Source organism: Lepus europaeus, chromosome 1, assembly GCF_033115175.1.
Source record: "Lepus europaeus isolate LE1 chromosome 1, mLepTim1.pri, whole genome shotgun sequence".
In the NCBI taxonomy this organism is placed as follows: Eukaryota; Metazoa; Chordata; class Mammalia; order Lagomorpha; family Leporidae; genus Lepus; species Lepus europaeus.
In genome coordinates, this window is record NC_084827.1 from 119,942,352 (window position 1) to 120,003,299 (window position 60,948).

The 60,948-nt window shown below is 41.3% G+C and overlaps 1 protein-coding gene across 1 annotated transcript; it reads left to right on the forward strand.

The window, feature by feature from the left end:
• Positions 1–39,469: 39,469 nt before the first annotated feature.
• On the forward strand, positions 39,470–39,814 carry LOC133766879 (large ribosomal subunit protein eL30-like). The gene has a single exon (XM_062200697.1). The coding sequence runs from the start codon at positions 39,470–39,472 to the stop codon at positions 39,812–39,814; it is 345 nt and encodes a 114-aa protein (XP_062056681.1).
• Positions 39,815–60,948: the final 21,134 nt, after the last annotated feature.

Here is a 60,948-nt window from a genome sequence, read left to right on the forward strand (position 1 = left end):
TATATGGTATATTATAACATGACTCAATTCTGAACAGCATTGTTAGTAGGGATTTAAACTCTCATTTTGAATATAGGTTTCTGGGGTACGGGGTAATCCTTGTGTTTATTTAATGCCAATAGAAATAAGCCTTTAAAAGGAAAAGAAAAACTTCGTAAAAAATAAAGACAGAAATGCATTCCTTCCATCTTGCTGGTTACACTAGGATCCTAGTGTGTTAGAGTTCCACTGGAGCTATTATCACCAAGTGAGAAGAAGGGCCTGGAGCTCTCAATGAGATTCAGTCCACAGCTCATTGCCATTGAAGTCGGGCCACGGTCTGCTGTGTAAATGTGCACTGTGGGCCGCTTTAATGCACTGATTAGGGCATAATTATGGGTACAATAGACTCTTCTCTGCATAATCACGTTCTTGGGGGATTTTAAATGTGTATACTATTGCTCAAACCTAATACAATTTTTGCGATTGTTCATTTCAGTTATGTCATATACCTTTAGTGGGGACATTCTCAATTTGCAAATAAGTTATTTCTTCCCCAAACTGTGGATATAACAGTCCACTGAGATTAACTGTGTCTAAACCCATTTCATAGTTTGTCCTTAAGGTGGATTAAGAACACTTAGTGCACCGTCACTAAGGATTCTTAGTGTGGATTCTTGACAATTCCTGCAATGGCCTCTTTGAATTCAGTTAACTTCAAAATCATGGATGACTAGATAGAGAAACAGAGACAAAGTTGGGGTGAAGGTGGCTGGAGGTACTTCTCATAGTCCGGTGCTCTCAGAGTTCTCTTCTCTATGTAGAACCATTTCTTACAGAAATGGTTTCCCCCTCCAAAGAGCCAGCTACATAAATTACACAGAAGCCACACAGCAGGAACTGGTAGGACACTTATCCCAATTCCCCCTAATCACTTCCCAGTAATATCGGTAAAACATGATCCACAGCCTTGCCACTGTCTGCCTTTACAATGCCCATTTCTTAAGTGGTTTTCCCAGTAGTCTGTAGATGTAGTATTGCTCTCAGCTACCATGTCATTCACAACTTAACATTAATTCCATTTACCTAAGAAACCCCCCATGCCATTTCAAACTAACAAGTATTGGTGTAAAAATATTTGAGTAAGTCCTTCCCTACCCCACCCCCGGCAATTTTACCAAACCACAGGGATGCCTTGCCACCTGAATTGCATCTTGCATCCTGCAAATGACTGAAAAAAACTTTGTAGGCTTGCATTGGTCACACCAAAAACAAAACTGAACCAAGTTCGATTTTAGTGCTGCTTGCAGAGTTGACTACATATTATTTTTATTGTTAGCATTATTATATTACAGTTTTATAGTCTCTTTTTCTGAGGAATTGAAGTAATATAATCTTTCTGACTTCACAATCACTTTCATTTTCCAGAAAATAGAAGAGAAATAGAAAATAGGGGAAAAGAAAAAAATGACAGTAAAAGGAATGGAAGGAAGGAGGGGTAGGAGGGAGGAAATTGAAAAGGATGCAATATTTGGAACAGGTTCCTTTCTTTTTAAAGATTTATTTTTTATTTATTTGAAAGACAGAGTTACAGAGAGAGGTAGAGACAGAGAGAGAGGTCTTCTATCCACTGGTTCACTCCTCAGATGGCCTCAATGGCCGCAGCTGCACCAATCTGAAGCCAGGAGATTCTTCCAGGTCTCCCACGTGGGCACATGGGCCCAAGTACTTGGGCCATCCTCCACTGCTATCCCAGGCCATAGCAGAGAGCTGGATCGGAAGAGGAGCAACTGGGACCGGAACCGGCACCTATATGGGATGCTGGCGCTTCAGGCCAGGGATCTAAACCCGCTGCACCACAGCACTGGCCCTGAGGAACAGGTTCCTTTCTACTACGTACTCAAAGAGTGACACAATGTGTATCAGCAATGTGGTTGAACCCAATTCTAACATTTGGGACAAATGCCATTTAACCATAGGGTAAAAAACAGAAGGGCAAACCCATTTCTTCAAGTTCTTTTGAAGGCATTAACCAGCTCACAGCCTAACCACCTCTTAAAGACCCCACTCAATACACCGAGGATCAAATTTCTTTTTTAAGGTTTATTTATTTGAAAGACAGAATGACAGAGAGAGAAAGAAATAGAGAGAGAGAGAGAGAGGGAACAATCTTCATCTACTGGTTCACTCCCTAAATGTCCACAACAGGAAGGATGAGGTCAGGCCAAAGCCATCCCACTCCTGGGAATTTACCCAAAGGAAATGAAATCAGCACAGGAGAGAGTTATTTGAACCGGTATGTTAATTGCAGCTCAATTCACAATAGCTAAGACATGGAATCAACCCAAATGTCTGTCAATTGAAGACTGGATAAAGAAATTATGGGATATGTGAATACTACACAGTGGTACAAAAAATGAAATCCTGTCATTTGCAGCAAAATAGATGAAACTGGAAAATATTATATTTAATGAGAATAAGCCAGTCCCAAAAAGACAAACACCAAATGTTCTCCCTGATCTGTGGTAACCAATAGAACACCTAAAAGGTAATCTATAGAAGTGAAATTGACACTTTGAGATGTGGTAACTTTGAACAGCCCTTTTCTTGACTGTTGAGGAAGTGTTTTTTTCATACTATTTATTGATCTCTTCACTTAGTGTAGGGTTAATCTTACTGTATAAAGTTAATTGAAAATAGACCTTAGTAAAAAATAAGAATGGGAACGGGAGAGGGAAGAGGAAGAACGGTGGGAATAAGGGAGAGAGGGCAGGTAGGGTGGGAAGAATCACTGTTTCTAAATGTGTATTTATGAAATGCATGAAGTTACATACCTTAAATAAGAAAAAGTTAAAAAATTTAAAAAATTCAAGTATTATTGAGCCCAATGTGTTTTGCTGTATCTGCTCTTTGCACTAAGCTATCTTTTTTGTATATGCTTATTTATTTATAATTGACACATAATTCTACATATTTATGGGCAACAATGCAATATTTCAATGTATGTATACAATGTGTAATGATCAGATTAATCAGCATATTCATCACCACAAGCATCTATCATTTGGGTGGGGAACTTTCAGAATTCTACTAGCTATTTTGAGATAATTAACTATTTTCAATAAGTTACCTCACTGTGATCATTACAAGCTACCCCTTCCATCCAACTGCACCCTTGTACCCATCAACCATACTCCCTCCATTCCCTTCCTCCCTCCTCCCCCTTCCAGTCTCTGGTATTCACTACTCTACTCTCCACTTCTTTGTGGTCAACTTTCTAACCTTCCACAAATAAGTGAAAACATGCAGTAATTTTTCTTTCTATGCTGACTTGTTTCACTTAACACAATGTCCTCTGGGCTCGTCTGTGTTGCTACAAATAATAGAACTGCATTCCTTTTTATACCTGAGTATTACTGTATATAACTAACCATGTACTCTTTATCCATTCATCTACCAATGGAGCACTTAGATTGATTACGTATCCTGGCTATTGTCAATGGTGCTGCACTAAACACAGGAGTACACGTGTATCTTCAACATACTGGTTTTCTTTCCTTTGGATACATACCCACAGTGAAATTGCTGAGTCAAATGGCAGTTCTAGTTCTAGATTTCTGAGGAAATTCCATACTGTTTTCCACAAGGACTGCACTGATTTATATTCCCATCAACAGTATAAGAGAGTTCCCCTTTCTCCACATCCTCACCAGCATTTGTTTTTTGTCTTTTTGTTGGTAGCCATTCTAACTCAGATAAGAGAGTACCTCACTGTGGTTTTGATTTCCCTTTTCTTGATGAATCTGTGCAACATTTGTATTTCTTCTTTTAAGACATGTCATCTGAGACATGTCAAATCACTTGCCCAATTTTTAAATTGGGTTTCTGGGGGGGGATGCTGGTAGGTTGAGTTCTTTAATCTCATCAGCTGAACAGCTTGCAAATATTTTCTCCCATTCTATTTCTGTAAAGAATGTCATTGGTATTGTGACAGGGATTGCATTGAATCTGTGGATCATTTCAAGTAGTATGAACATTCAAAGTGTATTAGTCCTTCAAACCCACAACCCTGGGATGGCTTTCCACTTTTTAGTGGCCTCTTCAATTTCTTCGACCTTCTTGTTTGAATTTATTCCAAGGTATTTTCTGGTTTCTGCAGCTGTTAATGTAAATGGGATTACTTTCTTGATTTCTTTTTCATCTGATTTGTTCTTAGGGTACTGAAATGCTACTAATTTTTGTAAGCTTATCTTGTATCCTGCATTTTACTGTATCCATTTATCAATTCTAACAGGATTTGTTTTTGGTGGAGGTTTTAGTTTTTCTATGTATAATATCATATCAACTGCCAACAAGGACAATTTGACATCCTCCTTTCCAAACTGAATGCCCTTATTTCTATCTCTTGCTTAATTACTCTGGGTAGTACTCCCAGTAATGTGTTGAGTAAGAGAGGTAAAAGGTACCCATGGGCTGGTCAGAAACATGTGGTTTGGCCGATGCCGTGGCTTAACAGGCTAATCCTCCGCCTTGCGGCGCCGGCACATCGAGTTCTAGTCCCGGTAGGGGCACCGGATTCTATCCCAGTTGCCCCTCTTCCAGGCCAGCTCTCTGCTATGGCCCGGGAAGGCAGTGGAGGATGGCCCAAGTCCTTGGGCCCTGCACCCTCATGGGAGACCAGGAAAAGCACCTGGCTCCTAGCTTCGGATCAGCACGATGCGCCAGCCGCAGCGGCCATTGGAGGGTGAACCAACGGCAAAAAGGAAGATCTTTCTCTCTGTCTCTCTCTCTCACTATCCACTTTGCCTAAAAAAAAAAGAAAGAAAAGAAAAGAAAAGAAACATGTGGTTTAATTTCCATGTATCTGGGACCTGCATTGTGGCTTAGCAGGTTGAGCCAACGCCTACAGTGCTGGCATCCCATATGGGCACCAGTTCGAGTCCCAACTGCTCCGCTTCTGATCCAGCTCTCTGCTATGGCCTGGGAAAGCAGTGGAAGACGGCCCAAGTCCTTGGGTCCCTGAACCTGTGTGGGAGACCGGGGGGAAGCTCCTGGCTCCTGCCTTCGGATCAGCACAGCTCTGGCCATTGCGGCCATCTGGGGAGTGAACCAATGGATAGAAGACCTCTATCTCTCTGCCTCTCCTCCTCTATCTGTGTAACTCTGACTTTCAAGTAAATAAATAAATCTCTAAAAAAAAAACTTCCGGCACCTAGCAGCGCCCAGCTGCACCGCGCAGACCCGCACTGAGCCGCGCCACGGACACGGGGGCCACTAGAGTTGGGAAAACAGCGAACCCAGCTACAGAAGCCCACCCACAAAATTTGAGCCCTGGCGCTGGAAGCACAGGTAACCCGAGACATTGGCCGCGAAGGTTAGACCGTGGTCCGAGCTCACGCGGGGGGGGGGGGGGGGGGACTACACCAGGCTGACTGGAAGAAAAAAAAAAGGGGGGGAACCAGCTGGGACACTAGCCTCTATGCACTTTCCTTACAAACGCCAGAAAGACAAAGAGCAGGGACCACTTTACATAAGAAAAACAAACACTTTAGCCTAGGCAACACTGAAGAACCAAACAGAGCTCTTTGGCCACACCTCCAAGATGCCAAACAACCGTAGAAACCAAGGTAACAAGAGCAAGGAAGACACTCTCATGCCCCCAAATGAAAAAGGCACCCCAATCCAAGATTATGAAGATGATGAGATAGAAGAAATGCAAGAAGCGGATCTCAAAAAATTGGTAAGATCATTAAGAAGCTCTCAAAAACAAATTCTTGAACTACAGAAATCCTTAATGGACAAGATAGAAAATCTCTCTCGCGAAAATGAAATATTAAGGAGGAATCAAAATGAAATGAAACAACTAGTAGAACAAGAAACAGTGTTAGTGACAAGACCATAATGAAATGAAGAATTAAATAGATCAAATGACAAACACATTAGAAAGCCTTAAAAACAGAATGGGTGAAGCAGAAGAGAGAATATCGGAATTAGAAGACAGAGAACAGGAAAGGAAACAGGCAAACCAAAGAAAAGAAGAAGAAATTAGAAATCTAAAAAATATTGTCAGGAATCTACAGGATACTATTAAAAAACCGAACATTCGGGTCCTAGGAGTTCCTGAAGGCATGGAGAGGGAGAAAGGATTAGAAGGCCTTTTTAGTGAGATACTAGCAGAAAATTTCCCAGGTTTGGAGAAGGACAGAGACATCCTAGTACAGGAAGCTCATAGAACCCCTAATAAACATGACCAAAAGAGATCCTCACCACGACACGTCGTAATCAAACTCACCACAGTGAAACATAAAGAAAAGATCCTAAAATGTGCAAGAGAGAAACGCCAGATTACTCTCAGAGGATCTCCAATTAGACTCACAGCTGACTTCTCTTCAGAAACCCTACAAGCTAGGAGAGAATGGCGAGACATAGCCCAGGTGCTAAGAGAGAAAAACTGCCAGCCCAGAATATTATATCCTGCAAAGCTCTCATTTATGAATGAAGGTGAAATAAAGACCTTTCACAGCAAACAGAAATAGAAAGAATTTGTCTCCACTCGTCCAGCCCTGCAAAAGATGCTTAAAGATGTGTTACATACAGAAACACAGAAACACGGTCACCAATATGAAAGAAGGTAAAGGAAGGAAACCTCACACCAAAAGATCACAGGAATCTCAAACCATATATTAGAAAGTATCTTTGGCAAATGACAGGGCAAAGTTACTCCTTCTCAATAGTCACATTGAATGTTAATGGCTTGAACTGTCCAGTTAAAAGACACCAATTGGCTGATTGGGTTAAGGAACAAAACCCATCTATTTGCTGCTTACAAGAAACATATCTTTCCAACAATGATCCATACAGGCTGAAAGTGAAAGGCTGGAAAAAGATATACCATGCCAACAGAAATGAAAAAAGAGCAGGCGTAGCCATCTTAATATCGGACAACATAAACTTTACCACAAAAACTGTTAGGAGAGACAAAGAGGGGCACTATATAATGATTAAGGGATCCATTCAACAGGAAGATATAACGATTATCAATGTATATGCACCTAATTACAGGGCACCAGCTTATTTAAAAGACTTGTTAAGGGACTTAAAGGGAGACTTAGACCCCAATACAATAGTACTGGGGGACTTCAATACTCCACTCTCAGAGATAGACAGATCAACAGGACAGAAGATCAACAAGGAGACAGTAGATTTAAATGACACTATAGCCCAAATGGATCTAACAGATATCTACAGAACATTTCATCCTACATCTAAGGACTTTACATTCTTCTCAGCAGTACATGGAACCTTCTCTAGGATTCACCACATACTAGGCCATAAAGCAAGTCTCAGCAAATTCAAAAGAATTAGAATCATACCATGCAGCTTCTCAGACCACAAAGGAATGAAATTGAAAATTAGCAACTCAGGAATCCCTAGAGCACGTGCAAACACATGGAGATTGAACAACATGCTCCTGAATGAACAATGGGTCATAGAAGAAATTAAAAGAGAAATCAAAAATTTTCTGGAAGTAAATGAGGATAACAGCACAACATACCAAAACCTATGGGATATAACAAAAGCAGTGTTAAGAGGAAAGTTTATATCAATAGGTGCCTACATCAAGAAATTGGAAAGGCACCAAATAGATGAGCTTTCAAGTCATCTCAAGGATCTAGAAAATCTGCAGCAAACCAAACCCAAACCCAGTAGAAGAAGAGAAATAATTAAGATCAAAGAAGAAATCAACAGGATTGAATCCAAAAAAAAACACTACAAAAAATCAGCCAAACGAGGAGCTGGTTTTTTGAAAAAATAAACAAAATTGACACCCCATTGGCCCAACTAACTAAAAAAAGAAGAGAAAAGACCCAAATCAATAGGATCAGAGATGAAAAGGTAAATGTAACAACAGAGCCGCAGAAATAAAAAGAATCATCAGAGATTACTACAAGGACTTGTATGCCAGCAAACAGGGAAATCTATCAGAAATGGACAGATTCTTGGACACATACAACCTCCCTAAATTGAGCCAGGAAGACATAGAAAACCTAAACAGACCAATAACTGACACAGAAATTGAAACAGTAATAAAGGCCCTCCCAACAAAGAAAAGCCCAGGGCCAGATGGATTCACTGCTGAGTTCTACCAGACATTTAGAGAAGAACTAACTCCAATTCTTCTCAAACTATTCAGAGCAATCGAAAAAGAGGGAATCCTCCCAAATTCTTTCTATGAAGCCACCATCACCTTAATTCCTAAGCCAGAAAAAGATGCAACATTGAAAGAGAATTACAGACCAATATCCCTGATGAACATAGATGCAAAAATACTCAATAAAATTCTGGCCAATAGAATGCAACAACACATCAGAAAGATCATCCACCCAGACCAAGTGGGATTTATCCCTGGTATGCAGGGATGGTTCAACATTCGCAAAACAATCAACGTAATACACTACATTAACAGACTGCAGAAGAAAAACCATATGATTCTCTCAATAGACGCAAAGAAAGCATTTGATAAAATACAACACCCTTTCATGATGAAAACTCTAAGCAAACTGGGTATGGAAGGAACATTCCTCAATACAATCAAAGCAATATATGAAAAGCACACGGCCAACATCCTATTGAATGGGGAAAAGTTGGAAGCATTTCCACTGAGATCTGGTACCAGACAGGGATGCCCACTCTCACCACTGCTATTCAATATAGTTCTGGAAGTTTTGGCCAGAGCTATTAGGCAAGAAAAAGAAATTAAAGGGATACAAATCTGGAAGGAAGAACTCAAACTATCCCTCTTTGCAGATGATATGATTCTTTATTTAGGGGACCCAAAGAACTCTACTAAGAGACTGCTGGAACTCATCGAAGAGTTTGGCAAAGTAGCAGGATATAAAATCAATGCACAAAAATCAACAGCCTTTGTATACACAGGCAATGCCACGGCTGAGGAAGAACTTCTAAAATCAATCCCATTCACAATAGCTACAAAAACAATCAAATACCTTGGAATAAACTTAACCAAAGACGTTAAAGATCTCTACGATGAAAACTACAAAACCTTACAGAAAGAAATAGAAGAGGCCAAAAAATGGAGAAATCTTCCATGCTCATGGATTGGAAGAATCAACATCATCAAAATGTCTATTCTCCCAAAAGCAATTTATACATTCAATGCATAACCAATCAAGATACCAAAGACCTTCTTCTCAGATCTGGAAAAAATGATGCTGAAATTCATATGGAGACCTCGAATAGCCAAAGCAATCCTGTACAACAAAAACAAAGCCGGAGGCATCACAATACCTGATTTCAGGACATACTACAGGGCAGTTGTTATCAAAACAGCATGGTACTGGTACAGAAACAGATGGATAGACCAATGGAACAGAATAGAAACACCAGAAATCAGTCCAAACATCTACAGCCAACTTATATTTGACCAAAGATCCAAATCTAATCCCTGGAATAAGGACAGTCTATTCAATAAATGGTGCTGGGAAAATTGGATTTCCACGTGCAGAAGCTTGAAGCAAGACCCATACCTATCACCTTACACAAAAATTCACTCAACATGGATTAAAGACTTAAATCTACGACCTGAAACCATCACATTATTAGAGAGCATTGGAGAAACCCTGCAAGATATAGGTACCAGCAAAGTCTTCTTAGAAAATACTCCAGCAGCACAGGCAGTCAAAACCAAAATTAACATTTGGGATTGCATCAAATTGAGAAGTTTCTGTACTGCAAAAGAAACAGTCAGGAAAGTGAAGAGGCAACCAACAGAATGGGAAAAAATATTTGCAAACTATACTACAGATAAAGGATTGATAACAAGAATCCACAAAGAAATCAAGAAACTCCACAACAACAAAACAAACAACCCACTTAAGAGATGGGCCAAGGACCTCAATAGACATTTTTCGAAAGAGGAAATCCAAATGGCCAACAGACACATGAAAAAATGTTCAAGATCACTAGCAATCAGAGAAATGCAAATCAAAACCACAATGAGGTTCCATCTCACCCCGGTGAGAATGGCTCACATTCAGAAATCTACCAACAACAGATGCTGGAGAGGATGTGGGGGAAAAGGGACACTAACCCACTGTTGGTGGGAATGCAAACTGGTTAAGCCACTATGGAAGTCTGTCTGGAGATTCCTCAGAAACCTGAATATAACCCTACCATACAACCCAGCCATCCCACTCCTTGGAATTTACCCAAAGGAAATTAAATTGGCAAACAAAAAAGCGGTCTGCACCTTAATGTTTATTGCAGCTCAATTCACAATAGCTAAGACCTGGAACCAACCCAAATGCCCATCAACAGTAGACTGGATAAAGAAATTATGGGACATGTACTCCATAGAATACTATACAGCAGTAAGAAACAACGAAACCCGGTCATTTGCAACAAGATGGAGCAATCTGGAAAACATCATGCTGAGTGAATTAAGCCAGTCCCAAAGAGAAAAATATCATTTGTTTTCCCTGATCGGTGACAACTGAGCACCAAAAGGGAAACCTGTTAAGTGAAATGGACACTATAAGAAACAATGAACTGATCAGCTCTTGTTCTTACTTTAGATGTACAATGTAATACTTTATCCTTTTTATTATTTGTTGTTGTTGTTGTTCTAGTACTAGTGGTTGAACTCTGTAATTAACACACAATTATTCTTAGGTGTTTAAATTTTAACTGAAAAGTGATCCCTGTCAAATTTAAGAGTGGAAAAAGAGAGGGAGGAGATGTACAATTTGGAACATGCTCAATCGGACTTGCCGCAAATGGTGGAGTTAGAAATGTGCCAGGGGATTCCAACACAATCCCATCAAGGTGGCATCTACCAATGCCATCGCACTAGTCCAAGTGATCAATTTCAGCTCACAATTAATGGCTCTGATAGGTCTAAGAGTCAAAGGGATCACACAAACAAGACAAGTGTCTGCTAATACTAACTGATAGAATCAAAAAGGGAGAGAAAGATCCAACATGGGAAGTGGGATACACAGCAGACTCATAGAATGGCAGATGTCCTAAACAACACTCTGGCCTCAGAATCAGCCCTCAAGGCATTCGGATCTGGCAGAAGAGCCCATGAGAGTATTGTAGGCATGGAAAGCCAAGATACCATGGAAAAAAAAAAAAAAGACCTAAATGAAAAATCTCTGTGAGTGAGATCCCAGTGGAAAGAACGGGGCCATCAAAGAAGGAAGTACCTTTCTCTGAAGGGAGGAGAGAACTTCCACTTTGACTGTGACCCTATCGGAATAAGATCAAAGTCAGCGAACTCTAAAGGCTTCCACAGCCATGGCAACTCATGACTAGAGCCTAGGGAGATTACTGACGCCATGAACAGGAGTGTCAAATTGTTGGGTCAGCAACAGGAGTCACTGTGTACTTACATCCCATGTGGGATCTGTCCTTAATGTGTTGTCTAATGTGCAGTGATGCTATAACTAGTACTGAAACAGTATTTTTACACTTTGTGTTTCTGCGTGGGTACAAACTGATGAGATCTTCACGAATTATATACTGAATCGATCTTCTGTATATAAAGAGAATTGGAAATGAAAAAAAAAACAACCTGGTGTTAAATCGGAAATGGCATAGAAAATTAATTAATTTTTAAAAAACTATTATGTAGGATCTCTGTCTTTAATGTGCTGTACATTGTTATTTGATGCTATAATTAGTACTCCAATGGTAGTTTTTTCACTTTGTGTTGCTATGTGGGCAAACTGTTGAAATCTTTACCTAATATGTACTAAACTGATCTTCTGTATATAAAGAGAATTGAAAATTAATCTTTATGTGAATGGAAGGGGAGAGGGAGTGGGAAAGGGGAGGGTTGCGGGTGGGAGGGAAGTTATGGGAGGGGGGAAGCCATTGTAACCCATAAGCTGTACTTTGGAAATTTATATTCACTAAATAAAAGTTAAAAAAAAAAACTTCCATGTATCTGTATAATATCCACAGTGCCTCTGGTTGGTTACTAATTTTATTTCATTGTGGTCTGAGAAAATATCTGATTTCAATTTTTGAAAATCAGTTAAGGCTTATTTTGTGGCCTAGTGAAGGATCTATTCTGGAAAAATACTCCATACACTGATGAGAATATATATTTTGCAGCTGCTGGAAGAAGCATTCCACAAATGTTAAGTCCATTTGGTCTGTAGCACAGTTTAACTCCAGTGTTTCACTGTTGATTTTCTGTCTAGATTACCAACACCCAGGGTGTTCAAGTCCCCAAATACCATTGTTGTAGAGCTTGTACCTCCTTTAGATTAAAAAAAAAAGTATTTGATTTACATAGTTGGGTGGTCCAGTTTTGTACGTAATATATGTATTTGCAATTTTTATATCCTCTCTCTGAACTGATTCTTTTATCTTATTTAATGTGTGTCTGAAGTGAGTTTCTTGTACGCAACATACGGTTGAGTCTTGATTTTTACCCATTCAGATGGTCTATATCCTTTAATGGGCAAATTTAACCCATTTACATTCAAGGTTATTATTATAAATAACAAGTTACTTCTGTCATTTTGTACACTAATTTCTGGCTGCTTTCTATATCCTGTTACTTTCTCCCTCTCTTATTGTTAATCTTTGTGGTTTGCTGGCTTTCTGCATTGATAAAGTTTGATTCCTTTCTCTTTCTCATCTGTGGATCTACTCTACCAGTGAGTTTTTATTTTTGTGGCTTTTCATGAGGGCTTATTGTCCTACTGCTTATAGATGTAGGGCTTCCTCAAACACTTCCTGTAAGGCTGGTGTAGTGGTGATGAATTTTCTGTTTCTGATTATCTGAGAAAGACTTGACTTCTCCTTCGTTTCTGAAGGCTAGCCTTGATGGGTATAGAATTCATGGCTGATAGTTCTTTTCTCTTTCAGCACTCTGAATATATCACTCCATTCTCTTCTGATCTACAGGGTTTCTGCTGAAAGATTTGCTGTTAACATAATGAAAATTCCTTTAAATGTGACTTCATATTTTCCTCTTTTTTTTAAACTTTCATTTAATGAATATAAATTTCCAAAGTACAGCTTATGGATTACAATGGCGTCCCCCCCACACACACAAGTTCCCTCCCACCCGCAACCCTCCCCTTTCCGGCTCCCTCTCCCCTTCCATTCACATCAAGATTCATTTTCATGTCTCTTAAATACAGAAGATCAGTTTAGTATGTATTAAGTAAAGATTTCATCAGTTTGCACCCACATAGAAACACAAAGTGAAAAATACTGTTTGAGTACTAGTTATAGCATTAAATCACAATGTACAGTGCATTAAGGACAGAGATCCTACATGAGGAGTAAGTGCACAGTGACTCCTGTTGTTGACTTAACAATTTGACACTCTTGTTTATGGCATCAGTAATCTCCCTAGGCTTCAGTCATGAGTTGCCAAGGCTATGGAAGTCTTTTGAGTTCGCCAACTTCGATCTTATTCTGATAGGGTCATAGTCAAAGTGGAAGTTCTCTCCTCCCTTCAGAGAAAAGTATCTCCTTCTTTGATGACCCGTTCTTTCCACTGGGATCTCACTCATGGAGATCTTTCATTTAGGTCATTTTTTTTTATATTTTCCTCTTGATGCTTAAGAATTCTCTCTTTGACTTGTGACAGTTTGATCACAATTTGCCTTGGAGAGGACCTCTTTGGGTTATGTCTCCTTGGGGTTCTTTGAGCTTCATGGATGTAGATGTTCATTTATCTTTTAAGATTTGGGAATTTTTCAGCTATTATTTCTTAAAATACACCTCCTGTGCCTTTCTCCAATTCTTCTCCCTCTGGAATTCCTATAATGTGAATATCTATTTAATGGTGCCCCTATAGGTGTTGCAGGCTTTCTTCATTCCCTTTCATTCATTTTTCTTTGTTTTCCTACGATTGGCTTAATTCAAAAGACCTGTTTTCAAGTTTGGAAACTGTTTTTTCTGCTTGATCCAGTCACTTATTGTGGATCTCAATTGTATTCATTTTGTTCATTGAATTCTTTAGCTGCAGGACTTCTGTTTGGCTCTTCTCTGTGATACCTTTCCCTATGTTGAATACATTACTCAAATTATTAATCACTTTATTTCTTTAAAGTGTTGGTCCATACTCTCTTCTAGTTCACTGAACATCCTCAAGACTGGTATACAGAATTCCCTTTCAAGTATTTCTTTAATTTACTCTTCTTTGAAAACTATTACTGAAAAATTATTGTGTTCCCTTGAAGGTGGCATGTTTTCTTGCTTTTTTACATTTCTTGTGTCCACACATTGATATCTGTGCTGGTACAACAGTAACTTTTTCCAATCTTATAGCTTTTTTTCTTTAAGGAAACGACTAAGGTGTTGATTTGCTATGGTGTGTTGGCTTTGATTCTGAGTGGGCACAGCACAGCACTTTCTGTGTGGTTTCTTCAGCTGTACACCTTGTCAGCAATGTCTGTGGCTTCACCAGTAGCTAAGCCTGCAGGTGTTTGGTAGCACAGAGATGCAGAACAATTTTTCTAGAGACAGAGCTGCTGCCTGGCTGACTGCAGCACTGGACACAGGTGCCAGTAGAAACTGAGGGCCAGCAGTCCTGCGGCACACTCCGCAGTGGGTAGAGCTGCCGTCTGGTTTGTGGTCAAGTTGGGTGAAGGCATTTGCAGGTCTCCAGCTGTGGGTCAGCTCCCACTCTGTGAAGTTCACCTATTCCCTGAAGGTTTCAAAACTGAAGTATCAACCATTCTGCTAGGCCTAGATTTGGAGTACTTGGGGTTATGGTGTTACAGCCACCTGTGTGAGCAGCACAGGATGACAGCAGAGTCTCAGAAGTGGAGCTACAGGGCTGGCGCTTTAGTGTAGTAGGTTAAGCCTCCATATAGGTACCTGTTGGAGTCCCAGCTGCTCCTCTTCTAATTCAGCTCCCTACTGATGGCCTGGGAAAACAGTGGAGAATGGACCAGGTACTTGGGCCCCTGTATCCATGTGGGAGACCCAGAAGAGGCTCCTGGCTCCTAGCTTCAGATCAGATCAGCTCCAGCCGTTGTGGCCATTTGGGGAGTGAACCAGCAGATGGAAGCTCTCTCTTTCTCTCTCACTCTCTTTTTCTCTCTCTTTGTCTCTCCCAAGACCCCCACACTTCTGCCTCTTAAATAAATAAATCTTTAAAAAAAAGAAAGAAAGAAAGAAAGAAAAGAAAAGAAAGCAGTAGGGGTCGGCGCTATGGCTCACTTGGTTAATCCTCTGCCTGTGGCACCGGCATCCCATATGAGCACCGAGTTCTAGTCCCGGTTGCTCCTCTTCCAGTCCAGCTCTCTGCTGTGGCCCAGGAGGGCAGTAGAGGATGGCCCAAGTGCTTGGGCCCCTGTACCCGCATGGGAGACCAGGAAGAAGCACCTGGTTCCTGGCTTTGGATCGGTGCAGCACCGGCCGTAACGGCCATTTGGGGAGTGAACCAACGGAAGGAAGACTTTTCTCTCTGTCTCTCTCAATGTCTATAACTCTATCTGTCAAATAAAAAAAAGTAGTATTTCTGCACAGTGGCTACTAGCCCTAGTGGGAAATGCACCCTAGCAGTGAGTCCAGTTTCAAGATGGTGCTGAATGGTAGCAGCTGAAGTCACAAGGAATGGGGGTATTCGACATGAGCTCCAACTGTGTGACACTAGAGCTATGCAAACTCAGGGCAACTCTCCAAACTGTGATCATGTCTCTGAGGGCTGTGACAATCCCTTGTGCAGTCTTCTGTGGTGGGAACAGGGGCCTCCAGCTCACCATTTCCCCATCAACAGAAGCTTTCCTGATTCCAAGAATATCTGAGAGGGGGAAACACTGGGCAGGGTGCCTCACTGTCCTCTCTGTGGTATCATGTGGGGTTCTCATGCTCCACAGGGATCTTGCTGCTTCTGACACTATCCAGCACACATCCTCAGTCTCTCCAGTCAGAACACAGTTGTTTATTCTCTGTAGTGATCTCTTCTGCAGAAGGGATGGGTGACAAACAGCTCTACTCAGCCATCTTGCTGATGCCACTCTCCTGCAAATATGTGAGCTGATGAGCTAACTTCAAGGAGCTGGTAGTACCTTCTATCATCCTCAGATCTGAATATTATGTAGAGGAATTAAATCTTTTTGGCTTCTTACTATAGTTCTAGAGCTAATTCAAGAAATACCTCATAATGCACAAATGTGCTAAGACAATTCTCATACTAAGGAATATCATTCACCCAAACTGTCTCATGTGGAAGTTTTTTAGTAAGTACACTGAATGCCATTCCATTTGTATTTTTAAGATTTTATTTATTTATTTGAGAAATGGGGTTACAGATAGAGAAAGGGGGAGAGAGAGAGAGGTCTTCCATCTGCTGGTTTACTCTTCAAATGGCAGCAATGGGCAGAGCTGGGCCAAGCAGAAGCCAGAAACCTGGAGCTTCTTCCAGGTCTCCCACACGAGTGCAGTGGCCCAATCATTTTGGCCATCTTCTACTGCTTTCCCAGGTCATAGCAGAGAGCTGGATTGGAAGTGGAACAGCCAGGACTAGAACCAGAACCCATATAGGATGCCAGTGCCACAGGCAGAGACTAAGTCTACTATGCAACAGCGTAGGCCCTGATTGCCATTCCAAAGAGAATACATTTGCAATGAGCCAAGGAGAAAGTTATTTGATCAGGGTGGGTGATAGTTAGTTTCTTGTTGTTCACATCTACTCAGTTTGCCAATTCCTGGAAGACACAACACCACAGAGGCCTTTCCTAGAAGCACAGGAAATCGGGGGAACACAGCATGGCTCTTTGTATCTGTTTAACTCAGCTGAGTCACTGCACTCAATTCTTTGTGCTAAAGAAGTCACTTCTCATGTGTCTCAGATGAATTCACAAACCCCAGCCACTTACTACACATACATGATGATCAAGTAGGGCAAATCCATCATTGCACCTAGAAAATAAACACAATGTTTGTCTTGCTAGGGGTAGCCATCTTTACACATAAAATGGAGCCCCCTTTTTTTTATTTCACCATTCTTCACTTTAATTTCAACAGTAAGTAATTAAAACAAGAGAACTTGATGCTTCATCATGTTTAAGAGGCAAATTGTTAATTAGGGAAAAAATAAGATAATTTACTATGAAAGTCAGACTCCAGTACTATTCCTTCTGCTACAGTCACCAAAGACAAAGCTGGGGCAAGCCCTGGCCTAAGGAGTAATGATTCTGAGTAAATGACCATGGCTCATTAAATCCACTCAAATCATGGAATTTGATCTGAATTTGATCTGAAGTTCATGAAAAGCAGAATACTCTTAAAACAGCACAGTTGAACAAAGTAAGTCCAGGAACAATAGAATTGGAGCCTACCCAATAAACATTGTTGGCTTTGAAAGAATGACACCAGGCCACTGGGTCTTACAATACTTTTCCAGTCCAAATGGAAAGCCCTTCTAAAGCTATGCATCTCTTTCAATTCATTCAGTCATCAACAATAAAACTGCTTTGACTGGATCAATTTAATACTTGGTAGAATCCTAAATTTTATGAATGTATGCTAGCTGCTTATTTTGGCCACTTTTGCAAAGCTGTAGCTAGCATTATATGGAAAGCTCTAGATGGAAATTCTATTTCTTCAGGGCAACTATTACAAAGAGAACAAAAAGGGAAGGGTTCCTGGAGCCCTGTAAGCACAGAAAGGAGAGGCAGAGTGCCGGAAACAGGCATGCTGGTAACTCATGGTCTCTTTGCAGACCTTTAGCATCTTCAGAGTAGCACCAGACCATATCCACAGAGAGACAGACCCTCCTTGGATCTCCTCAAGGAATGGCAGGGCTCCTGGTTTCTTGCAGTGACCACGCCTACCATTTCAAACAATCCTTCCCTGTTGTAGGGCAGCATGTGAGGCTCCTCAAAATGTTAAAGGTCTTCCACACAACCCCAATTGACTGTCTTTCTTACCGACATACTCTTTCCCCTGTCACTTCCTTGACTTTCCTCCAATCACAGTTACCTAGGGTGCTATTTTCCCTGTATTTCTGCTAAGCAAGTCTACAACTGTCTCTAAATGGCTTTCTGGGTTAAAAGCATTCTTTACATTAAATGGCAGAAAAGAAAACACATTCCCCTCAGAGTAGGGAGATGGAGGACTTGTGGCTGACTGCATTTACAGTAGAGTAAGTTGTGTGCCTTAGTTGAGAGGGTACAGGACAGTCTTTCCTGTTAGCTTCCATTGCAAAGAACACACCATCACACTTGTGACAAGGAGGAAATGCACGTTAGTTACTATAAAAGATAGCTGTATCTAGGAAGGTACTCCAAAAAGTTCATGGAAATGGAATTAAAACATTATTTGGGGGGCCGGGACTGTGGCATAGCAGGTTAACCATCCGCCTGAAGCACCAGCATCCTATATGGACACTGGTTCAAGTCCTGGCTGCTCCACTTCTGATCCAGCTCCCTGCTGATGGCCTGTGAAAGCAGTGGAAGATGGCCCAAGTTAATGGGCCCCTGCACTTGGTGGGAGACCTGGAAGAAGCTCCTGGCTTTGGATCGGCCCAACTACCACCATTGCTACAACATGGGGAGTGAACCAGTGGGTAGAAGACCTCTCTCTCTATTTCTTCCTCTTTCTGTAACTCTGCCTCTCAAGTAAATAAATAAATCTTAAAACAAACAAAAAAAGATTTGAGTATAAAAAATTTTGAAATCTGTGTATAGTTTTTTATATTACATATTTTCTATATACATTTTACAGATATTACACATATTTCTAAATTTGCATTTATCATATATTTGTATTCATTTCTATAAATTTTAGGAAAATATTTCTAAGTCTTATACCAAAGTCAGTCTTTTTTTTAAAAGTATTAAGTTCCTTTTGTTTGTTTGTTTGTTATATAGTTATTTTTATTTAATAAATGTGAATTTACAAAGTGCAACTTTTGTATTGTTGTGGCTTCCCCCCACCCAACCTCCCTCCCTCCCGTGGCCCTCCCCTCTCCCTCTCCCACTCCTATCCCGCCCTTCATCGAGTTTCATTTTCAATTACCTTCATATACTGAAGATCAACTTAGTATATACTAAGCAAGGATTTCAACAGGCTGCACTCACACAACCGCACAAGGTATAGGGTATTGTTCGACTAATAGTGTTGTTTTTAAGTTTCATAGTAAAACACATTAAGGACAGAGATTCTACATGGGGAGCGTGTACCCAGTGACTCCCGTTGTTGATTTAACAATTGGCACTCTTATTTATGACGTCAGCAATCACCCGAGACTCTTGCTATGAGCTGTCTAGGCCATGGAAGCCCCTTGAGTTCACTGACTCTGAACTTGTTTAGTCAAGGCCGTGTCACAGTGGAGGTTCCTTCCTCCCTTCAGAGAAAGGCGCCTCTCTCCTTGATGGCCTGTTCCTTCTGCTGGAGTCTTGTTCACCAGGATCTTTCATTTAGATTGTTTTTTTGCCACTGTGTCATGGCTTTCCATGCCTGTGAGACTCTCATGGACCTTTTAGCCAGATCCAAATGTCCCAAGGGTTGATTCTGAGGCAGGAGTGCTGTTTTGGGCATTTGCCATTCTATGAGTCTGCTGTGTGTCCTGCTTCCCCCGCAGGATCATTCTCTCCCTTTTAATTCTATCCTTCATTATTTGCTTACACTGGTCTCATTTGTGAAATCTCTTCGACACATACCCTATATTTTTGATCTGTTGTGTATTTATACTTATCACTTTACCAAGTGCGCTGGCATTGGTACCTGCCTCCTAGGTAAGATTGAGTTGAAATCCCCTGGCACATTTCTAGTTCCACCATTGGAGGTAAGTCCGAGTGAGCATGTGCCAACCTATATATCTCCTCCCTCTCTTATTCCCACTCCTATGTTTAACAGAGATCACTTTTCTGTTAATTTTAAATGCCTAAGAGTGATTGTGCATTGATTACAGAGTTCAACCAGTGGTCATATGTAGAACAAACATAGCAACAACAACAACAAAAATACTAAGAGGAATAAAATAGTAGGAAGATATGCCTGTGCTTTCTGGAAAATACTCCAGGTTTCTGAGAAAGATATGACGATTTTTCAAAGAATTATTCAACTTTACCTCAAAAATCTTCATTCCAAACTCAAGGGCAGTTTCAAAGGTTTTTTTGAAGAATCCGGGCTCTTGTTTTCCCTGAGCTATTCAACTGGGAGCCTCTCAAGACATCTCTCCACCACAGCTCTGGCTGATGCAGAGGAGAGGTGGATGGTGACTGATGACTTCAGCTCACTGAGACAAGTAGGACAAGGCAGGGAAATGGACCAGGAGAAGATAGCTGGGGGAGCTGTATATTGGAGGGTGGGGTTGGAGGAATGCACACAATATTCTCAGTCCTCATGATGACACTGAGGTCAGTTTCAGAGCATTCAGTCATATCTTCCAGAAGAATAATTAGAGAAGCAGACACAAGGGAGTGTTTCCAACGGAGGGAGCATGGGTAAAGGAAAGTGTGACATAAAGGGTTCTGGGGCTAGAGTCAGGGAGCAAGAAAGACCAAAGGGTAGAAACAGGCAGCCACCTCTCTAAAGGGATCTAGGCCAGAAAGGAGTTAGCTGCAGTTGCAGCCATAAGACAGGGCTATCAGACAGGGGCTGTGGCCGTTAGTGAGAAACCCAGCCAATGCCAACAATGGCTAAGCAGGGATGGAGCCTGGGTATGAACACTACAAATTCTGTTGCTGGTTCTCCTCTCTGGCCGGATGCAAGAGAGGAAAGTCAGGAGCAAGACAGCAAGACAACCTTGAAGAACACAGAATAGAGAGTTCAATACAGAATGCAGGGAGGGACTATCCCACACAGCCAGGACCCTGAGGCCACTTGCAGAGACTGGCACAGAAAGATATAGAAGCCCAAAAGTCATGTTTTGGACCACCACGTCTGAAGCTGGGCGTTTAACTTGTTTCTAAATGGGAAAACGGGAGAGAGGCTTTCCATGTATTAACTTATATTCTTTTCTTTCAATGTGAGTGAGGCACTGGGGCTCATCTGAACTAGACAGGAGTCATCACTGCATTTATACAAAACCTCAAAAGTAAGTCTCAGCTGACTCTGGCACTTGGTTCTCGAGGCACCTTTCAGCAGGACAAGTCAATAATTCAAGTCCTATTCAAAAACCCGAGGAAACAGACAGCCCAGCAAACTGGCACCAACTCCCCCTCTTGTAAGCAAATTGGCCACATGAATTGCAAACTTTTATGAAAAGGAAATCAACTACTGCTAGAAGGAATTTCTGCTCAGAATGACAAGGCTTCCAGGCAAGGCTCCCTTCAGCAGCGACCATGCCTCCCTCATCAGGAGTCACCAGCTTGAACTGTGTATCCATCTTGTTGTCCTTCCCTACTCACTCCTGATGCTGAAGAGCCTAGGGACAGGCAAAACTGGCCAGGGACAAGGCCATTGCTATTTCTCTGGTAACCGAGTATCCCTCTCCTACCCTCACCTTTAAAGTTCCTAAACCTAGGGCAAGGATTTGGCTTGATAATTAAGATGCTTGTATCGCATGTGGGAATGCCTCTGTTCTGGATTCCAGCTTCCTACTAAAGTGCACCCTAGGAGGCAGCAGGTGATAGCTCAAGTAATTGGGTTCCTACAACCTACTTGGAAGACCCGGATTGAGCTCCCAGTTCCTAGATTTGGCCCAGCCTGACTATGACTATTGCAGAGATTTGGGGAATAAACCAGCAGATGAAGGTTCTATCCTCCTACACCACCACCTACACTCTGTCACTTTGCCTTCCAAATAAAGTAAGGTGTTTTTTTTTTTTTAATTTCCCAAACCAGTTGACTCTCCTGCAGGTTCCCCCAGTTGCAATGTTTATTTACTTGTTTGCTTGGTTGTTTGCTTAATTAGGTTCATTTAGTCCCTAGGCTGTGGCACAAATCAAACCTCAGTCAGGCATTCAAGCCCCTGCTATTGGGCACATCAGCAGGGCCCCAGCACGAAGTCCAAACATCCCAATTCTCTCCTGCCTCCAGGTAAATTCCTAATTCCTTCTCCAGCAGGCACCCTCTGAGAGGCTGGAATGGGTTTGTTGTTTTTTTTTTTTTTTTTTTTTTTTTTTTTGGTGTCACTTCAGACCTGGTACTAACCTTCCAGGTTAGCCCTTCCTTTCACTATTTTTACCCCCTAAAGATTTCTCAGGAAACACAAGTTTAGCGTATGTTTTGCAAAGGTGAGATGAGTTGAGAGAGAATGTAATGGTGAGAGCAATCATGGATTTGTGTATTTGGCATACAATCTTATGCAAATGCTACACAGCTAGAGAGCTTCATACAATTAGTTTGACCCAGAGAATGAGAGGCCTTTCAAAAGTGGTTTCAGAAGATCAGTACAACTCATCACCATTATAAGAAAAGCCACCATTTACGGCAACTAAGCCCTGAACATTCGACTGTATGCTTTCTATATTTTATTTTTTTAAAGATTTATTTTATTTATTTGAAAGGCAGAGTTACAGAGAGGCAGAGGGAGAGAGGGAGAGAGGGAGAGAGTGAGATCTTCCATCTGCTGGTTGACTCCCCCAGATGGCTGCAACAGCAAGAGCTGGGCCCATCTAAAGCTAGGAGCCAGGAACTTCTTCTAGGTCTCCCACATGGGTGCAGGGCCCCAAGGACTGCTTTCCCAGGCCATATCAGAGAGCTAGATCAGAAGTGGAACATTACTTAGTAAAGAATTGGTCTTCTGTATATAAAGTTAATTAAAAATGAATCTTAATGGAGAATGGGATGGGAGAGGAAGTAGGAGGTGGGGCGGGAATTAGGAGGGAGGGTAGGTAGGGGGCGGGGGACCACTATATTCCTAAAGTTGTACCTATGAAAATTGTTATTCATTAAATACAAGCTTTAAAAAAAAAAAGTGGAACAGCCAGGACTCAAACCAGCACCTATATGGGATGCTGATGCTGCAGACCAGGGCTTTAACCTGCTGCACCACAGTGTTAGTCCCTGTGTGCCTCCACTAACTCCACAGCAGTACAATGTAGTCTGCATTTTCTTCATTTTAGAAATGTGCTAAGAGATTTAGGTTTTATCCCCAAGATTAACAGCTCATAAGTTGCAAAGACAGGATCTGAATTCAGATGTCCTGGACAAGCTAATATTACTATCCATAATGTCCATGATCTCATTATGAGGAAAAGCATGACTTCCCTGGCCCCTGCTGTAACATGGAAAAAAATCACCTTATTACGCACCAGGATAAGAATGTGCTCATTTAAAACAAAATAACAACGCTGGAGCATGAAATTCACACCACCACACACATGAGAATACAATGCCACTATCAGCATGACCCGGCCCCCAAAATCAAACAATTTATGAAAAACCAAACTGAGTATAACTTTTAAACTTTGTATTAAAAGGCACCTAGTAGACTCCTCTGTCCCCTGTGGGCACTTCGTAAGGATTAATATTTCAAAGGCTCATGCTTGAATTCAATTTCTTTTTATTCCTATTTGATATCACTTCATATATATGCTGTCTTTCCTCTTTAAGTTCTTCAGCGAAGAGCCCTGTCAGCTTTCTCCATTCAACACCTCTCTTTCCTGCGGCCCTAGCTCCCTTCCACAGATGTGAGCCTCCTAACATTTTCCTCTCCTGTTCTCAATCAGCCTACATTGGGGCTCAGCACCCTCTTGGTAGTTCAGGCCTTGCTGGAGGAAGCCTGCTACCACTGGAAGCTCCTGAAGGAATTTTCTAGTTCTTTATCCAGCACCACAGCCCTCTCCCAACTTGCACTCACTCTACAATATTTGCAGCCCTGGTTTCCTGGGTTTTTCACACAAGTTTTGGTCATTTCACAGGACTGTGATTTCAAAAATAGAACCCACATTGCATCGAGAGAGAGAAGTTACCTATAAACTCAGATTTACCAAAAGAGTCAATAAAATAAAAACTAAAAATGTTCCTGTCTGTTCACTGAGGCTGAAACGTTAGGCCAAGTTTTCCAGTCCCCTGCAGAAGTACAGGAGTGGGTGCTCCAGGAAAGCTCCAGCCGCACTGAGAGCAACTGCTTATGCTGTCCTTCTCCTGAAAGCAAGGCAGGCCATGGGGGCCCCAAAGCATATTGGAGGCCCCATGAAGGGTACAGGGTACTTCAGACAGAGGGGGACAGTTATGCAACATTTTGTGTTTATTTGAGAGGCAACAAGAAAGGAAATAAGAAGACATAGACAAAGGGAGCTCTTCCATCTGCTGGTTCACTCCCCAGATGCCTACAATGGCCAGGGATGGGCCAGACCTAAGCTAAGAAGTCAAGCCAGGTCTCCCACATAGGTGGCAAGGGCGTAAGTACTTGGCTCGCACTGCTGTCTGCTAGGCTGTGCTCAGCCAGAAGATGGAATCAGGAGTAGAGTTGAGAATGAATGCAGGTACTCTGATATGGGACACGACATCTCAAAGGATAGGCCAAAGTCCCACCCTGTTACTCTATGTTGCCTGGAATTTCTTTTCTGCTGTGTTCCCACTTTGCTCCTCCTCCAATCCTGGAATAAAAATTGACTCTGTGCCTGCCAGTGTAGGTGAGGATTTGGGAAAAATTCTTTAATAGTCCCTTGAGTCATTAAGACAAGACCACACTGTACCCCACCTTCCCCACCATCTCAGAATTCACTGTATTCACAGACAACTCTGGAGCTAGAGAAAATCTAACAGAGTGATGCTGCTAATTCCTGAATCTGAAGACTTTGAGGCAAGTCCCTTCTCCTGGAAGAATCTCACTTTCCTCCCCCAACAGAGATACAGCCCAGAGGGCAAACTCCCACACAGGCGTATTTCTTTGGGTGAAATGTCTAGAAGAGTCCTGACAACACACAGCAGCAATTTCCATGCAAATTCGCGCCTGCAGGGGAAATGCAATTGGGCTAGCAATCTTCCGCTGATGTGCACCCCCTTCCCATTTCAGTGGGCTGTGAAAACAACTTGAATAAAGAGATCTATTTGTTCAGCTTTTCTCTCTCTGAGCTTGCCAGACACAAACAAGTCTCTATCTCTAAAAGGGTGTTCACTCCACACTGCTGCTCAATGACAAGGATGGAATGGAAATGAGAGTTCACATCCCCTCTGTCCTAGTAGGATGAGAACAGAGACAGTGTTTTTTCAGGGGGGTGGGAGTAGACAAGACTTTAAGTTTTGTGAAACAGAAAGAAAGGTTAGCTAATAATGTAGGTTACAAAGAGAAATAATAACAATCAACTGCACTTGATTAATTCCAAGTGGCCTGTGGCCACCGGGGGCCATGGCTGATGTACTGGTGGGAAGAGTGCAGGATCAGGAAATTGTTCTGGTCTCTGACACTCAATTCACTACGATGGAATTGAACTAGCCAAAGGGCCTCCAAACTGGGGCATGGGTGTTTGCACCCTGGTACACAAAGACTTTCCGCAAACTATGTAGAAAGGGAGAATCTTGGGGAATTAACTACTAAATCTTCGATTCCACCATGTATTCTCCCCTGAAACTAATCTGCCTTGATCACATGACCAAGAACCTGTTTTCCCCAACTGTCCTTTTTCTACTTTGCAAAAGAACAGCGTGCTCACCACAGTTATCACCCATGCAGGCTTTTGCACATTTTTCTGAGGTGTGAAAACCTTCCTCGCTTTCTTGTAAGGGCCAGTCCTGGGTGAAAAAAGTGAAAAGACTTTACATCTTGAAAGGGGGTCAGAAACTCATGGCAATCCTTGTGCCAACTTTCTTACCTATTTCCTTTCTTCTCTCCCTTGTTTCCTTCCTTTATTTCTTAGAATTAAAATTCAAAAGTAAAACAGTTCCAAAGGGTTGCATACTGACACATTTACCTGAATTAATTAAGACTTTTTTTTTCTGACAGGAAGCAAGTTCAAATTGGCTCAATGTTTTGACAGTAAGGACTATTTCTTGCCAATTAATTTGTGAGATGGACGCTGTCCACAAATTTAATGAGCTAAGTCTACAGCTCCAAAGTTAAATGAAAATATGTTTTAATTGTGGATATAATATTCACTACATCATCTGATATGAGGCATCATCAAAAAGCTCATGGAAAAGTTAGTATTATGAAAATCTTCATGGATTTCAAAAAATTTTGGCACCAAAATAAGCTTGTCTTTTAATTCTACTTTTCCATGAACTTTCTGAAGTACCATAATATATACTTTGCAACTATTTAAATTTATGAGGAAAAATGCTACATGTCAATTCAAAAGGAGTATTTTACAATTCTTTTAGGCAGTACATGAGCAAACACATCTGAAGTCATTAGTCTAATTAATCCTTTCCATGTCAAATGGCCTGTGAAACGCCTTGGTCTCTTCTCTTTCTCCTTCTCTCTGTAACCAGCTCTGTCCCCCACTGCTTTCTCAATCACCACATCTCGTGATTTTTATTGTACCCCGTGTTTAGTGCATCACTCTAAGCATCACAAAAATAAAGCCCACCTGAAGAACCAGAGAAGCAGAGTGAGAAGCTGTGGATGCCAGCCATGAAGTCCCCATAGTACTTCCCCAGCATCGTGACCATCTTACAGATGAAGGGACTAGAACAAACGTACTGAATGTCTCAATGGTCTCAGAGAAAATAACTGGTTTTGCTCTCAGTTCCCATTATGGACTAATTTCTTATTTACTTTTTCTTTGGAATACATCTCATTAATACAATTTTATTTTTGTCCAAAATGATCACTGCTAGATGTGAAAATAGAGAGGAAAATACGCAGAGGTGAAGATGGAGGTATTAATGTAAATAGAGATAGAAACATTCAGATTCTCCTTTTCCCTTTGCTTTATTTACAGAAGGCCAGCACATGAAGCCTCCCTATACCAACAATCCTTTGAAAAGGAAATAAAAGTCCTAGAGACTGAGTAGCTATACTGCTGTCTGCTTCTTGCTCTAGACAATACATTTTAATTTCCTGTGTATGTGGCTCCCTTTGGTAGTGTGGTGAAGCCTATGAGCCCTTTTTCACAATACATAAACCAAATTAATAGGATCAGAAAAGGAACTAATCATCTTGAAATATTACCATCAAAATATTTTTAAAGCAAGTTTGTGGCATAGTAATATACATACTTTTTATTAGCATATTAAATACCAATGTTGGTAGGGAGTATTAACTATCATAATTTTAAAGTAGTGGTTAGAATTCATATAAATGATATTTTGATATATCTGTAACCACTGTATTATGATATGAAATATCTACAATTTGGTAACAAATTCACAAATACTGCTGATAGTACTAGGGTTTGTTGCTGACATAGTTAATAAAAGAAAATGTTAAAATTTCAGTTGGAGTTCAGCAAAAATACATATTTTATTCTCATTCAAGTTTATAGATCCCGTGTTAAGATAAATTGTGGTGGGGCCAGCACTGTGGCATAGCAGGTAAAGCTGCCGCCTGCAGTGCTGGCATCCTATGTGGGCTCCAGTTCCAGTCCCGGCTACTCCACTTCCAATACAGCTCTCTGCTATGGCTTGGGAATTCAGTAGAAGATGGCCCAAGTCCTTGGGCCCCTCCATCCGCGTGGAAGACCTGGAAGAAGCTCCTGGCTCCTGGCTTTGGATCAGCACAGCTCCAACTGTTGTGGCCAACTGTGGAGTAAACCAGTGGATGGAAGACTCTCTCTCTCTCTCTCTCTCTCTCTCTTTCTCTCTGCCTCTCCTCTCTCTGTGTAACTCTTTCAAATAAATAAATAAATCTTTTTTAAAAAAAAAAAAGATAAATTGTGGTGCAGGTCATATGGGTATTTCAAAAGTTCGTGAATTGGGCTGGTGCCGTGGCTCAACAGGCTAATCCTCCGCTAGCGGCGCCGGCACAACGGGTTCTAGTCCCGGTCGGGGCACCGGATTCTGTCCCGGTTGCCCCTCTTCCAGGCCAGCTCTCTGCTATGGCCTGGGAGTGCAGTGGAGGATGGCCCAAGTGCCTGGGCCCTGCACTCCATGGGAGACCAGGAGAAGCACCTGGCTCCTGGCTTCGGATCAGCGCGGTGCGCCAGCCGCGGCGGCCATTGGAAGGTGAACCAACGGCAAAGGAAGACCTTTCTCTCTGTTCTCTCTCTTTCACTGTCCACTCTGCCTGTCAAAAATAAAAAAAAAAAAATTTTTAAAGTTCATGAATTGGAGCCAGCACTGTGGCATAGCAGGTAAGGCTGCTGCCTGAGACACAGGCATTCCATAAAGGACACGGGTTCAAGTCCCAGCTGCTGCACTTCTGATCTACCTCCCAGCTTGTGGTCTAGGGAAATCAGCAGAAAATGACCCAAGTACTTGGGCCCCTGCCACCCACATGGGAGACCCAGAGGAAGGACCTGGCTCATGGATTTCGCCTGGCTCAGCCCTGGCCAGTGCAGCCATTTGGGGAGTAAACCATCTATTGGAATATCTCTCTCTCTTTCTACCTCTACCTCTCCTTCTAACTTTGACTTTCAAATAAGTAAATTTTTTTTTAAAAAAAACTTCATGAATTGAATTAAAATATAGGCTTATTTTAATGCAAATAAGTTTTGAAAGTATATATGCAAGGAGTGTACAAAAAGCTTTATAGAAAACCCTTATTGGGGCCGGTGCTGTGGCACAGCAGGTTAAAGCCCCGGCCTGCAGTGGTGGCATCCCATATGGGCACCGGTTCAAGTCCTGGCTGCTCCACTTCCAATCCAACTCTCTGCTATGGCCTGGGGGAGCAGTAGAAGTTGGCCCAAGTCCTTGAGCACCTGCATGGGAGACCCGGAAGAGGCTCCTGGCTCCTGGCTTCGGATCAGCTCAGCTCTGGCCATTACGGTCATTTAGGGAGTGAACCAGTGGATGGAAGACCTCTCCTCTCGCTTTGGCTCTAGCTCTCTCTGTAACTCTGTCCTTCAAATAAATAAAAATAAATCTTTTTTAAAAAAAGAAAACCCATATTAAAGTATGCATGAATTTCAAAAATTTTGCTCCAAAATAAACTTATATTTTAAGTCCATTTTCCACAAACTTTCCAAAGTTCCCTATTTTGAAGGCCTGGACACTTTTCCTTGTGACTCCTTCTTTACTCCTGTTGGCTCTCTCTTCCCAAAGCACCTGCCCTACAGTGGCTTCAGTTAGCTGACATGAGCAAAAGCAACCATTCATTGACCTTGTACCATTTTGCATACATTATTTGTACACCTTGAAAGAAGGAACTGACACTCAAAAAGGTTAAATAGCTTGCCCAGGGCAACAAAGTGGAAGACTTGGAGTTTATACGCAACTCTGTATGGCTTAAAGTTTACTCCAATTTCTACTACACTTTAAGGCCTCCTGGTAGGGAAAATTTTTGCATTTTTAATAGGCACTTGATAAAAACCAAGTATAGAGGTTCCTCCACAAGGGTTGGTTTCAGGACCACTACCACCCCGAGTACCCCTAAAATCTGTAAATGCTCAAGACCCTATAAAAAGTGGTACAGTATTTGTATATAATCTATTCACATCCTCCCATATACTTCATATCATCTCTAGATTACTTATTTTTTTAAAGATTTATTTATTTTTTGAAAGAGTTACACAGAGAGAGGAGAGGGGGAGGGGGAGAGAGAGAGAGAGAGAGAGAGAGAGAGAGAGAGAGAGGTCTTCCATCCACTGGTTCACTCCCCAATTGGCTGCAACGGCCAGAGCTGCACTAATCCAAAGCCAGGAGCCAGGAGCTTCTTTGGGTCTCCCATGCGGGTGCAGGGGCCCAAGGACTTGGGCCATCTTCTACTGCTTTCCCAAGCCATTGCAGAGAGCTGGATCGGAAGAGGAGCAGCCGGGTCTCGAACCAGTGCCCACATGGGATGCCGGTGCTTCAGGCCAGGGCATTAACCCCCTGTGCCACAGCGCCGGCCCCCCTGTGGCCTGTTTTTAAAACTGTATCCTTAGAAGTGAGTCCACAGAAATGAGTGCAGTGTCATATATAGCTGAAAAGTCTGAGCACCAGGAACCAGCCACGTGGAGGAGCATCTAGGCCAGGAAACACGGGGCAGGTGGCCCAAAGGCCACGCGCCCTGGGGGCACAGGGCTACAGCCAGCCCCCTCCTGGCTAGAGGCCAGGGAAAAGAAGAAGAGCTAGATTACTTATAATACCTAATGCAATATAAATGCTCTGGACTCATCTATACTGTACTCCACAGTGGAGGTTCCTGGTGATCATTTACTTGAACCAAGGCACTGCTGGTCAGTGAACTTCCTTTGTAACTCTTCAGAGTATCCAAGTCATTTTTCTGAGTAGAGGACACTCAATATTTTTTTTTATTTTATTTATTTGACAGGTAGAGTTATAGACAGTGAGAGAGAGAGACAGAGAGAAAGATCTTCCTTCCGTTGGTTCACCCCACAAATGGCCGCCACGGCTGGTGCTGCGCCAATCCGAAGCCAGGAGCCAGGTGCTTCTCCTGGTCTCCCATGTGGGTGCAGGGGGCCAAGCACTTGGGCCATCCTCCACTGCCTTCCCTGGGCCACAGCAGAGAGCTGGACTGGAAGAGGAGCAACCAGGACTAGAACCCAGCGCCCATATGGGATGCTGGCGCCGCAGGCAGAGGATTAACCAAGTGAGCCACAGCGCCGGCCATTCAATGTTTTAAACAAGTTGATTTTCCAAGCCATAAACTTTCTGGACAGTGCTATATTCACTAGTCCCTAAATAATACAGTTCAAGGCATCTTTAAAATTTTCGTGGAAAATATCTATTATGAAAAAACTCCGCCTGGTTTTCAAAAATTTTTGTACCCAAATATCCATGTCTTTTAATTCAACTTTTACATATACTTTCTGAATTACTCTGTTTAAAGCTCTTTACAAAGCATGGAAATGAGACACATCTTTATTTCTTCTCTTTATCCTTTGCTCCTACCAAGCTTCGTGCCATTTCAAAGCAGAACTGGTAAGTGTTGAGCCTCTGCAACCACTGTATGACAGATCCTGTCTGGATTTTTAGTATTTATCGAGTTCAGACATGCAGTATGATAGTGCATTAGAAGAGTAAGGTGGATAGAAATGCACTATCTCTAACATCTGTACTACAAACATTGTTTTCATTTTTTTCAATTTTTAATTTATATTTCAAGTAGTAAGTGTATTATTTCTGTGTTCACTCATGAAGAACTACAGCCCCAGTAAAGAGCTCACTCTGAACCATGAGACAAGGCCAGTGACAGGATTCAACTTAGAGAGTGAGGAAAGGAGGGAAGCTGATTAGGAAAAATCAAAACATACATTGAAGGTGCATTTGGCTACCTGTATCTGTGAGTTCCATAGCCATGGATTCAACCAACCACAGATTAAAATGTGAGGAAAACATTGCAGCTGAACTCAATGTGTCTTCCAATGCACTAGCTTATGTTTTTCTCAAGGCTATATTTCTTTGGTAGGTAGGGCAGGTATTATTACCAAATATTACCAACGTTGCAAGAAAAGCCCAAGTTCTAACGATGTACCAGTAGGATAACTAAAGCTAGAGTCCAAGCCACAAAGATCTAGTCCAGTACTTGAATCTCCACTTTCACAATCTATTCCTTTTCCAGGAAAACTACTTTCCCATATAAATGCCGTTCAATAAAATTATGCATCCATATATTCTGAGGTCTCACAATCATGAGGGAGACTTCTATTCTACATCTCACTCCAAAGATGTACACAATTACTCCAATAGGTCAATGAGTAAAACAATCACTATGAATTCCATCCTTAGGGGTCTCACTTACCTATTGCTATAGAACAAATTATTCTGAAACCCAATGAAAAATGACCACTACTTTATTGTATCTGGTGACTTTGTCAGAATTTGGCTGGGCTCAGCTAGGTGATTAATCTATCCACATGAAGTTGATGGTGTTCACTGTGCTGCATGCAACTAGCCAGTGGCCTTAATCACATGCCAGACACCTTGTTGGGGGAGGCAAATGGTCATAGTGCTGGCCTTAGCCAGGACTGTCAACCAGAGTACCTACATGGGATCCTTCCAGTATGGCACCCTCAGGATAGCCCAACTTCTCATCTAGAGTCTCAAGGCTCAAGAGTGAAAAGGTAGGGGCTGGCACTGTGGCACACTGTGGCATCTGCAATGCCAGCATCCCATATGGACACCAATTCAAGTCCTGGCTGCTCCACTTCTAATGTGCTGGGAAAGCAGTAGAAGATGGCCCAAGTACTAGGGCCCCTGCACCCACATGACAGACTTGAATGAAGTTCTAGGCTCCTACCTCTGGCCTGGCCCAGCCCTGGTTGTTGCTACCATTTGGGAAGTGAACCAGTGTATGGAAGATACCTCTCTCTGTCTCTCCCTCTCTCTATTTAACTCTGTCTTCCAAAATAATAAATAAATTTTTTAAAAAAGTAACAAGACAGAAGCCTCATGGTCTTGTGACCTAGCCTCCATGACACAGCGTCACTTCCATCACACTCCTGTGACGAATGCAACACAAATCTGTCTAGCTTCAAGGAAAAGTGACATAAACCCAATTCCTCCATGAAAAGAAGACTGAAAAATTAAAAATTTTTGAAAAAATGAAAAAATTTTAAAATGAAAATTCACAGCCATGTTTTAAAAACAATCACATATGGGTTTATTTTTTCTTTTTTATTTATTTGAAAGTCAGGGTTATACAAAAAGAGAAGGAGAGGCAGAGAGAGAGAGAAAAGAGAAGACTTCTGTCAGCTGGTTCACTTCCCAATTGGCCACAACGGCCATAGCTGTGCCGATCCAAAGCCAGGAGCCAGGAGCTTCTTCCAGATCTCCTACTCAGGTGCAAGGACCCAAGGACTTGGACCATCTTCTACTCCTTTCCCAGGCCATAGCAGAGAGGCAGATCAAAAGTGGAGCAGCCGGGACTCGAACCGGTGCCCATATGGGATGCCGGCACTGCAGGCAGCGACTTTACCTGCTACACACAGCACTGGCCCCATGGGTTTCTTATATTAACTTATAATATTCAAGAACTTACCAACTCTTGTAATTCATGAGCTCTCTGCTTATGGCCTGGGAAAGCAGTGGAAAGATGTCCCAAGTACTTGGACCCCTGCACTCACATGGGAGACCTAGAGGAAGTTCCTGGCTCCTGGCTTCAGATCAGCTCAGCTCTGGCTGTTGCAGCCATTTGGGAGTGAACCAGCAGATGGAAGACCTTTCTCTCTCCTGCTCTCTATAACTTACCTCTCAAATAAATAAATCTTTTAAAAAAAATTGAACTCTCATGGTAGGGTCTTTATCCGTCCTAATAGAATGTCCATGTGTCCCAACAGTACACTAGAGACTGAATTGCAATAGGGATAAGAATATAAGCTTTGATGTCACAGAAAGATCTGGATTTCTAATCTACATTATTTCCCAGCATAATAATTAACGATTTTTAGCTCACACCAACTAACTGCATGGATAGGTTTAGAAACCATGCACTGTGTGACCTTGTCCAAGCTACTTTGTAGCTCTAAACCTTAATATGCTTGTCTATAAAATAGAGAAAAAGATATATACTTGGGGCCAGCACTGTGGCTCAGTGGGTTAATGCCCTGGCCTGAAGCCCCCGGCATCCCATATGGGCACTGGTTCGAGTCCCAGCTGCTCCATTTATGATCCAGCTTTCTGCTATGGCCTGGGAAAGCAGTGGAAGATGACCCCACGTCCTTGGGCCCCTGCACCCATGTGGCAGATCTGGAGAAGGCTCCTGGTTCCTAGCTCCTGGCTTTGGATTGGCGCAGCTCTGGCCGTTGCAGCCAGTTGGGGAGTGAACCATCGGATGGAAGACCTCTCTCTCTGTCTTTCCTCTCTCTGTGTAACTCTGACTTTCAAATAAATAAATAAATCTTTTAAAAAAAAGAGAGAGATATATATACTTCATAGTGCTGTCAAAAAGATTAAAGAGGACTGTGTAGACACAGCATGTATCACATGCCTGGTATTTAGTAAATCCCTACTAAAGTAGTAACTGTAGTAGCAGTGGCACTATTAGAAATAGTAATGGTGGTTAACAATAGCTAACTGGTAATAGACTGTGATGGCACAAAGTAAGGTACTCATGAAGATGCAAATGGATTTTTATGGCTCTAATCCTCTCTCTACAGATGTATAAATTCTATGTAAGCAAAATTTTATGTATGTATACAGATATGCACATATACCATGAATGTCAAGATGAAATACTTATATTTTCCCTTTTCACCAAATATATTTTATTTATATTTCTTAAATGTCCACTTAGGTCTTTCTGTCAGTCATTCATAGCATCACTTCACGTAATTTTTACTAAGAGAATCTACCTATCTTAGAAAAGTGTTCAAATGCAATTGTTAGGTTCAACTGATCACAAAGCATACAGCCTGATGAAAATGACCCCAGAGTATCATAAAGAAACACTTCAATATTTAAGATGGCTGGATTAACTCCAAGGACTGAAAGGCAGTCTGCCTATCACCAAATCAGTTTTGAAAATACAGCTCTTGGCTCCAATCCCCAGTTCAGTGAGTGTGGTTAGGACAAATACAATGTGAATAAATCTTAAAAATACTGAACAAAGTTATTTCCAACACAAGAACACAAGGGACAAGGCAATCTTGATTAGTCAATGCCTGAACTAGTATTTCATCTTAGACTAGCTGATGTGAAGGTCAAAATTATTGACTGACTCTTTGAATCTTCTTTGGAGAAAAGCAATATTCTGCTTTGAATTGGTTATTATTGCTACACCCTCCTCATAGTTAAGATCTGTCAATACTCCTTTGTCTAGGAGATTCTTAGCATCTAAAGTTTTACTGGTCCTGACATGAAGTAATCTACATCATAATTCACACAGTTCACTTCACTTACACAGATGGACCTTTCCAAAGAAGTAACAACCCTCCCAATAGGGACTACATTCACCTGCCACTCATCCCCAGCTGTGCAGAGAAAACAGAAGGGAGGACAGGATTCAAGGCATTTTAGAAGCTCTGGAAACTTGTTTTCAGTAGGCAGCAAAGGATTGGAGGGAACACCAAAAATTCCTAGGTTTTTTTTATTGCAACAGTATTCATAATGGTCAAGATATGGAATCAGGCTAGGTGTCCATCAAGGGGTGAATAGATAAAGAAAAGATGGTATATATCCACAATGAACTATTTTTCAACCAAAAAAAAAGTAATGCAATTATATCACTTGAAGCAACATGGATGGAGCTGGAGAATATTCATTAAATTAAATAAGTCAGGCACAGAAAGACAAAAAAGTATTCTCTTATTTATATGAGGGAATGTCAAAAAGTTCATGGAAAATGAAATTAAAAGGTAAGTTTTATTTTCGTGCAAAAATCTGAAATTGATGCATAGTTTGGGTTTTTTTTTAATATTCTATTTAATTATTTGAGAAGTAGAGTTACAGCCAGAGAGAGGGAAAGACAGAGAGAAAGGTCTTCCATCTGCTGGATCACTCCCCAAATGGCTGCAATGGCAGGAGCTGGGCTGATCTGAGCCAGGAGCCAGGAGCGTCTTCCAGGTCTCCCAGTAGGATTCAGGGGCCCAAGCACTTGGGCCATCTTCTACTGCTTTCCCAGACTATAAGCAGAGAACTAGATCAGAAGAGGAGCAGCCAGGACTAGAAACAGCACCCATATGGCATTCCGGCACCACAGGTAGAAGCATAGCCCACTATGCCACAGCGCCAACCCCTATAGTTTTTTTCATAATATGCATTTTCCATGAACATTTTAAGGACTCCTCATATGCATGAACTTCAAATTTTCTTGGACCTAAATAAACTAATCTTCTAATTAAAATAAAAGTTCACAATAGCCACAAAAACAATCAAATACCTTGGAATAAATTTAACCAAGGACATTAAAGATCTCTATGATGAAAATTACTAAACCTTAAAGAAAGAAATAGAAGAGAATACCAAAAAAATGGAAAAATCTTCCATGCTCATGGATTGGAAGAATCAATATCATCAAAATGTCTATTTTCCCAAAAGCAATTTATAGATTCAATGCATACCAATCAAAATACCGAAGACATTCTTCTCAGATCTGGAAAAAATGATGCTGAAATTCATATGGAGACACAGAAGACCTCGAATAGCCAAAGCAATCTTGTTCAACAAAAACAAAGCTGAAGGCATCACAATACCAGATTTCAGGACATACTACAGGGAAGTTGTTATCAAAACGGCATGGTACTGGTACAGAAACAGATGGATAGACCAATGGAACAGAATAGAAACACCAGAAATCAATCCAAACATCTACAGCCAACTTATATTTGATCCAAAACCAATCCCTGGAGTAAGGACAGTCTATTCAATAAATGGTGCTGGGAAAATTGGATTTCACGTGCAGAAGCATGAAGCAAGACCCCTACCTTTCACCTTACACAAAAATTCACTCAACATGGATTAAAGACTTAAATCTATGACCTAACACCATCAAATTATTAGAGAGCACTGGAGAAACCCTGCAAGATATAGGTACCAGCAAAGACTTCTTGGAAAAGACCCCAGAAGCACAGGCAGTCAAAACCAAAATTAACATTTGGGATTGCATCAAATTGAGAAGTTTCTGTACTTCAAAAGAAACAGTCAGGAAAGTGAAGAGGCAACTGACAGAATGGGAAAAAATATTTGCAAACTATGCAACAGATAAAGGGTTAATAGCCAGAATCTACAAAGAAATCAAGAAACTCCACAACAACAAAACAAACAACCCACTTAAGAGATGGGCCAAGGACCTCAATAGACATTTTTCGAAAGAGGAAATCCAAATGGCCAACAGACACATGAAAAAATGTTCAAGATCACGAGCAATCAGGGAAATGCAAATCAAAACCACAATGAGGTCTCACCTCACCCCGGTGAGAATGGCTCACATTCAGAAATCTACCAACAACAGATGCTGGAGAGGATGTAGGGAAAAAGGGACACTAACCCACTGTTGGTGGGAATGCAAACTGGTTAAGCCACTATGGAAGTCAGTCTGGAGATTCCTCAGAAACCTGAATATAACCCTACCATACAACCCAGCCATCCCACTCCTTGGAATCTACCCAAAGGAAATTAAATTGGCAAACAAAAAAGCGGTCTGCACCTTAATGTTTATTGCAGCTCAATTCACAATAGCTAAGATCTGGAAACAACCCAAATGCCCATCAACAGTAGACTGGATAAAGAAATTATGGTACATGTACTCTATAGAATACTATACAGCAGTCAAAAACAATGAAATCCGGTCATTTGCAACAAGATGGAGGAATCTGGAAAACATTATGCTGAGTAAATATGCTATTTCTAAATGAGATCATGTTTTTGAGATACTGGGCATTTGAATTTTGATATATTTGGGGGGGGGGACATAATTTAACACACAATATCCAATACACAAAACATTTGAACCAAAGACAGCAAGGAAATGGCACAGGCATATTACATCAAGGTAGACCTAAGAAAAACACCAAAATATTTTTAGTCCCATTTTCATTTTCTAAAATTATCCTTCCATTGTTTACACTCCTTTTCTGCAAGCTACTTTAAATGTCGTTTCACTTTCAATGTCTGTCATTCAAAGCACAGAGAACAAATTGACAACATTTTACCAGATCTACTCTGGGAAATATAGCTGCCAAATACAAGGTTCCCAACCCTAAGTTTTCTCTGTTATTTCTTTAGCAAGAGGACTGTGAATAACCTGCAGCCAATTCCTCCATCTTATTTTACTGAGGGTAATGGACGTGCATGGTAATTATCACTGGACATGACTTAGATGTAAATTTATAAAAATCTCTCCAAACATTGGAAAACTGACCTCATCTATATCAGAAGAATGTTTTTTGCTCTCTTCATCTGTGGCCTCCAGCTTCTTTATTTTTTTTTAAGATTTTATTTATTTATTTGAAAGTCAGAGTTAACACAGAGAGAGAGAAGGAGAGGCAGAGAGAGACTCTCTTCCATCTGATGGTTCACTCTCCAATTGGCTGCAACAGCCAAAGCTGCGCCGATCCGAAGCCAGGAGCCAGGAGCTTCCCCAGGGTCTCCCACACAGGTACAGAGGCCCAAGGACATGGACCATCTTCTACTGCTTTCCCAGGCCATAGCAGAGAGCTGGATTGGAAGTGGAGTAGCCGGATCTCGAACTGGTACCCTTATGGGATGCTGGTGCTTCAGGCCAGGGCGTTAACCCGCAGGGCCACAGCGCCGGCCCCATCCTCCAGCTTCTTAAAACCAGCAGATTCAGAAAGACTTTATATTAAAAAAAAAAAAAAAAAAACTGATGGTATTGTGATGGTCCTAGGCCATAAATTCTGCCCAGGTCTAGGGTGCTAGAAGAGGACTTTCAGTTTCTCCAAAGTTTGTTTCAAGGAAGAACACCATGAACTAGGACTATCTCCTTCCTTTAACAAATGTTCATGTTTTAAGCTCTTAAGTCTCCTAAACAACTAGTGGCAATTACTGTATCAGAAATTAGAGATAAGAGACTAATTAACAGAAATCATGTTTGAATCTAGCTTTGAATTTATGTAAGATTTTGAGATTGTACTCCACAAGCAGACACAATAATATGGAAAGTAAAACTAATATAAGAATTGCTTAGATGAGGTAGGTATTTAGCTTCATGATTAAGACTCTTGCACCCCGCAATAGAATACCTGGGTTTGATTCCTGGCTCTGGCTCTGGCTCCTGACTTCAGCTTCCGGCTAATGCAGACCCTGTGAGACACAGGTGATGGCTCAAGTAATTGGGTTCCTGCCACCTATATGTGAGATCTGAATACTGCTTATACATCTTGGCTTCATGCCTAGCCATTGCAGGGCTCTTACGTGCCCCCTTGTGCTCACTTGCTCTCTTTCAAATAAATAAGTAAAAATTTTGAAAATATAAAATTTTTAAGAAATAAATGCTCACTCTAATCTTCACAACTTCATCTTCCCCCTAGATTGGGTACCAAGTTTGACATATTCCAAAGTCAGAAGATGGGCCTTGGCTCAAGAAACATGTTAAAAAAAAAAATAGGAAAACATCCAGTTGATAGAAGCTAACATTCGCAGCTTCAGAATTTTTGTTTTTCAGCTTTAAAATTTTAACTAGTTCTAACACATTTGAAAATGAAATGCCAGAATCAAAGAACCACTTAGTGATATCATGCTTTAACCTAAGTGATATGACTCAAGTTGTGGAAGGTATATCTGCAGCATCAGCAGCTCCATATTCATGTTTAACACATGAATTTCTGGATCTTTTAAAAGATGCTAAAAAAAAAGTAATATTAGCATCATATTCCCCAAATGTGACCTATTCATTTCAGAGATAAACATCATTTAGATTAATGAATTTTTGCCTGCTTAGGCTATAGAGAACTGGTTTTAAATATTTTGCTTGCAAATAAACTGTAGCTTTTCAACATATGCATTTTGTTGGAAATCTCATAACACTGATATATCATAACAAGAAAAGTTGTGTTGCATGATCTCAAAACAAGGATGCTTGCTTCCTTTCTTGCTCCCTGGCCATCTCTGTGGCTGCTCTTGGTGGGGGCTGTTCTGCACCTAAGGCAGGAAGATGGTGGCCACAAAGATGAAAAAGTCATTCAAGTCAAACAATTCTAGGTTCCAACTTACCATGAATAATGGAAAGTACATGCTTGGGTACAAGCAGACCCCGAAGGTGTTCAGACAGGACAAAGAGAAACTGCCCCTCCTTGCCAACAACTGCTCACCTTTGAGGAAATCTGAAATAGAGTACTACTCCATGTTGGCCAAAACAGGTGTTCATCACTACAATGGCAATAATATTGAATTGGGCACAGTGTATGAAAAATATTACAGAATATGCCCACTGGCTATCATTGACCCAGGTGGTTCTGATATCAGTAGAATTATGCCAGAACAGACTAATGAAGAATAAATCATGCAAAACTTTTCTTCAATACAATTTCCCAGAGCTTGTTTAAACAAACAAACAAAAAGAACACTAGGACAGATTTTATCAACTGTCCATCTTTTCAACATGGCTTTTACATACATGATCATTGAATCTCATATAAGCTTCTTACAAGTCTGTAAGAGAGGATGTTTTAACACAAAAGAATACAGAGGTCCACAGTGGGACCTTACTCACAAGACAGAGCCAGGACAGGCACTCCATGATCTCTACATGCTCTTTTCATTTCTATCTTGTGTCCAGCCAGTCTCCAAACATGGTGCTCAAACTTCAGCATCGTGGCCACAGTTCCTCTCTCCCTACAGTCTCTAGCACCCATAATAATGGCATCATCCACACCAGTGATCACAAAAGTTCTCAACAGTTCTCATTTTAACTCCATTATACCTTAGGAAAAAACTTAAGACTTTTCCATCACCAGAAACTGGTCTTCTGCAAGATCTCTAGTCAGTTAACCCTTTCTGATACAATCTCCTCACTTTCCTCTCCCACCCCATGGCCAAACTCAATCTACCTTTTGCAATCTTCAATAAATCAAAAATTACTGATCAAGAACCTACTGCATCAAAGCCTACAAAAGAGTTGGAAGACCAGCTAGACAAAGACGCAGCCCAGACTGAATTTCCCCTCCTCAGCCTACCATGCCTCCACTTACTGATTTGTTGACTTTACAATGGTGCAAAAGCAATATACATTCAGTAGAAGCTGTACCTTGGGTTTTGAATTCTGATCTTCCCCAAGGCTAGCCATATCCATACAGTAGGATCCCCTCTCCTGATGCTGGGTAGCAACAGAAGAGACAGCCATGTGATCATGAGGGTAAACAACTGACATTCTGTAGTGCTCTGTGTTCCTAAGTTATGATCTTCAGTAGGCTGGCTGTATTAATACAGTTTTACTTGCAATATTTTCAACTTACAATGAGTTTATTGTGATGCAACACAATGGCCTAAGTCAAGGAGCATCTGTATTTCTAAGGCTCTCTGGGAAATTCTAGTATAAACAATCCACATACTGACATCAGGGTCCTACTGGGCTACATCACTATACTTTCTTCAAGGACTATAAAAAGGGATTTCTTCACAGAGAGGGCCTCTGGTTTGGGTGGTCTGCTTTTAGTTTATTCTTCTTCCTTTCTCCTGTACTTGAACCTGAAGCTTGCTAATTTGCTTTTGTTTATGCTCCCTTTCTTTGTCTCACACTATGATGCAACTTTAGACCCCCACCCCTGCCCACCAGGTAATTTAAAAATGACTGCAATGGATGCGCATCAATCCTGCTCATTCCACCTCTGCCAACTTAAAGCACCACACCATCTCTTCATTCTCCCTCTAATGCAGACTGACTTCTTGCTCTATATGCACCTCTGCCCTCTTGCCTCATTTGTAATGACTTTATGTTAGGCAAAATGAATGTTTCTTCATCGCTGCCCTTATATCAAGAATAAAGGCCAATCAAACATTGCATCTCTGCTGGACTACACACTTAAATACATTTATATGTTTGTCCCTGCAAGTGGCCTCCATGGACTCTGCTGACTGCAACTTGTGTCACTGTTTCTGAAACATCTTTATGGTCAGTGAAAAGATCAAGAATTACCTTCAGTGATGGTAAGCTCCAAATTGCCAGTTCCAGTAACATCCCTGAATATGAGTCATACCTCTGTTTAGTTGATTTATAATAAATCTCTCCCACATGTGTCTTGATAAAAGCAGACCTTTCAGGATTTGTTACTTAAAGTTCCCTACCAAGGCTTTTCACTTCGTACTTTTCAGTTGTCAAATTGTATAAATTTATAATCATCCTCATTCACCATGGGTATGATTGACTATGTAATAATTCTGAAAAGTTACCTGCCAATACGGCCATTTGACCCTAATTTCATACATACCACACAGAAATAGGTCAGACTCCAAATGTTGTCTTTTACTGTCTTTTTTTCATTAAGTTGCGAAAGGTTTCATACAGGTCAGCAAAGCTGGTGCCTCCCTACTTTCATTTCTGGAACAATCTTCCTTATTATTAATAACGGTGATAACGATAAAAATAGTACTAATGCCTGCATGCCTTCCCAAGGGCACAGAGGTCTCGACCCTGGTTGCAGGCATACCTAAGATATACAGTAGATGCTACTATCATTTTTTTTTAACATCGTAAATGTCTTAACTAATTTTCCTTTAGTTACTAGGTAAGTTCTTAATAATTCTTAGTTACCAAGGCAAGAGAATGATTAAAAGAAACAGTAATAAACTGAATTAAAATTGCCTTCTTTTGTCTTTGTCCCAGAGGAGTAGCCTCACATTTTCAGTCTTTCACGTCTCATGTATACAGCATGAATTCACTGAAGTTATCTGGATATTAGAGAAATGCTTAATTTTTTCTCAGGAAGAATGCAAGCCAGAATTTACATAGGAGTTTTCTAGCTGTAAAAGTACCTGAAGGGGCCAGCACTGTGGCATAGGTTAAGCCTTTGCCTGCAGTGCCAGCATCCCAAATGGCTGTTGGTTCATGTCCTGGCTGCTCTTCTTCCAATCCAGCTCTCAGCTAATCTCCTGGGATAGCAGTGGAATATGATTCAAGTGCTTGGGCCCCTGTACCCTAGTGGGAGACCAAGAAGAAGCTCCTGGCTCCTGGTTTCCAATCAGCCCAGCTCCGGCCATTGCAGCTATTTGAGGAGTGAACCAGCAGATAGAAGACCTCTCTCTCTCTCTGTCTTTTCCTCTGTCTGTAACTCTGCCTCTCATATAAATAAATAAATAAATTTTAAAAAGAAAAAAGAAAGTTCTTACAGAACTGGAGAAAATAGTCTTGACTGCTGAGAAGGTGGACTTCAGGCTCACAATCTGAACTGTTCTCTTCTAGCCCAGAGTAAGTCACCCTACCTCTTCCCATGTGAAATCAGGCTCTTGCAAATGTGATTTTTCTCTAAGTCATCTCATAGACCACATCCTGCCAGTAAAACACGCTTTGATTTGTTGATAACGTCTTCTACAAAAGGTACCTACCAATCCTGAGTCAGCAGCAAGGTGTGTGGTCAGAGGTACACATCAAGTTATTCTGAAACACAGAAAGACAGACATGGTAAACAAAAGCCACCATTTAGCCCAGATACCAGCTTGATTTAATCCATCTTATTGAACATTTACAGAGTCTTATTGTAACAATGTTCCCTTTAAAACTGAACTTGAGGGGCCGGTGCTGTGGTATAGCAGGTAAAGCTGCTGCCTGTAGTGCCGGCATCCCATATGGGCACCAGTTTGAGACCCTGCTGTTCCACTTCTGATCCAGCTCTCTGCTATGGCCTGGGAAAGTAGTAGAAGATGGTCCAAGTCCTTGGGCCCCTGCACCCACGTGGGAGACCCAGAGGAAGCTCTTGGCTCCTGGCTTTGGATAGGTGCAGCTCCATTTGTGGCTAAATGGGAAGTGAACCAGCAGATGGAAGACCTCTCTCTCTCTCTCTGCCTCTCCTCTCTCTGTGTGTAACTCTGTCAAATAAAATACATAAATCTTAAAATTAAAAAAAAAACTTGAGGCAAGGCTTAAATTCTAAGTTTTATTGGGAAGTATAGTCCCAGCAGAGTATGAATGGTGGAAAAGAGAATTGAGGCAGGTAAGGTTGGGAACAAAATGAATCCAAGGATTGTATTAGAAATTAGCCACTTTGTAAACATACTAGTCACTTAGAATGGGCTGTACAAAAAAGCTTTCCCATGGAACAGTTCATCAGCATGCAGAAATGAAAGGGATTATCTACCAGTTCCCTGCCACTTCCTACATGGAGGAGTCACACAAAGTCACTTACTGTCACAGTATTTGGAAGGAAGAGGTTCAAGCTCCAGAGAAACAGATGAAAGTCAGGAAACTTAAGGTGGCACATATGAAGCACCTGATAGCATTATCATGGGCAACAAATTGTCCTGTATACTATTTCTCAGTCAAATGTGACTACCAAGATTATAATGAGCCTAAGAGTAAATACCTCCTATTTGTATTTTCAAGTCATAATTGAGAGAAAATGCATTGGCAGGCCGGCGTTTGGCATGGCAGGTAAAGCCACCACCAGCAAGCCAGCATCCCATATGGGTGCTGGTGCAAGTCCCAAGTGCTCCACTTCTGATCCAGCTCTCTGCTATCACCTGGGAGGGCAGTGGAAGATGGTCCAACACCTTGGGCCCCCGCACCCATGTGGGAGACCCAGAAGAAGCTCCTGGCTCCTGGCTTCAGATAGGTGCAGCTCCAGCTATTGTGGCCATCTAGGGAGTGAACCAGCAGATGGAAGACCTTTCTCTCTCTCTCTTTCTCTGTGTGTGTGTGTGTGTGTGTCTGTCTCTCTGTAACTCTGCCTTTCAAATAGGTAAATCTTTATTTAAAAAAAAAAAAAGGAAAGAGATAGAAAATGCCTTCTGATGCTAATTCCCTTTGAAGACAGATGATGATGCTTCAAAAAGTTCATAGAAAGTGGAATTAACAACATCAGGAGTCACTGTGTACTTATGTCCCATGTGGGATCTGTCCTTAATAGGTTGTCCAAGGTGAAGTAATGATATAGCTAGTACTGAAACAGTATTTTTACACTTTGTGGTTATGTGTGGGTGCAAACTGATGAAATCTTTACTTAGTATATACTGAAGCGATCTTCTGTATATAAGGATAATTGAAAATGAAAAAAAAAAAAAAACCTTGGTGTTAAATTGGAAATTACATAGAAAAGTAATCAATCTTTTTTTAAAAAATATCATGCAGGATCTCTGTCATTAATGTGATGTACACTGTTATTTAATGCTATAACTAGTACTCCAACAGTATTTTTTCACTTTGTGTTGCTATGTGAGGGCAAACTGTTGAAATCTTTATATATACTAAACTGATTTTCTGTATATAAAGAGAATTGAAAATGAATCTTGATGGGAATGGAAGGGGAGAGCAAGTGGGAAAGGGGAGGGTTGCGGGTGGGGGGGGGAGTTGTGGGGGGGGAGCCTTTGTAATCCATAAGTTGCACTTTGGAAATTTATATTTATTAAATAAAAAATAAATAAATAAATAAATAGAAATAAATCTTTAAAAAAAAAAAAAAAGAAAGTGGAATTAAAGGGCCAGCTTTGTGGTCCTGAGGTTAAGTCATCCCACAAGTACCACATCAAATCCCAGCTGCTCTGATTCTGATCTAGCTCCCTGCTAAATGTACCTGGGAAAACAGCAGAAGATGACCGAAGTACTTGGAACGCTGCACCTACATGGGACACCCAGATAAGAGTTTCAGGCTCCCAGCTTCAGCCTGGACAGGCCCAGCCATCATAGTCGTTTGGAGGTAATAAACCAGCAGATGGAAGATATTTTACTCTCACTCTCTCTCTCTCTCTCTCTCTCTCTCTCTGTAACTCTGCCTTTCAAAAAATAAAAATGAATCCTAAAAAAAAAAAAAATGGAATTAAAAGATGTTTGACACAAAACATTCTGAAATCCATGCACAGAGCCTTCAAAAGCTAATGAAAACTTTGAACTACATCATCTTTTCCTGCCCCAGTAACCACGGTTCTGCACTGTGTCTATGTACAGTATTTGGCTTTTTAAAGATTCTCTATGTAAATGGGACCACATAGCATTTTAAGTTTTTTTCTTTCTATATCTGGCTTATTGTACTTAGTTTGCCCCATCCATTTCTTCCTTTGTAATATTTCTTTATCCATTATAGAGCACTAAGTGTGTTTTCATATGTTGTCTATTGTAAAATAAAAGCTGTAACAAACATGGGAGGACAGATTTTTTTTTTTTTTTTGACAGGCAGAGTTAGACAGTGAGAGAGAGAGAGACAGAGAGAAAGGTCTTCCTTCCGTTGGTTCACCCCCTAAATGGCCACTATGGCCAGCGCGCTGCACCGATCCGAAGCCAGGAGCCAGGTGCTCCCTCCTTTACCTGGTCTCCCATGCGGGTGCAGGGCCCAAGCACTTGGGCCATCCTCCACTGCCTTCCCGGGCCACAGCAGAGAGCTAGACTGGAAGAGGAGCAACCAGGACAGAATCTGGTGCCCCAACCGGGACTAGAACCCAGTGTGCCGGCGCCGCAGGCGGAGGATTAGCCAAGTGAGCCGCAGCACTGGCCAGGAGGACAGATTTTAAAAAGTTGATGAATATGGATCAGGAAAAGCTATGCGTGGATCTCAAAATTTTATGCCAAAATAAATTTATCTTTGAATTTCACTTTCTACAAACTTTTTGAAGTATCCCCATATGAAATATGATTTTGGAGGGAGGGAGGTAGAGAAAAAGAGAGAGAGACAAAGAGGGAGCTCTCATCTACTGGTTCACTCCCCAAATGTCTACAACAGCCAAGGGTAGGCCAGCCTGAAGCCAGAAGCCAGGAACTCAATCCAGGTCTCCCATGTGGTCTGCCTCCCAGGGTCTACATTAGTGGGAAACCAGAGTTAGGAGTCAGAGCTGAGATTCAAACCCTGGGACTCTTACATGGGACACCAGCACCCTAAATGGTACCTTAACTACTTCGCCAAATATCTGCCTTAGTGTATGATTGCTTTAGGAATTATTTTTAATCTAGGAATTTCATTTATAATATTTAAAAAATAATAACAATTACTCAAGAAAAATATTTTATCTCCTTCAGCAGAATTTTTGCTGGCCAAAGCCCATCTACACCAGCAGAATTTAAAAAATATTAAATAAGAACTTACAATGAAACACTGAAAATCTAGAGTACTTTCATGGTGGTCAGGAAGGGGAAAAGGCTGGGAATGACTTTATTTTCCTCAATAAAGTGCTCTGAGTACCAAGTACAATGTGATGGGAGAAGGTGAGAGGAATTTAGGAAGAATAAATTATTTCCTTCATTAATAGGCAAATAAATCATTTGAATACAAATAATGAGTAGCACTGCAACTATTACAATACTTTACATCTGTCTTATAAATGCAGAATTTTTTAAGCATCTGCCTGGTGAAAGCTTTTTTTTAAAAAAAAAAAAAAAAAGATTCATTGCTTTGAAAGGCACAGTTACATAGAGAGAGAGAGAGAGAGAGAGAGAGAGAGAGAGAGATCTTCCCACCTGCTAGTTCACTCCCCAAATGGCTTCAACTAGCCAGGGCTAGGCTAGCCGAAGCCAGGAGCCAGGAGCTTCTTATGGCTCTCCCACAAGGGTGTCAGGGCCCAATCACTTGGGCCATCTTTCTCTGCTTTCCCAGGTGCATTAGCAGGGAGCCAGATCAGAGCAGTCAGCCGCTTAACCTATTATGCCACAAGCCCAACCCAACAAAAGCTTTTTTAAGTTAAAGAAAAAGGAGAAGGGAAGGAAGGAGGGGGGATTGAGGGACAGAGGGAGTATACTTTGTCATCTCAGAACTGTATCTGTAAAATACATGAAATCTGTTCTCTTTATATTAATAAAAATTTTAAAAAAGGAAAAAAAACCTTTTTTATTGTCCTACCATATTTCCCACTGAATGATTTGTGCCAAAATACTGCAAGTGATACAATCTAAACTACTATCATTAGGCATATTTGGGGGAGATATTTTTAATTGTAATTAAAACATTTCAGCTTAGTATAATTTCTGTCTCCAAGGTACCAACTATTCCTTTTTTTTTTTTTCTGTTTAAGATTTATTTATTTATTTAAAAGGCATAGTTACAGGAAGGCAGAGGCAGAAAGAGAGAGGCAAAGAGAGGTCTTCCATCCACTGGTTCACTCCCGAAATGGCCACAATGGCTGGAGCTACACTGATCAGAAGCCAGGAGCCACGAGCTATGTGTATTAAACAGTTAATTCGTATAAAATGTTGTGCCCCATGTCTAAAACACACACACACACAATGAGTGCACGTGACGTGTTATTAATATGTTATTACTCATCTAAAATGATTGATCTACACTGAAAAGTAAAGCTTAGGAATCCAATGGTGAGAGAAAACACTTTCTAGCTTTGCTCTCTAACCAACTTACCACCCACTCCACCCACAGCTTCCTTCAACATTAAGGTGGACTCTCAGAGTCAAACCCTCAGGAACAGTCAGCTTAGAATTACAATGGCCGATCCCCATTTGACTCATGCCACCAGACTGTTACAAGGCAGAGCTGAGGTCAGTTCACTTACAGACCAAATGTCCTCCTTCACACAGGGGTCACTTATACTGAAACATTACGACACATAGCTCCCTTTTCACATCTGCTTTGCCATATCTTAGAAAGTCAGCTGTATTCTACATTCCCTATCTTTAAATAGGTCATATTTTCTCTTTTATTCAGCCATTATTAGATTACTGGGATTTTTTTTTGCTTTTGTTGAATTTTCCCAAAACTTTCCTTTACAAATTCATTAATATTCATGAAAGTGTTTATATATATATTAAAAAACATTAAGTGTAGGATAGGAGGAAGCTCTCTCCACCCAAGATTTTAGTTCCATGCTTAGGAGATTTGGAGGCTTACTGTACATACCTGTCTTATTGTTTTGTTTCCATGCTTGGGTGATAACCCAAAAATAAAACAAATAAAACAAATAAAAACAGAAAGGAGCATGAAGTGGGACGGGACTCTCACACACTGATCAGCCCACTGTCCTGGTGTATCTCAGAAAAGGGTGAAAGTGGTTTACACAACACTACCCAGCCAGATCCATTCAGAAGATATGGTTCCTGTAAGAAAGTCTAAAGCTCCATTAAAGCATCTAGGGCTATATTATGACTTTCTTTTGTGGGCTCTTTCCTGCATTAAAAAAAAAAAATTAAAGCTATATTTTACAACTACATTGCGATAAGGATGAATATATCAATGTTATATATTAAAACATTTTCTTCCACCTGAAATTCTTTTTTCCTACAAATTTTAAAAGAAATGAAAACAATTTCACAGGCCCCTCAATGCTTTCTGGGCATGAGACCTATTAAGCATAGCTACTGGCCCTGAAAGCATCTCAGATATTACACAGTAACTGAGATAAGGCCAAGTTGTCTTGGACCCTGACTAAGATTGCTGATTGCTGACTACACTGACCAGGCAAATTTAATCATCAAAGATGCATTCAACTTTTTTTTTAACTTTTATTTAGTAAATATAAATTTCCGAAGTACAGTTTATGGATTACAATGGCTTCCCCCTCCCCATAATTTCCCTCCCACTCGCACCCCTCCCATCTTCCGCTCCCTCTCCCATTTCATTCACATCAAGATTCATTTGCATTCAACTTTTATAACCTTTTGTTCCTTGCCACATCATGGCTCTGCATTTCTGCCTTGAGTTATAGCAAGGATGATACAAACTCTTTATACCTATTCATACTTATCACAGCTCTGTTTTAAAACAAACACCTTGTTCTTGCGGAATTTCATTAGCTGATGTATAAACACATATAAAATTTGCTTCTTTATAAATGTCTTTCACAAACCAAAGTCACTGATCAAGGAAGAAAGGAAATCTTACTGAGAGTATATGATGTGTCAGGCACTGGGAGTCTCCATAGTCCATGACCCAAAGATTATTATCCCCATTTTTATATATGAAGAAACTGATACTGAAAGAGATTAAATAACTTAAGATAAAATAATTCAGTATTGGTAGAGCTAGAATTCAAATTCAGATCTCTTTAATTTCAAAGTTAATGCTGTTTCTACTACATCAAATAGATTACATGGAGTTGTCCAATTAAGCATTTTATATTTAAAAAAAAAGTGGCTGGCGCCGCGGCCCAATAGGCTAATCCTCCGCCTTGCAGCGCCAGCACACTGGGTTCTAGTCCCGGTCAGGGCACCGATCCTGTCCCTCTTCCAGGCCAGCTCTCTGTTGTGGCCAGGGAGTGCAGTGGAGGATGGCCCAAGTGCTTGGGCCCTGCACCCCATGGGAGACCAGGAGAAGCACCTGGTTCCTGCCATCGGATCAGCGCGGTGCGCCGGCCGCAGCGCACCAACCACGGCGGCCATTGGAGGGTGAACCAACGACAAAAAGGAAGACCTTTCTCTCTCTCTCTCTCTCACTGTCCACTCTGCCTGTCAAAAAAATAAAAAAATAAAAATAAATTTAAAAAAAAAGTTACTCCAAATCTTTTAAAAAGAAAGCAACCATTTTCAAATGAAGCCAGGCAAAATCATATCACCTAACAGTATCATGCACTTTTTGAATCAGAAAGCACATTAGAAGATACACCTAGTACCATTCCTTTGTATTCTCCATAAAGAAGCCCCAGAAGGATTGGTGACATTTCCAAGATCACATAGAGAGCAATGCATTTGTAATCATTGCCCCTCACCATGCAAAAAGCAAAATTCATATGAAGTAGAGAGTAATTGTGAATCATTTTTCATGGTTCATATTGCTACTCAATGGACTCTTCATTTTTTGGTTATATTCATATTTTTAATAGAAAGCTTTTATTTGATAAATATAAATTTCATAAGTACAACTTTTAGATTATAGTGGTTCTTCCCCCATACCCTCCCTCCCACCCCCAAACCATCCCATCTCCTACTCCCTCTCCCATTCCATTCTTAATTAAGATTCATTTTTAATTATCTTTATATACAGAAGGTCAACTCTATACTAAGTAAAGATTTCAACAGTTTTCACCCACACAGACACACAAAGTATAAAGTACTGTTTGAAGACTAGTTGTATCGTTAATTCTCATAGTACAACACATTAAGGACAGAGGTCCTACATGGGGAGCAAGTACACAGTGACTCCTGTTGTTGATTTAACAATTGACACTTTTATTTATGACGTTAGTGATCACCCAAGGCTCTTATCATGAACTGCCAAGGTTATGGAAGCCTCTTGAGTTCACAAACTCTGACCTTATTAGACAAGGCCATAATCAATGTGGAGGTTCTCTCCTCCCTTCAGAGAAAGGTACCTCCTTCTTTGATGGCCAATAGACTCTTCTTTATCTAGTAGCCTATGTCCAAGATGAAGACCAAAGACGTCAATCTATTGTATGACTTGAGTTGACAGCAAAACTATAGGCTTCTGTAATAAAGGCAGGTTCTTTTAAACTATAGAACTTGAATCAGACTTTGAAGGACAGTAGGAAATGAATTAGCAAAGTAGAGTGTTTTTCAGATGTTCAGAGAAAAGTCATGGATGGAACCACAGTTAGAATTTTCTCTGATCAGGCCAGTGCCGTGGCTCACTTGGCTAATCCTCCGCCTGCGGCGCCAGCACCCCGGGTTCTAGTCCCGGTTGGGGCACCAGATTCTGTCCCGATTGCTCCTCTTCCAGTCCAGCTCTCTGCTGTGGCCCGGGAAGGCAGTGGAGGATGGCCCAAGTGCTTGGGCCCTGTACCCGCATGGGAAACCAGGAGGAAGCATCTGGCTCCTGGCTTCGGATCGGTGCAGCGCGCCGACCACAGCGGCCATTTGGGGGGTGAACCAACGGAAGGAAGACCTTTCTGTCTCTCTCTCTCTCTCTCGCTGTCTAATTCTGCCTGCCAAAAAAAAAAAAAAAAAATTTCTCTGATCTTTAAAAATTTAGAGAGGAATTTCATAATCCCACGGCCATTGTATTTTATAACCTGTAAGTTTTTAAAATACATATTATATATAATTTTATTATTTAAATTAAAAATAAATGTTTGTTAAAAAAAGTTGAAACAGTGTATAAAGTTTGATATGTGTACATACTGATCTTTTACAATGCATTTACAGAGATGGGCAAGGAAGTGTCCTAGTATATTCAGAAAAGTTGAGGGTGGGGCAGGGAGAAAATTGATTACAAATTCATACAGTATCAGATGAAGGAGAGAAACCTTGGGGAAAGAACTGAGACATCTGAGGATGACTTAAAATATTTTCCTTTGTGAAGGGCAACACAACCCACACATCAAAGTTGAGATGGAGCTATGTGCTTGGTTTGGGATGTGAGAGAGGGAGGCAGCACTGGAAACAACGTAGGGTAAAAGTCCTCAAGGTGGGTGCTAGGTGAGAACAGAGCCATCCCAAAGAGCCTACTTACTTCAGGTGAAACCCATTAAAGAAATTGGAAGGAACAAGACTCTCAACTTCTTCAATCCTCAGGCTGAAGAATTTGGAGGTTTTTTTTTCTACAGGCAATGAGAAATCACTGAGGGCTGTTGAACATGGAATGATATGACATAACTGATGTTTTAGGAAGATTCTTTGGGCTGCAATGGGGTAGGGGATAAACAATGAAATAATAGAAACCCATTAAGAGGATACTGGATCCTTTAAGGTATGTATTTTCAAGGAAATAATCTTAAATAAAGTCAAATGCTTACATACCAGTATTTTCACTGCAGTGTTACAATAGCAAAGAGTTCTTAAAGCATGGAAAACAACCAAAATACCCTAAAACAGGAAATTAGTTAAATAATTAATGGTGGGGACCAGCGCTGTGGCACAGCGGGCTAAAGCCCCAGCCTGCGGTACCAACATTCCATATGGGCACCGGTTTGAGTTCCGGCTGCTCCACTTCCGATCCAGCTCTCTGCTAATGTGCCTGGGAAAGTAGAGGAGGACGGCCCAAGTCCTTGGGCCCCTCCACCCTTATGGGAGACCCAGAAGAAGCTCCTGGCTCCTGGCTCCAGCTGTTGTAGCCATTTGAGGAATGAATCAGCAGATGGAGGACCTCTCTCCATCTCTACTTTTCTGTGTAACTCTTTCAAACAAATTTTTAAAAATTAATGGTATTTGAAGCCGCTAAAAATAGTGTTTTTGAAAAATATTTACTTGCATGCAAAATGTTGGTGATGTAATGCTGAATGAAAACAATGCCACAAAACTGTATATGAATTTGACCCCAATTATATGGAGAATTTCTTAAGGACACTGTCGTAATTATCTTGCCTTAGGAAAAGACCATTAGTCATAATGAGCATGTTTTAGTTTATAATGCACTGCTTTGAATATACAAATTAGAGAAAACTTCCATGTGTCCACATGACTTGGCTACAAGAATATTCTGAACCATGTTACTGATTCAGGTAGATCCCCTAAGTGTAAGAAAGCAAGTGAATGAATAATAACTGGACCCCAATCCTCTGTGTGGGTATTAGGAGTAAAGAAGCCAATGAAAAATAAGACCCAGTTCTGACATAACACTGAACTAGTGAGGAATAAAGGCTGGATGGCTCACAGACCACCTGACACCTGCAATGCTGAGGTTTAAAGACAAAAGCAAAAGTTGTACGTCCACACCCACCTGGAAAAAAGGAATTCCAACCAGGAGCAGCAGTTTTCCTGGAGAAAAAGCACTGTGGGTGATTTGCTTTGTTCCTGCATTAATGAGTATGTGTCACTTTGATAATTAGGGAATTGTTTCATGGTTATTAATTGAGCTTACTTGTTTGTTTAAATAAAGAAGCAAATGCTTAAGCCTGTGAAATGCAAGGGCAGAGAAACCAGTTAAGATCGCCAAGTGCCTTCTGAGTCAGGATGCAGGGCTTCAGAAAATGTAGTTTACAATATATATAAGCTTAATAGACTTTCCAAATAAACAGGATTATAGACATTGTAGACATTAAAAAGACTTCAGTAGGTAACTTTCTTGGGATTTTCCCAAAGACTCTGTATGGCATAAAGTGAAAAAGTGAAACAGTACATTCTCCCCACCAAGTCATCTCCAAAAACATACAAGCTGGCTTTCGATTGGCGCTATCAAGATGACAATGCAACAACACAAGAACATTTCAAAATTTTGAATACTAGTGCAAAAGCAACAAAACACAAATAAAAATTACGGTGTTGCTGTGATATTTTTGAAAGAAACTGAGTTCACAACATCCTTTTAAGTTTTCCAATCATCGTTCTATAGATTTTAGCACTATAGCTACTGCATACATGCTATCAGGACTACGAACTTACTGTAACAATTTGTAATAATATGGAATCACCTAAGTTATGAGTCTAGTTTCTATTTTCAATTGAAACAGTCAACAGGTAAGCTGCATTTTGTTATGAAATTTCTATTTCTATTATTTCAATCATTAAGCCAACCAGTAATGAAAGACAATTTTACAGTGCTTGATGCCAACAGGAATAATCTGATACCTGCTGCACATAGTCTTCAAGTGGAAATGATGGCACAGTCTTCAAGTGGGATTTTTTCCCACAGAAGAAATGGACACCTTTGGACACTCCAGACTTCCTGTCAACACAAACAAGAATTTCCCCAGATAAGTATGTAAAACTCAATCAATAGCATGTTGGAGAAAATTAAATATAAATCATACATGTTCTGCTTCCACTAATAAAAAGTAGTAACTAAGAAGAGGTTTTAACAATCTATGGGACATTTGTTTCTGTATTAGTAAAGGATGCATGAAAGAATATTAACAAATTTCTCATTTGCAGTTTTTCACATGTATTTATGGTTCTTTGTTTATGCTGCATTTTGCTTTTTGATCTCACACTGGAAAGCATAATCCTCCTAATTTTTTTTTAAAGATTTATTTTACCTATTTGAAATGCAGAGTTACAATAAGAGAGAAAGGGGAGAGAGAAGGAGGGAGGGAAGGAGAGAGAGAGATTGATCTTCCATCCGTTGATTCACTCCCCAATTGGCCGCAATGGCTGGAGCTGGGCCTGGCTGAAGCCAAGAGCCAGGAGACTTATCTGGGTCTTCCATATGGGTGCAGGGGCCCAAGGATTTGGGTCATCTTCCACTGCCTTCCCAGCCACATTAGTAGGCAGCTGGATCAAAAGTGGAGCAGCCACAACACAAACCAGGATGTCAGCAATGCAGGTGGAGGCCTAACCCACTTCACCACAGTGCTGGGCCCTAATTTGTTTTTAAATCTCTGCATTGCTAGGTGACCTGAAATGTAAATTAACTTCCTGTAACCTACTGGCCTTATCAGCAAATTTTATTTAGCAGATATATGTTAATTGATTACTCTCTGAAATGCACTGTTAAGCAAATATGTATTGGAAGTTGTTCTTTTTTTCTCAGTAGAAATTTAAGAATCACTAATTAGCCTTCTGACTCCTGGCCATTAAAACATCTTTCCTCAAAGCTATAGTAATAAATAGTTTTTAAAAACCATTAGCATAAAGGTTTTATCTAACTTATATTATATGAATTCTATTTTCAAAAACAAAACTTAAGAATATGTATAACCACAGCAGACTCATAGAATGGCGGATGTCCTAAACAGCACTCTGGACTCAGAATCAGCCCTTAAGGCATTCGGATCCAGCTGAAAAGCCCATGAGAGTATTTTAGGCATGGAAAGCCAAGACACTCTGGCAAAAAAAAAAAAAAAAAAAAAAATGACCTAAATGAAAGATCTCAGCAAGTGAGATCCCAGTGGAAAGAACAGGTCATCAAAGAAGGAGGTACCTTTCTCTGAAGGGAGGAGAGAACTTCCACTTTGACTACAACCTTTCCTAAATATGATCAGAGTCAGTGAACTCAAATGGCTTCCATAGCCTTGGCAACTCATGACAAGAGCCTAGGGTAATTACTGACGCCATAAACAAGAGTGTCAAATTGTTAAGTCAACAACAGGAGTCACTGTGCACTTACTCCTCATGTAGGATCTCTGACCTTAATGTGCTGTACATTGTGATTTAATGCTATAACTAGTACTCAAACAGTATTTTTCACTTTGTGTTTCTATGTGGGTGCAAACTGATGAAATCTTTACTTAATACATACTAAACTGATCTTCTGTATTTAAGAGACATGAAAATGAATCTTGATGTGAATGGAAGGGGAGAGGGAGCGGGAAAGCGGAGGGTTGCGGGTGGGAGGGAAGTTATGGGGGTGGGGGGGAGAAAGCCATTGTAATCCATAAGCTGTACTTTGGAAATTTATATTCATTAAATACAAGTTAAAAAAAAGAAAGCATAAAAAATTAACATAAAAAAAGAATATGTGTAACACTACTGAACTTCAAAACAGTAACATGCCAGTTAACATGCATTCAGAAAGCTCTTTAAGGATACCAAATCACAGAACATCTATCTGTTCAACTGCAGGATTTTTTTTTTTTTCGTATTTATCATTGTCTTTATTTTATTCTTTATTGTATTGGCAGGGACTGGAGACATTTCATGAAAAATGAATTCAATTATATGGTATAGTCAAGAGCTTGAAAAAGAATGATTTCCCACCCTTAATCAGTAAACATTCCTTTCTAAAGAAGGTGAAAAAATACTTATAAAATAATAAACAATAAAATTTAATTGAATACCACATCTCTCTTTGCATTAACTACCAACTGCTCACCATCTAATCACACGTGCTTTACTTAATTCCAGCGGAAAGTGTGAGAAACTCGTGGGTCACCCTGTAAAGCACCTTGGGAAAGAGAGTGCACACAGCGGACCAGCAGAACCACGGCAGTAGAACACCGCATTTAAACTTCTGAGATGGGAAATCGCTCATGGAATCCTTGTTTCGGTAGCGAGATCATTAATTAATCTGTTCCATGCTTCTGGCATACTGTAAGGTGTGAAGGCACCAATAAGCAAGAGAGCTTGAAATACGAAACTGCATCAGAACTTGTACAGGTACCCAACCAAGTTCCCTACATTTCAAGTAAGTTAATCAACTCTCATCATTCATGAGCGCTCCATCGAGCGGGCCCGCGCACCGACCTGCGGCACCCTGCAAACGGCTCTGAACTCGCTGAGCAGAGCTCTTAGGATCAACGTACGGGTACTTTGGCCGAACAGTCACGTGGACATCATAAAGATGGCGGCTCTACGTCCCGCCCGGTGCAATTTCTCGCCTTCCCTCGTGACTTCTTCCGTACTTCGTTCAGTAGCCAAAAGTTTTCCTAAAAAGTCTGAATCTTTCAAGTATAGCTCGACTGTCTCACCAGCAGCGAACAGGCTGGTTGGCAGCCATCTCCCCACTCCTTCCAGCGCACGGCCCCAAACAAAAGGTGTGCAAGTCAGCCAGGGAGGCCAAGTGTTCAAGTCTTCTTAGTGCTTGGAACTGGCGGGGAGCGAGGAGGACGGACGAATTGCCTCTGAAAGTAAACTTCTGCTTGCCTCTGAAGGAGACGACCACTGGAGGCCCAACGCCTCAGCCAGGTCGGGGCAGAAGGCGGCGTCCTGCGCACAGACACAGGAAGTCGCGCGCCGCGGCGGGCTCCGGCTCCCAGTTGGCCCGGCAGCGGCTCGGGGGCGTGGCCTGGCTCGGGAGCCGCCCTTCCATCGCCCAATCCCAGCCTCAGCTGCAGGATTACAGGTATTTACTGGAATGTGACCGAAAGCTGAGTATGTGACTACAAACAGAATCACTAGTAATTAGAACCCAAGTTTATTGGCTCTTGCCTCCACCAAGCAGGACGCCAGCGCCTTATAAAAGTTTCTTAAGGGCTTCTAGAAAGCGCAAGTGCTCTCTGAAATCAGGTGCCTCTGGGATTCAGGTGGCTTCGTGAATCATCCCACTCTTACAGGACATCTGCTATGGCTCTCTCTGGCACCTGCTGGGCACTCCTATGTAACCAGATCCTGCAAGCAACAGTGTTGGAATTCTGCCCCAGGTACCAAAGATATGCACTGGTATGGGGATATTGCCCAACATTAACCTTGACATTGCAACCCATTCAAAGGTTCCAAAGTAGAGACGTCTGTATGACTATGTCATACAGAATTTGACGTTTTGTTTGTGGTCTGATTCTTACAGAAACTTGCTCCCATGGTGACAAGACCTGTATCACTGAGCAACTGCCGGGTCTGTCCTCTGTATAGCTGCTTCGGAGGCTCCTCAGTCCCCTTTACAAATATTCCCTTTAGGTGCTGTCTTATGTGTCTATTTGATGTATTCCTATAAATTCAACGCATAACAATTCGTTCTAGAAAAGGTCTATTTGGTTCAAGTTGTTGGGTTTACTACTTTGAAAAATAATCATTATTTTCCTACAGCAAGGCATTACATTTCTTCATCTGGTATAAAATTTTACCAAAATAAAGTAAAAAACCTTAAAATTCTCATTTGTTCACTCTCATAAATATTTGAATAAAACAAATAGAACTCTTTATATTGAGTAATGTCACAAATTACTTGAAAAATATTTGAACCTATTGGTAATCCTTTGGGATCTTATGAGGAATAAGACAGTAGCTTAAGAATGTTCTAAGGTTAGTACGTATACCACAGTTCTACCAACTCTCCTTGCTTTCATCTGGATAAGAAGAAATTGACAGGGTGTCTCGGTTTTTTCTCTGCTGTTTCCTTCTTTTCTGCACACTTTCTCCCCTCCTCACACAACAGTTTTCCAACTGGTTAACAATCTTGGTGATTGGGGATGGCGCTGTGGCACAGTGGGTTAACGCCCTGGCCTGAAGTGCTGGCATCCCACATGGGCGCCAGTTTGAAACCCAGCTGCTCTACTTCCTGTCCAGCTCTCTGCCATGGCCTGGGATAGCAGTAGAAGATGGCCCAAGTCCTTGGGCCCCTGCACCCATGTGGGAGACTTGGAAGAAGCTCCTGGCTCCTGGCTTCTGGCTTCGGGTCAGCGCAGCTCCGGCCATTGTGGCCATCTGCGGAGTGAACCATCAAATGAAAGACCTCTCTCTCTCTTTCTCTGCCTCTCCTCTCTGTGTAACTCTGACTTTCAAATAAATAAATACATATTAAAAAAAAAATCTTGGCAATGGCAGATGGCCTTTCCATCCCATAGTTCGTTCATTTTGAGATCAACAGTTCTGAAACACCATGAAGGTCTCTCTCTCTCTCTCTCTCTCTCTCTCTCTCTCTCTCGGTTTTAGCGCCATGTTCTTGGAGACCTCCACGCCATGAGAGCCAAGCGGAGGAAGAAGCGAATGCACAGGCTAAAGTGCAAAAGAAGTAAGATGAGACAGAGATCCAAGAAAACTGCTGGCTTGTGCACTCGTGATGGCCAAAGGAGAAGAAAGAAGTGCCGGACCCCAGGACGCTGGTACAAGTTGTTGGACTGCTTGCTACTACGTACAACTTGTCTCAAAAAATTTGGAGCTTCCATCACCAATGGATCACTAAAAATACCCATGAGACCCACTTTGCTGACACTGAAACAGTCCCCGATGGCCATCTGTCCTGGGCCTGTGACATTCTGGACTAGTTCTGTACTCAGTTGTGGCTGAGTGTAACACGTGTTCAGTAAATCATCTCTTCTGCTGTCTTAGCCAAAGAATTTAAAAAAAAAAAAAAAAACATGCAAACCAATCCTTTTTTAATCCCTCGTTTGTTTTACTGATCCTTGATTCTGGTGCATATGTCTGGTTGCTTCTTAGCCAGAAAGCCCAATCCCATGGCAAAGCAGAATCTCTATTCTCTCCATGTTCCCAGTCTGGCTGGTGTTTTGAAAGACAGGTACAGGACCGGCGCTGTGGCACAGTGGGTTAACGCCCTGGCCTGAAGCGCCTGCATCCCATATGGGCACCGGTTCGAGACCCAGCTGCTCCATTTCCAATCCAGCTCTCTGCTATGGCCTGGGAAAGCAGTAAGAAGATGGCCCAAGCCCTTGGGCCCCTGTACCCACGTGGGAGAACTGGAAGAAGTTCCTGGCTCCTGGCACTGGATCGGTGCAACTCCGGCAGTTACAGCCAATTGGGGAGTGAACCATCGGATGGAAGACTTTCTCTCTCTCTCTCTCTTTCTCTCTCTCTCTCCACTCTCTGTGTAACTCTTTCAAATAAATAAATAATCTTAAAAGAAAAACAGGTGCAGGACGGCAAGGAAAGCTCAGACAATGGAAATGAATCATTCCCGTTTCTATCTCAACTTCCAGAGCCATCAGTTGTACAACCTTGAACAAGTTACATAAATGGTCTAAACTCCACTTTCATCTTTGTTGGAATGGGCATGATGATAAGGGCTGCTACAACTAGATGAGCAATACCTGAAAAGAAGTTGTGACTATTCTGCTGCAGTGCAAACCAGGCGTGACCCTAAGTAGGACACCAAATACCATCATCTGATTCTAAAAGCATCTCTGGATATTCCATCCGCAGCTGCTGAGTGACATAGAACAAGTAACTCTCTAAACCTCTGTCTCAAGGCCGGCACTGTGGTGTGGAAGGTTAAGCCTCTGCCCACAGTGCTGGCATCCCATTTGGGCACTGCTGTTCCACCTGCAATCCAGCTCCCTGCTAAGGCACCTGGGAAAGCCCATGCACCTAGACGCAAAAGCAGCAGAGGATGGTCCAAGTACTCATGCCCCTGCACCCATATGGGTGACCTGGAAGGAGCTCCCAGTTTCAGCCTGGCCCAGCTCGAGGCCATTTGGGAAGTGAACCAGCAGATGGAAGATTCTCTCTCTCTCTCTCTCTCTCTCTCTCTCCTTCTCTCTGTATCACTGCCTTTCAAATAAAACTCTGAAAAAAACTCTTCATGCTATATGTTGAACTCTTTACTTAGTGCAGGGTTAATCTTATACATATAAAGTTAACCAAAAATAGGTCTTTGTTAAAAGGAAGAATGGGAATAGGAAAGGGAGGAGGAAGAGGGGTAGGAGTGTGGGCAGGAAGGTGGATAGGGTGGGAAGTATCACTAAGTTCCTGAATCTGTATGTAGGAAATACATGAAACTTGTATACCTTAAATACTAATTTTTTAAAAATAAAAATATTTTTTAAAAAACTTCTGTCCCTTTATCTATAAAATGATGCTAACAGAAAAAAAAAATGCATGTAGATTACTTGGTAAGGACCTGACATGCAGTCAACATTAATATTAGCTGTTATATCATCTGTAAAACTAATCTGTAATTATGTCTGCTTTATGGAAGCATTGTAATGAGATAACATAGGTGATGTATTAGTTTAATGATTTAATAATTACTAAGCAAACAATGAATACAAGAATATGGTTTCGTTTTTCCCCACACTTTTATTTTAAAGCCCATGGATTTAATGTATCAGCTCTTCTAAGTTGCCTTTCCTTCCTTCTTGAACCTGGAAGTTCAAGATGGAAAGAGTCGATGACTATGCACACTCCTCCTATCAAAACCCATCACAAGGCCGGCGCTGCGGCTCAATAGGCTAATCCTCCACCTGCGGCACCAGCACACGGGGTTCTAGTCCCGGTCGGTGCACCAGATTCTGTCCCGGTTTCCCCTCTTCTAGGCCAGCTCTCTGCTGTGGCCAGGGAGTGCAGTGGAGGATGGCCCAGGTCCTTGGGCCCTGCACCCCATGGGAGACCAGGAGAAG

Bases quoted from the DNA above. Each gene is read 5' to 3' on its own strand.
- LOC133766879 (XM_062200697.1), top strand. From the start codon at position 39,470: ATGGTGGCCACAAAGATGAAAAAGTCATTCAAGTCAAACAATTCTAGG.